A 72,089-nucleotide genomic window follows, 5' to 3' on the forward strand; every position below is an offset into this window, starting at 1 on the left:
TATCCCTATAGATCTTGATGCCTAATATGTAAGCAGCTTCTCCAAGGTCCTTCATTGAAAAACACTTATTCAAGTAGGCCTTAATGTTGTCCAAAAGTTCTATATCATTTCCCATCAAAAGTATGTCATCTACATATAATATGAGAAATGCTACAGAGCTCCCACTCACTTTCTTGTAAACGCAGGCTTCTCCATAAGTCTGCATAAACCCAAACGCTTTGATCATCTCATCAAAGCGAATGTTCCAACTCCGAGATGCTTGCACCAGCCCATAAATGGATCGCTGGAGCTTGCATACCTTGTTAGCATTCTTAGGATCGACAAAACCCTCCGGCTGCATCATATACAGTTCTTCCTTAAGATAGCCGTTAAGGAATGCCGTTTTGACGTCCATCTGCCATATCTCATAATCATAGTATGCGGCAATTGCTAACATGATTCGGACGGACTTCAGCTTCGCTACGGGAGAGAAAGTCTCATCGTAGTCAACCCCTTGAACTTGCCGATAACCCTTAGCGACAAGTCGAGCTTTATAGATGGTAATATTACCATCCGCGTCCGTCTTCTTCTTAAAGATCCATTTGTTTTCTATCGCTCGCCGATCATCGGGCAAGTCTGTCAAAGTCCATACTTTGTTTTCATACATGGATTCTATCTCGGATTGCATGGCTTCAAGCCATTTGTTGGAATCTGGGCCCGCCATCGCTTCTTCATAGTTCGAAGGTTCACCGTTGTCTAACAACATGATTTCCAGGACAGGGTTGCCATACCACTCTGGTGTGGAACGTGTCCTTGTGGACCTACGAAGTTCAGTAGCAACTTGATCCGAAGTACCTTGATCATCATCATTAATTTCCTCTCCAGTCGGTGTAGGCACCACAGGAACATTTTCCTGAGCTGCACTACTTTCCGGTTCAAGAGGTAGTACTTCATCGAGTTCTACTTTCCTCCCACTTACTCCTTTCGAGAGAAACTCTTTTTCCAGAAAGGATCCGTTCTTGGCAACAAAGATCTTGCCTTCGGATCTAAGGTAGAAGGTATACCCAATGGTTTCCTTAGGGTATCCTATGAAGACGCATTTTTCCGACTTGGGTTCGAGCTTTTCAGGTTGAAGTTTCTTGACATAAGCATCGCATCCCCAAACTTTTAGAAACGACAGCTTAGGTTTCTTCCCAAACCATAATTCATACGGTGTCGTCTCAACGGATTTAGACGGAGCCCTATTTAAAGTGAATGTAGCTGTCTCTAGAGCGTATCCCCAAAATGTTAGCGGTAAATCGGTAAGAGACATCATAGATCGCACCATATCCAATAGAGTGCGATTACGACGTTCGGACACACCATTACGCTGAGGTGTTCCAGGCGGCGTGAGTTGTGAAACGATTCCACATTTCCTTAAGTGCGTACCAAATTCGTGACTTAAATATTCTCCTCCACGATCTGATCGTAAGAACTTTATTTTTCGGTCATGTTGATTCTCTACTTCATTCTGAAATTCCTTGAACTTTTGAAAGGTCTCAGACTTGTGTTTCATCAAGTAGACATACCCATATCTACTTAAGTCATCAGTGAGAGTGAGAACATAACGATATCCTCCGCGAGCCTCAACGCTCATTGGACCACACACATCAGTATGTATGATTTCCAATAAGTTGGTTGCTCGCTCCATTGTTCCGGAGAACGGAGTCTTGGTCATTTTGCCCATGAGGCATGGTTCGCATGTGTCAAATGATTCATAATCGAGAGACTCTAAAAGTCCATCAGCATGGAGCTTCTTCATGCGCTTGACACCAATGTGACCAAGGCGGCAGTGCCACAAGTATGTGGGACTATCGTTATCAACTTTACATCTTTTGGTATTCACACTATGAATATGTGTAACATTACGTTCGAGATTCATTAAGAATAAACCATTGACCATCGGGGCATGACCATAAAACATATCTCTCATATAAATAGAACAACCATTATTCTCGGATTTAAATGAGTAGCCATCTCGCATTAAACGAGATCCAGATACAATGTTCATGCTCAAACTTGGCACTAAATAACAATTATTGAGGTTTAAAACTAATCCCGTGGGTAAATGTAGAGGTAGCGTGCCGACGGCGATCACATCGACCTTGGAACCATTCCTGACGCGCATCGTCACCTCGTCCTTCGCCAGTCTCCGCTTATTCCGCAGCTCCTGCTGTGAGTTACAAATATGAGCAACGGCACCGGTATCAAATACCCAGGAGTTACTACGAGTACTGGTAAGGTACACATCAATTACATGTATATCACATATACCTTTAGTGTTGCCGGCCTTCTTGTCCGCTAAGTATTTGGGGCAGTTCCGCTTCCAGTGACCCTTCCCTTTGCAATAAAAGCACTCAGTCTCAGGCTTGGGTCCATTCTTTGACTTCTTCCCGGCAACTGGCTTACCGGGCGCGGCAACATCCTTGCCGTCCTTCTTGAAGTTCTTCTTACCCTTGCCCTTCTTGAACTTGGTGGTTTTATTGACCATCAACACTTGATGTTCTTTCTTGATTTCTACCTCTGCTGACTTCAGCATTGAAAATACTTCAGGAATAGTTTTCACCATCCCCTGCATATTGTAGTTCATCACAAAGCTCTTGTAGCTCGGTGGGAGCGACTGAAGGATTCTGTCAATGACCGCCTCGTCCGGGAGGTTAATGTCCAGCTGGGACAGGCGGTTGTGCAACCCAGACATTTTGAGTATGTGCTCACTGACAGAACTATTTTCCTCCATCTTACAACTATAGAACTTGTCGGAGACTTCATATCTCTCGACCCGGGCATGAGCTTGGAAAACCATTTTCAGCTCCTCGAACATCTCATATGCTCCGTGTTGCTCAAAACGCTTTTGGAGCCCCGGTTCTAAGCTGTAAAGCATGCCGCACTGAACGAGGGAGTAATCATCAGCACGTGACTGCCAAGCGTTCATAACGTCTTGGTTCTCTGGGATGGGTGCTTCACCTAGCGGTCCTTCTAGGACATATGCTTTCTTGGCAGCTATGAGGATGATCCTCAGGTTCCGGACCCAGTCCGTATAGTTGCTGCCATCATCTTTCAGCTTGGTTTTCTCTAGGAACGCGTTGAAGTTCATGTTGACATGAGCGTTGGCCATTTGATCTACAAGACATATTTTGCAAAGATTTTAGACTAAGTTCATGATAATTAAGTTCATCTAATCAAATTATTTAATGAACTCCCACTCAGATTTGACATCCCTCTAGTCATCTAAGTGTTACATGATCCGAGTCGACTAGGCCGTGTCCGATCATCACGTGAGACGGACTAGTCATCATCGGTGAACATCTCCATGTTGATCGTATCTTCCATACGACTCATGTTCGACCTTTCGGTCTCTGTGTTCCGAGGCCATGTCTGTACATGCTAGGCTCGTCAAGTTAACCTAAGTGTTTTTGCATGTGTAAAACTGTCTTACACCCGTTGTATGTGAACGTAAGAATCTATCACACCCGATCATCACGTGGTGCTTCGAAACGACGAACTTTAGCAACGGCGCACAGTTAGGGGGAACACTTTCTTGAAATTATTATAAGGGATCATCTTATTTACTACCGTCGTTCTAAGTAAACAAGATGCATAAACATAATAAACATCACATGCAATTATATAGTAGTGACATGATATGGCCAATATCATATAGCTCCTTTGATCTCCATCTTCGGGGCTCCATGATCATCTTCGTCACCGGCATGACACCATGATCTCCATCATCATGATCTCCATCATCGTGTCTCCATGAAGTTGCTCGCCAACTATTACTTCTACTACTATGGCTAACGGTTTAGCAATAAAGTAAAGTAATTACATGGCGTTAAATCATTGACACGCAGGTCATACAATAATTAAGACAACTCCTATGGCTCCTGCCGGTTGTCATACTCATCGACATGCAAGTCGTGATTCCTATTACAAGAACATGATCTCATACATCACAATATATCATTCATCATTCATCACAACTTTTGGCCATATCACATCACAAAGCAATTGCTGCAAAAACAAGTTAGACGTCCTCTAATTGTTGTTGCATCTTTTACGTGGCTGCAATAGGGTTCTAGCAAGAACGTTTTCTTACCTACGAATAACCACAACGTGATTTGTCAACTTCTATTTACCCTTCATAAGGACCCTTTTCATCGAATCCGCTCCAACTAAAGTGGGAGAGACAGACACCCGCTAGCCACCTTATGCAACTAGTGCATGTCAGTCGGTGGAACCTGTCTCACGTAAGCATACGTGTAAGGTCGGTCTGGGCCGCTTCATCCCACAATACTGCTGAAGCAAAATAAGACTAGTAGTGGCAAGAAAGTTGACAACATCTACGCCCACAACAGATTTGTGTTCTACTCGTGCAATAGAGAACTACACATAGACCTAGCTCATGATGCCACTATTGGGGAACGTTGCATAAAATAAAAAAATTCCTACGTTCACCAAGATCAATCTATGAGTTCATATAGCAACGAGAGAGAGGAGTGCATCTACATACCCTTGTAGATCGCGAGCGGAAGCGTTCAAGAGAACGAGGTTGAGGGAGTCGTACTCGTCGTGATCCAAATCACTGGAGATCCTAGCGCCGAACGGACGGCACCTCCGCGTTCAACACATGTACGGTCAGCGTGAAGTCTCCTCCTTCTTGATCCAGCAAGGGGGAAGGAGAGGTTGATGAAGATCCAGCAGCACGACGGCGTGGTGGTGGATGTAGCAGGGTTCCGGCAGGGCTTCGCAAAGCGACTACGGGAGGAAGAGGAGTAGCAAGGGGGGTAGGGAGGTGCCAGATGTCAGGGTGCGGTTGCCCTCCCACCCCCCCTCTTTATATAGGGACCCCAGGGGGGCGCCGGCCATAGGAGATGGGATCTCCTAGGGGGGCGGCGGCCAAGGGGGAGACTTGCCCCCCAAGGCAAGTGGAGGCGCCCCCTCCCCTAGGGTTCCCAACCCTAGGCGCAGAAGGGGGCCCAGGGGAGGCGCACCAGCCCACTAGGGGCTGGTTCCCCTCCCACTTCAGCCCATGGGGCCCTCCGGGATGGGTGGCCCCACCCGGTGGACCCCCGGGACCCTTTCGGTGGTCCCGGTACAATACCGGTAACCCCTGAAACTTTCCCGATGGCCGAAAAACGACTTCCCATATATAATTCTTTACCTCCGGACCATTCCGGAACTCCTTGTGATGTCCGGGATCTCATCCGAGACTCTGAACAACTTTCGGTTTGCTGCATACTAATATCTTTACAACCCTAGCGTCACCGAACCTTAAGTGTGTAGACCCTACGGGTTCGGGAGACATGTAGACATGACCGAGACGGCTCTCCGGTCAATAACCAACAGCGGGATCTGGATACCCATGTTGGCTCCCATATGCTCCTCAATGATCTCATCGGATGAACCACGATGTCGAGGATTTAAGCAACCCCGTATACAATTCCCTTTGTCAATCGGTACGTTACTTGCCCGAGATTCGATCGTCGGTATCCCAATACCTCGTTCAATCTCGTTACCGGCAAGTCACTTTACTCGTACCGTAATGCATGATCCCGTGACCAGACACTTGGTCACTTTGAGCTCATTATGATGATGCATTACCGAGTGGGCCCAGAGATACCTCTCCGTCATACGGAGTGACAAATCCCAGTCTCGGTCCATGTCAATCCAACAGACACTTTTGGATATACCTGTAGTGCACCTTTATAGTCACCCAGTTACGTTGTGACGTTTGGTACACCCAAAGCACTCATATGGTATCTGGGAGTTACACGATCTCATGGTCTAAGGAAAAGATACTTGACATTGTAAAAGCTCTAGCAAAACGAACTACACGATCTTTGTGTTATGCTTAGGATTGGGTCTTGTCCATCACATCATTCTCCTAATGATGTGATCCCGTTATCAATGACATCCAATGTCCATAGTCAGGAAACCATGACTATCTGTTGATCAACGAGCTAATCAACTAGAGGCTCACTAGGGACATATTGTGGTCTATGTATTCACACGTGTATTATGATTTCCGGATAATACAATTATAGCATGAATAAAAGACAATTATCATGAATAAGGAAATATAATAATAATTCTTTTATTATTGCCTCTAGGGCATATTTCCAATAGGAACTGCTCTATAATATACATCTCGCTCCCGGCATCGGCGGCCCCAAACTTAGATTCGAGCGCCTCGCACAAGTCCTTGGCGACATGCACATATAAATATGCGTCGACCAGTTTATCTCCGATCACGCTAAGAACTGCTCCGAGAAACACAACGGTGGCCTCCTTAAACGCCTTCTCCTGTTCAGGAGCAATCGTTCCCGTGGAGACACCGGTGACCCAGAACACGTTCATAGTCATGAGCCATAAAGTGATCTTAGTCTGCCAACGCTTAAAATACGTAGCGGTAAACTTATCCGGTTTCAGTGTAGCGGCAAAGCCACTTGCCGAAAAATTCCTACACATAATAGGTTTTTGGATTGCTGAGTAAATAGGCAATTTTCCAACTAATTTAATCCATAGATAAATCACTAGCATGGCATTGAATAAATTGACGACATACTGGTTCTGATCTAGACATGCACGTACTAAGCAAACAGTAGACAAATCTACACATACTGCTAGTACGAAAATAAATAGGAGCGGGATAAACGTGTTATACCCTCCAGTAGGCCAGGCAGAAGCCCCGGCGGCGGTGACAGCAGCAGCGGTATCCTCGGCGGCCTTCTTGTCGGCTTCAGCTTTCTTGGTGGCAGCACGGTCGGCGTCGGTGGACATGGTGATGACGAGGACGAAGCAAACATAGAGGAAGTAGACGAACAGCGAGCAGTCGCGTAGTCGCTTCCCAAAAACCTATTCGCCCCTCTCCCGCACAGTTGTGAGCTCGGTTCAGCTCAGTCCCGCAACCCGCGGTGCGTCGTGACGAGGCGTGGCGTGGCGAGGCAGGCGGCGGAGGAGGAGTGCGCGAGGGCCTCTTCTCTTCTCAAGCTCCAATAGCATGTAGAAGAGAAATCCTTATAATAAGGTCCAACTTCTCTTCCACTTTTGGGGTGGGACTAAACTTCCTACTCCACCTAGTGCTAATAAATCCACATGGGCCCTTAGAAATTTTTAGAAATTGCTATATGGGCCTAAAGCCCATCCCAAATTTCAGTAACTTGATCCAAACAACCTGCCAGTGTTGCGCATATTTTGTATGGCCCATCAATTTCTGAGAAATTTTATAATATGGTTTGTTTGATACTCTCTCTGTAAACTAATATAAAGACGTTTAGATCACTAAACGCTCTTATATTAGTTTACAGAGGGAGTACCTTCCAATATTTTGCATTCATTTGATCTTTCTCAGTACTCAAGTCAAGAGTAGTCTCTTGAATCGAAGTGCGGCGTTTCTGCTCCCGAGCTCATCTGCACCCCCTCTGACGAAAAAATCAAAACAAATATCTAAAAAATTCAAAAAAATCCAATTTTTTTGTGGTAGATAAGTTTATGCATGAGGTGCACTCCAAATTTCACATCATTTGGACATCTGATCAACTCTCGGCAAAAAAGACAAATGCACGGTCTGTAAAAAAGTGTACTGTTCACACACTATTCTTACCTGATTTTTTTTTTGCTGAGAGCTGCTCAGATGGCCAAATAACTTGAAATTTCGAGCGAACCTCATGCATACAATTTTCTATCACACAAAAAAATTGGATTTTTTGAATTATTTTAGCATTTATTTTTAAAAAAAATTCTGACCGGGTGCGGATGAGCCTGGGCACTGAATTGAATTTTTGCTTGAATCGTACCCTCGCACACAAAGAAGACCTTTTCTACTTCATTGACAATTCTCCTCCCATATCGAACTCTATTGCATATGAGTACTCTATTGAATTCAACTGTTTTGTATTGTTTTCATGGCACTATCCAGTCTATACGAGCAAGCATTTATTTCACTCAGATTATTTTATTCTTTCATCCCACGGTCCATTCTCCCATACTTTTAGTCTCATTTTAAAATTTGTAACACTTTTAAACTAATGATTTGATTTAGAATCCATTTGTGGATTCGTGTTCATGTCATTTAAATCTTTAAACAAGATCAAACTTGAACATGTTCTGAACAAGTTTAAATTTAAATTTGATGCCATAATGAAACCTATATGAAATGTGAGACACACGACAATGAAACCGCAGTGAACCAATAATGAAAACATGCAATAGATATTGTAAGAAACCATAATAAAACTTATATCAAGCTCGAGATGAAAAGAATGATGAAACCATTAAAAGGGGAATGTATGAATAAATACTGAAAACATATAAATTACGATGGTATGGAAATGATATCGTATAGAAAATATGTGAAGAGAACACTTTTATGCCCAGCCCAACCATGAAAGATAATTTAACAAAATGATATGAAACTTATTTGAAAACTCCAAAAATAGAAATGAAATAGTATTGAAATCCGGAATGAAAAATTAGCGAACCCATGTAATAGAAAAAGTAATGAAACATGTAAAAATACGATGAAACACACATGTAATAGTTTCATATAAGTTTTAATATGGTTCATAATTTGAATTTGGCTTGTTCAAAAGTGTTCAAAGAATCCAAAACGTACAGAAGGAGACCCGCGACTAGCCGGGCGCTAGGGTTTCCCCCGCTCCCCTCCCGCTGCCGCCGACCCTCCCGTCGCCGCCGGTCGTCGGCCCCGCCCCCCGCCTCCGCCCCCCTTCCGCCCTCCCCCTCCTCTGTCTAGGCCGCCTCGCGCCGCCTCCCCGGGAGGTGGCCGACGCGGAGCTCGCGCCCCTTGCCCGCAGGTCCCTTCCTTCCCCGTCTCCCCCCGCCGCCGTCTGCGGGCGCCCCCGGCGCTGGCCCGGGTGGTGCCGGCGGCGGCGGGCCTTCCAGTCCCCGCGCGTGCGTGCTCCCTTCCTGGGGCAGGGACGCGGCGGCGGTGCAGCCCGGCTTGGCTGCGGTCCGGCGGCCCTGCGGCAGGCGTGGTGACGGTGCCGCTCCATGGCGGCGGGGCGGCGTGGTGGTGCTGGGTGGCCGTCGATGCGCCCCCGGCCCAGATCTGGGCCCGACGGGCCCCATCTGGGCCCTAACGGGCCGGCCCCCCGGCATGGTCTCGTTGTCTACAGCGCGGTGAGGAGGAGGAGCGGCTCGGACTTGAGGCGTCGGCGCCGACGGCGTGCCGACAGCAGCGCGAATGCGGGAGCTTTACGGGCCCACGAGGGCTCAGCCGGGCTTGTGGGCCTACGGGCCTGGTGTGCTCCTGCTATTGCGTCCGGACGGCTACTGTCGCTGACGGTGGAGGTGGGGCCCTCCCGCGTGCCGATGGTGCTGATGCCCTAGTCCCGGCTCTGATTCTTCGACGTGTTGTCCTCACTTCGCGGTGCCGTGGTGAGACGGCGTGGAGGCCTCATGACCGCGTTGGCGCAGGGAAGTGGTTGGTTTGGTGGCGGGATCTGGAGCGCCCGAGGTGTGGGTTGGGATCGGGGGAAACCCCTGTCGGCGTGGCCGACTCTGGCGCGGTGGCGCCTGTGGGTGCCACCTGACCTTCCGGGAGGGCGTCGGGGGCTACCCTTCCTCTCGCCTCGTCGTGTACCGGGGGAAACCCTTGGCAGCAGCGTCGTCATCGTCGCGATCCTTCTTGGAGGTGTTGATTGGTGCCGGCGCTTCGGAGTCTTGGAGCCTAGTGGATGAGCCCGGTGGGCCTAGTTTTCTCCAGGCCTCTTCGTTTTTGTTGATCCGCCGTTGTTGGCATTTGTTTCTTTTGCTCTTTCTCTGTTGTTTCTTTTGGGCGTGACTGTGATGCTTCCGCCCCAGCACCTATCCTTGTATGATTCGGTTGGTTGCTTTGTATACAAAGTGGGGAGAAACCCTTTTTCGGTAAAGGTGTTTAAAATTGATCTTGTTTTGAAGATTTAAATATTATGAATACTAATATTCAAACGGTTTGTCAATCGGATATTTGGTTCAAAAGATATAATTGGCACAAACTATATAATCAAACATTTTGCCACAGAGATCATCATTCTTGGAAGCTGGAATGTATGGATTCAGAGAAATGGAAAAGTTTTCAGAGCACAGCAACCATCAGTACAAGCTTGGAGATACTTTCTGAAACAAGATATGCTTCTTCTCAAACATAAGATCAAGAATAAGGATATCAACAGCTTCACACAGTGGTTAGATCTTTATACCTCAAACAGGCATCGGGTAGTTTTTTCTCTGTTTTTTTGGCCTCCTAGGTGGCCTTTTGTATATTTGTACTTTTGTTTTATTTTAATATAAAAATAGCGTAAAACTATTGTTCTACGGTCGGGGTTCAAAAAAAACTATATAATCAAACCTAACAGCAGCATGAGTGGGTGAGATGTAACTCTGTTGTGGGTTGGTTCAAAAAATGGCTACCTTTTGACTACAAAACATACCCACGAGTCATTTTACCGTGGTGGCTAATTGCTAGTTGTACCACATGTCATAGTATAGTATAGCAGTTGATAATACGTATCTTGTATGTGTACGTGCATACACGACGTGCATGTGGGACACGGGTAAAAACCGATTCCGCGAAAATCCTCTCCGGTTGAATGTCCAGTACCCCGCTCGCTGTCGGCAGACATTTGACATGTTGTCCGCTTGGTGAACCCGACTAAAGATCCCCCACAGCCTTTAACATGGAAGCTTGCACGCTCAGTTTAAAGTAGCTGAAAAATATGGCGATCAAGCCAGCCTGGGACGACGATTCTGCTAGACTAATTCCTCCACGTGAAAACCGGCTCACTATCAGTAGTCACTCCTGCGTGCGGCACGCCGGAAGCAATGCAGCGAAAAGCAACCTGATGTTACTCTTGCTTGCCCAAGTCAAAGTCTAGAGGGGTGCTCCAGTCAGCTACAGCTGCCTAGCCCTAGCGAGCGAGCTCAGTTCCACGTGTCAATATGTCTCTCTGTATCTGTGTCGGCGACAAGGAACAGGGCACGCAGGAGGTGGCATCAAATCCAAGGACTCGGCCCATCCGCGAGCCTCGCCTACCGTCTCGGCTAGCTGGGCCTGAGTGGGCTTTAGGCCGCATAGATATATAATCAAGTGTGTTCTCTGTATTCGGGGGCAGATAGGAAAACGGCAGGACAGGGAGGCCAGTTGTGGCGTGGGTGGCGTGTGTGCGTCTTCCTCCTCCTGATCCCCTCTTTCTCTCAAACCAGATGTAGCTCGAATTCATGTTCATGGAGTAAATTCGAAGACTAGTCCTAACAATCTGGCATCAGAGCCCTTCGATCCGGCGGCCCTTCCGGCCCACCACCGCCATACGCGTTTCGCCGACAAGCTGCGGGCAGCAGCCATGGACCGAATTTCGCCGGAGACCAAGGCCATCTACGACCTGCTCCGAGCGGATTTCGACAAGGCCAACGGCGACCGAGCAGACTTGACGGCACAAGCAATCGCCCAGATCGACGCCAAGCTCGACCGCCTGTCAGGCCGCATCGACGAGGTCAAGCTGTCGATAGGGGTCGACATCGACGAGCTGCGTCAGGGGCTCGACCGATCTGCGGCGAATTCGTCCGAGCCATCACGAGGCGCGCCGGCTACGCCTGCGAGGGCACCCAGCAGCAGCCCAACCGGCCCCGATGGGCACCGCGTCGACATCGAAAACCGGGGGTCCGGACATAGGATCTATGTCCCGCCTCCGGTCAGAGGCACGCAGCACGACCAGCTCATCCCGAGGCCACCGCTCAGTTCAATAGAAAATTTCCGACAGAATGCTTCTGATGTTTTTGGCCTCGGCCCTCGAATCGAACTTCCTCGTTTCGATGGGGAGAATCCCAAATTGTGGCAGACGCGTTGCGAGGACTACTTCAGGTTCTGGGGCACGCCACCAGGGCAGTGGATTTCTCTGGCAACAGCCTGGTCGAGGGAACAGCAGCGAGGTGGTTGGAATCAGTGCGCAGAAGGGTGCCAAACATCTCATGGGATGAGTTCTGCCGTTTACTTCAGTCGAGGTTTGGTCGCAACTTGCATCAAACCATTCTAAGGAAAATTTTCAACATACAGCAAACTGGTACGGTCGAGGATTATGTGGATAGGTTCTCGGAACTATTTGATCAGTTATCCGCGTACGAGGGCTCACCCAACACAATCCATTATGTGACAAGGTTTATGGAAGGTTTGAAACCATCAGTCAGGCTTGCAGTAGGCATTCAGCAACCCGTCGACTTGGATTCTGCTTACCAGCTTGCTTTGTTGCATGAGGAATTGGGGTCTGGTTCCACACCATCAATTGTGGCTACTCCGTTTCAGCGAAGATCTTCTGCTCTTCCCCTTCCACCACCACCAGTTTCCAGTGGGAATCAGTCTGCCAAGCGATCCTCAGATGAGCATCGACCTCCTGTTGCTAGTTCTTCTGCAGACAAATGGGGAGCCCTGCGTTCCTACCGAAGATCTAAGGGTCTCTGCTTTACCTGTGGAGAAAAATGGGGAAAGGATCATGTTTGTCGACAAGAAGTGCAACTTCACATAGTACAAGAGATGATTGAATTTATGCAAAATTCAGAAGATTCAGAAACAGACAGTTACAGTACACAGCATGAGGTTCACATGTTAGCAATTTCAGCAGCAGCTCTGGGTGGAAAGGATGATGTCTCAGTCAGAACAATGCAACTCAAGGTTCAGTTGCAAGGCCTAAATCTCACAGTTCTTGTTGACTCAGGGAGTACACACTCATTTCTGGATACTTCTCTAGCTTCTAAACTGCAAGATCTGTCTCCATTACAAAGGGTTTCAGTTAAAATGGCCAATGGAGCCACAGTTTCCTGTCATCAGCAGTTACTGAGTGGAATGTGGTCTTGTTCTGGACACAAGTTTAGCTGCGATTTCAAATTGTTTCCTCTGGGTAGTTATGATGGCATAATTAGGCTTGATTGGCTGTCAGCACATAGCCCTATGCTAGTCGACTGGGAAAACCATTGGTTATCATTTTCTCATATGGGATCTGAGATCACTCTTCTGGGTTCAGCAGTAACTCTTCCTCAAATAGCTATGCTACACTTCTGTTCCCTGCTCACTACCGAGAACCTCCCAATTCTTCCTGAAGTGCAATCTGTTTTGGATCAATTCAAGGAAGTTTTTGAACCTCCTACTGGTCTCCCACCCAGACGTGCCTATGATCACACTATCCCACTTATACCCGGTGCCACACCAGTGGCATTGCGTCCTTACCGCATTGCTCCAGCTCTGAAAACAGAACTTGAACGACAAATCAAGGACATGCTTGCTAGTGGGGTCATTAGACCTAGTAACAGCCCCTTTTCTTCTCCTCTTTTGATGGTCAAAAAGAAGGATGAATCCTGGCGACCAGTCATCGACTACCGTCACCTCAATGCCATTACAGTTAAAGGGAAATTTCCTATACCTGTCATCGATGAGCTGCTCGATGAATTGGGAGGGGCTGGGTGGTTTACTAAGCTTGATCTGAGGTCAGGGTACCACCAAATACGATTAGCTCCTGGCGAGGAGTACAAAACAGCCTTCCAGACACACCTTGGTCACTACGAGTTCTTGGTGGTTTCTTTCGGCCTGACTGGAGGTCCAAACACGTTTCAGTTTGCCATGAATCACACCCTAGCTCCTGGGAACCGTAAGTATGTTATCGTTTTCTTCGATGACATTTTGGTGTTCAGCATTACTTTCAAGGAGCATTTGCAACATCTGAGGTTGGTCCTGTCAATGCTTGCTAAACACCAGTGGAAAGTCAAATTGTCCAAATGTGCATTCGCTCAAAGGCAAGTTCGATATCTAGGTCACATAATCAGCTCTGCAGGTGTGTCCACTGATCCCACCAAGATTACAGCAATTGACACCTGGCCTACACCAGCTAATGTCAAAGAAGTCCGTGGTTTCCTTGGCCTAGCAGGATACTACAGAAAATTTATCCGCCACTACGGAATCATTTGTCGCTCGCTCACTAACCTGTTGAAGAAAGGAGCAGTGTTTCGTTGGTCTGACATTGAAGATTCTGCCTTCCGTACCCTCAAACAAGCTCTGGTAACAGCACCAGTACTTGCTCTGCCAGACTTTAACAAAACTTTTGTGATAGCTACAGATGCTTGTGATGTGGGCATTGGTGCAGTGCTGATGCAAGACAACCATCCTCTCGCGTATGTTAGCAAAGCTTTGGGTCCACGAAATCGAGCACTCTCAGTCTATGAAAAGGAGTTTCTGGCCATTCTCTTAGCTGTTGAACATTGGCGTCAGTATCTGCTATTCAGTGAGTTCATTATACAGACAGATCAGCGCAGCTTAACTAGCCTATCAGATCAACGTTTGCACACCCCTTGGCAGCAAAAGGCGCTGACAAAGCTTATGGGGCTACGTTACACCATACAGTATCGCAAGGGATCTGACAACAATGCGGCAAACGCTCTGTCTCGCAGACCACACACTACAGTTGAACTCCAGGCAGTGTCCAGTGCTTGTCCAGCTTGGTTTCCGGATATTGTTGCGAGTTATCAGAATGATGCAGTTGCCCTTAAGCGCCTCAAAGAGTTATCTGAAGGTTCACCAGCAGACAGCAAGTTTTCATTGAAAAATGGTCTGCTATGCACTGATGGCTGCATTTGGGTGGGTGCCGACAGTGAGCTACAGAACAAAATCGTCGATGCATTCCACAGCTCGCCTCTCGGGGGGCATTCTGGATTTCCGGTTACATATAAACGTATTCGTCAGCTTTTCCGTTGGACTGGTATGAAAGCATTCATCAAACAGGTGATCCAGTGTTGTCTTGTCTGTCAACAAGCAAAACTGGAGCGAGTACCATACTCCGGTCTGCTCCAACCACTACCAGTGCCTAATCTCCCATGGGAAATGGTTAGTATGGATTTCATCGAAGGGTTGCCTCAATCAGGACGTTATAACTGCATCTTAGTAGTGATCGACAAGTTGTCCAAATACGGCCATTTCATACCACTTCACCATCCATTCACAGTACAGATAGTCGCTGAAGCCTTCCTGGACTCAGTATACAAGCTTCATGGGATGCCATTATCAATAGTGTCCGATCGTGATCGTATCTTCACCAGCCAGTTTTGGAAGGAAATGTTCCAACATGTTCAAGGTACACAACTGAGGATGAGTTCAGCTCGTCACCGCAAACTGACGGACAGACTGAAAGGGTCAATCAACAAATTGAATGCTACCTCCGTTGCTTTGTTAGTACTCATCCTTCCAAGTGGTCTAAATGGCTTTCTCTCTGTGAATATTGGTACAATACCAACTGGCATTCGGCCACTGCAAAGAGTCCTTTTGAAATTATCTATGGCCACTCTCCTCGACATTTTGGCATCGCTCCAGACTGTACCATCGCTTCCTCTGATCTATCCCAGTGGTTGGAACAAAGACAAGTGATTTTTGCTTCAGTAAAACAGCAACTTCTTCGGGCTCAGCAGACGATGAAAGCGCAGTCTGATAAACATAGAACTGAGAGAAGTTTTTCGGTGGGTGATCAAGTTTTTCTCAAGTTGCAGCCATACATACAGAAGTCTGTAGCCCCGCGTGCTAATCATAAGCTGGCTTATAAGTTTTTTGGCCCTTACACCATCTTGGAACGAGTGGGTGAAGTTGCCTACTGCCTGGACCTTCCAAATACCAGTAAAGTGCATCCGGTATTCCATGTCTCTCTCCTTCGGAAGGTACTCAAACCAACCCAACAAGTTCTTCCTTGTCTCCCCTCTCCGGAATCTGCAGTGCAAGTACCTGAGAAGATACTACAGAAGCGTGTGATTCATCGCAATGACAAGAAGCTAGTCCAAGTGCTCCTTCAGTGGTCTGGAGATCCAGTTGATCTAGCCACTTGGGAAGACTTTGAAGCCATCAAGCAAAAGTTCCCGCGCGCGCCGGCTTGGGGACAAGCCGTTTCTCATCAAGGGGGGATTGTCAGCGACAAGGAACAGGGCACGCAGGAGGTGGCATCAAATCCAAGGACTCGGCCCATCCGCGAGCCTCGCCTACCGTCTCGGCTAGCTGGGCCTGAGTGGGCTTTAGGCCGCATAGATATATAATCAAGTGTGTTCTCTGTATTCGGGGGCAGATAGGAAAACGGCAGGACAGGGAGGCCAGTTGTGGCGTGGGTGGCGTGTGTGCGTCTTCCTCCTCCTGATCCCCTCTTTCTCTCAAACCAGATGTAGCTCGAATTCATGTTCATGGAGTAAATTCGAAGACTAGTCCTAACAATCTGCCTCCAAAATCCACTATATATATGCCCCCTTCGAGCTAAATAACCCTTCATCCAAACAAGCCAAGGCAAGCTACTAGCCAGTACTTGGAGAAACCAACAATGGCGCCGCTCGCAGCCCGGAGCCGGAGGCCAGCCTGCCTCCTAGCCCTCCTCTCCGTCGCCGCGGCCTTATTCCTGACCCCGCCGGCCTTGGCGGCGGGGGGGGGGGGGGGGGGGGGGAGACCGGCCAGGTGACGGTGTTCTGGGGACGGAACAAGGCGGAGGGGTCCCTGCGTGAGGCCTGCGACTCCGGCATGTACACCATGGTCACCATGTCCTTCCTCGACGTCTTCGGCGCCAACGGCAAGTACCACCTCGACCTCTCCGGCCACGACCTCTCCTCCGTCGGCGCCGACATCAAGCACTGCCAGTTCAAGGGCGTGCCCGTCTCCCTCTCCATCGGCGGCTACGACACCGGCTACTCGCTGCCGTCCAACCGCTCCGCGCTCGACCTCTTCGACCACCTGTGGAACTCCTACTTCGGCGAGTCCAAGCCGGGCGTCCCCTGCCCCTTCGGCGACGCGTGGCTCGACGGCGTCGACCTCTTCCTGGAGCACGGCACGCCGGCGGACCGCTACGACGTGCTGGCGCTGGAGCTGGCCAAGCACAACATCCGCGGGGGGCCGGGGAAGCCGCTGCACCTGACGGCGACGGTCCGGTGCGGGTACCCGCCGGCGGCGCACATGGGGCGGGCGCTGGCGACGGGGATCTTCGAGCGCGTCCACGTGAGGACCTACGAGAGCGACAAGTGGTGCAACCAGAACCTTGGGTGGGAGGGCTCGTGGGACAAGTGGACGGCGGCGTACCCGGCCACCCGGTTCTACGTCGGGCTCACGGCGGACGACAAGTCCCACCAGTGGGTACACCCCAAGAACGTCTACTACGGCGTCGCGCCGGTGGCGCAGAAGAAGGACAACTACGGCGGCATCATGCTCTGGGACCGATACTTCGACAAGCAGACCAACTACAGCAGCTTGATCAAGTACTACGCCTGAGCTCCTGTACTTCCACAAGCCACGCTTCTTGCATCACCGTCGGTTTGATCCTGATGTACTGTTGCAAGCGAGAACAAAGTGAGGCTTGTACTTGGATATAATAAATAAATAATTGAATAGTTGGTCGTACAGATCTCTGGTTTAATCATCAACTCAATCACTTAATTGCTTGTGTTTTTATCTGTAGTTGAGTGATACTTCCTCCATCTCAAAATAAGGCTCCAAGTGTCTTAATTTTATGCTAATTTAGTTTGTGCTACCTTTAGTACAAAGTTGTACGGAGGGAGTATGTTACAACTGTGCCTTCACTTGTCAAGTACTCCCAACCATTTCTAAGATAAGTATTTCCGGACTAAGACAAGTATTTTTAGACGGAGGGAGTACCGCTTAGCGAATTTGCGGAACAAACTCTTGTCATCTTTTGCGATTAAAAATGGCACAAACGCTCACTCATGCATGTAATTTGTCAACAAGTACTAGCTGGTAATTTTGACATGCAAAATCATCAGTTTGCAGGATTTACCATCTCTTTGGCATGCAAACCATCAGGTTTATATACAAACATTTTGCAGCAGTTTCCACTTCCGCATATTTCAGAGTAGCAGTACACAGTAAGAAATCAACTCAAGCGACAATTCTCTCTCAAGATTAAATTGTATACATGCTTCTGAATCTTTAATCATTTCTTGAACATAAAGCTCTCTCTGAGGATATCCGCAGCTAAGTAGCTCCAACATCTCCATGCTAGCGGAACCAAGGGGGTCCGCCTTTTCGGATTTTGATGATTTAGGCGAGTCTGAAGTGATACCACCTGATGAATCCCCTGGCCAGCTTACTGGGAGAACGACGCCCAGAGCCGTTCTCATAAGGTTTGCTTCTGTTATAAGACTGTTCAGTGCTTCATAACTACTCTCCAAAGAACAGCCGGATTTGACATCATCATATACCTGACAAAAAATGGTTAGGACACAAAAAATGGGTATCACATATTACTGCTAAAGCTAATAATTCAATTAAAGAAAAGTGCCCTACCTTCATAAGCACTCTGTGCAGCCTATGAACCAAAGAAGTGAGACGTTCCATAGTAGCAACACTTTCCAAAAGGGTAGCATTTTCAACTTTCATCCTGTCATAAAGTAGCATGAAATTTAAAAAATTCACAGAACAAAATTGTAAGTGCAGAGAAGATTATGGCAAAAATATAGTCTAGGATGCAGCATATTGCGGTCATATTTAGCTAATAGAAAGACTAAGTTTGATGGGAATGAACCAAAAAAGTAATTTGTGTGTATTATCACAAACCTTGATAGATCTACTGAGCACCCTCTACAAACTGTCTGATCATTTCCACGAGAGCTCTCATGCCCAGTATTATTTTCCTTTTTTATCCATTGTCTTAGAGATGTTCTGTTAAGAATAGTCTTCAGCATCCCTTGTTGGTCATGCCCAGAAATGATTTTTGGAGTATCAACAATACCATGACCATCATTTGCAGTAGAGCTGCTGTATAAGAAGAAAATATATATAGTGATAAGAAGAAGAATGTATATTACACCCAGGAAAAGGTACTCAAAATGTTAAGTAAAAATCACAAACATGATCCAGTATGATGATTTACTGCACATAAAGCTTACCATTTCAGGAGATAAGCTTCTTTCAGTTTTGCTAACTCCATCAGGACCTTCACCTTTTCATCTTTAACCTGCATAGAACAGATGCAAGCAAGTTACGAGATGTGCATCCGATGTTGCATGCTCTAGTATGTACCCTTAAGATAAACTTCTAAGATGCTGTGAAGAGAAGAGTCCAAGAGGAAAATAGACAACAGAATGGCCTATTTGCATACTAAATCCAGCTTCATCCGTGCCTCTATAAAGTCCTTGATATTTGCTGGAGCGTTAATTGCAAAATAATGTAAGTTTTTTGGCACTAGCTCCAAACATGTGATGCACTGAAGGTGTTGAACAGATCTAATTGTTTCATAGACCATCATAGTAATAATCGTTAACCAGTGTTAATGGTGTAGTCCTTGCGTCTATGTAAACTAGCCACGCGTCTGTGTACGCCAATGAACTCAGTCAAATTCAAAACACCATCGGAGGTCGACAACTAGTCGAGCCTTTAGTGACATGGCTAAACAAGTACGGTAGCCCTAGCTCTCACAGTTGTGCATTGACTGCTGCCGATGCTGAACAGCAGCCGGCTCCGGTCCGGTTCTACAATAGGACTTCACCAGATTTTACTCTAACAACCACACCTCTAATTTTGCATTTCCAGAAAATACTGATTCTAGTAGGAAAAAATGGACTGACATAATATTCGTGACAGTGTCACATGAAATTTCTCCATATACTTTACAATTTAAAGCACTCAGCATAACTCAAGATTCATAAGACTGTAAAGATTGTAAAAGGAAAATAACGGCCATCAAAAGTGTAGGAAGTACTACTTGAGATAAGTTCTTCTGAAGGTCCTCTATAATAGCTTGGTTCTTCTGTTTTTCCAACAGGTATCTTTCTTGTTCCTGTGAGAAAAGCATAAGCGCCTCCATCTGTAGTAGATTTCAACATAATGTGAGATTATTTAATATAAAGAAAGGCCCATATGAGAATTACAAGCAGAAAGAAGCACCAGGATAACGCTGTACCTTCTCCTGCAAAGTTTGAGCAAGTGCTTTTGAATCATCAAATGTTGTAGAATAACCTGTAGGAACATCACCCTACAATATACGCAATAACAAGTTAAGTCATATAACTGTAAAGAGAATTGTGACGTCCAGTCTTCAGGGAACTACTCCCTCTGATCCTTTCTAGATGTACTCCCTCCATTCCTAAATATAAGTCTTTTTAGAGATTCTAATGTAGACTACATACGGAGCAAAATAAGTGAATCTACACTCTACAATATACATTCGTATGTAGTCCTTAAAATCTCTAAAAAGACTTGTATTTAGGAACGGAGGGAGTATTAATTTTTGAGTTAATTACACTTTTGATACATGCACTTGCACTCGATGTACAGATTTCATACATAAACTTGAAAAATGGCACAAATCTGTTCTACAACTTGTGTTTCGGATACGTTTAAGTACATTTCCATCGTTTACCGTTTACTCTACATGCCAGGTGGCCCACACTCCATATCTGCGTGCGGGTCCCACCTGTCAGTGTCATAGAAAGAAATAGAAACATAGCAAAAAGCAATTCAACCAGCAGAACTCGAACTCGCGACGTCGCGTAGCGAGCTTCAGGCGTTAGCCAGTGCACCGGATGCATTTGTTGTTACTACAAACATACGGTCCCTTATATATTTTATTAGGTAAATTGATTCAAATTCCGAATGTGTATTGCACAGGATTTACTGCGTGCGTGCGTTTTTCATCTCCGTTTTTCCCCGGTCGACCGGTTATCGAAAATTTAGGTGAGCCCCGAATGTTTTTGATATCGTTCAAAAAAATATTTATTTTCAATTTAAAAGGTCAGATAATGTCAAAGAGAGCTCGTATTCATATGTTTTCAACAACAACAACACAACAACAAAGCCTTTAGTCCCAAACAAGTTGGGGTAGGCTAGAGGTGAAACCCATAAGATCTCGCAACCAACTCATGGCTCTGGCACATGGATAGCAAGCTTCCACGCACCCCTGTCCATAGCTAGCTCTTTGTCGATACTCCAATCCTTCAGGTCTCTCTTAACGGACTCCTCCCATGTCAAAATCGGTCGACCCCGCCCTCTCTTGACATTCTCCGCACGCTTTAGCCGTCCGCTATGCACTGGAGCTTCTGGAGGCCTGCGCTGAATATGCCCAAACCATCTCAAACGATGTTGGACAAGCTTCTCCTCAATTGGTGCTACCCCAACTCTATCTCGTATATCATCATTCCGGACTCGATCCTTCCTCGTGTGGCCACACATCCATCTCAACATACGCATCTCCGCCACACCTAACTGTTGAACATGTCGCCTTTTAGTCGGCCAACACTCCGCGCCATACAACATTGCGGGTCGAACCACCGTCCTGTAGAACTTGCCTTTTAGCTTTTGTGGCACTCTCTTGTCACAGAGAATGCCAGAAGCTTGGCGCCACTTCATCCATCCGGCTTTGATTCGATGGTTCACATCTTCATCAATACCCCCATCCTCCTGCAACATTGACCCCAAATACCGAAAGGTGTCCTTCCGAGGTACCACCTGGCCATCAAGGCTAACCTCCTCCTCCTCACAGCTAGTAGTACTGAAACCGCACATCATGTACTCGGTTTTAGTTCTACTAAGCCTAAACCCTTTCGATTCCAAGGTTTTAGTTCCACCTGGTATTCATATGTTTTCACATTAAAAATAATCTTCCAAGTGATAAGGCGCACGAAACATCTTACAAAAACTGGACCTTTCTAGAGTTACATTCAACATTCTTTATAAGAAAAAATAGACAAGGCACCATAGCAATGCCTTGAACCCGCACCCCTCTGAATAAACAAGTGAAGCTGGCCGCTAGAACAGGAGGCAGAATTTGTCATACATGGGGTTAAAAGGAATATATGTTTACACTAAAAAGATTGAATTCAAAATTGTTTTTACACTAAAAAGATTGAATTCAAAATTGTTTTGAAATTTTGAACGAAAAATCCCGAAACCTCTGAGTTTTTCGGAAACTGTTTTTTCCGGTCCCTCCCGGAATAAAACCAAAAAAGAGTTTAAAAATATATTGTTCGAACCCCTTGTGCAGCGCCTATTTGGCTTCAGATCAATTGTTTCCTTGCTATCCAAAAAGTTAACTATGTGTAACACTAACAAATAGTAGCAGGTGGTGTAGTGGTTGGCTTCTGGAGCGTGATAGGTAACGCGCCGAGATAGATTCCTACTATGCGCAATTGTTTTGCTATATTTTTATTTGTTTCTTTCTTTGGCACTGACAGATGGGCCCTATGCGCAGGTATTGAGTGTGGGCCAACTGGCATGCAGAGCTTAACGGAGTGTTAATGGCAAGCGACAGAAATGTACTTGAATGTACCTGAAACACATTGTATGACCGATTTGTGTCATTTTTCAAGTTTATATATGAATCTGTACATCAAGTGCAAGTTTATGTATCAAAAGTGTAATTAACTCTTAATTTTTTTCAAAAGTCAAACTTCTCTATCCTTCACCAAGTTTCTAGAAAAGATGCAACATCTAAAAAAAGGAATCGGTACTATTAGATACATCATGAAGTATATTTTCATATTTTCTTTATTTAGTATTGTACACATTGGTAGTCTTTTCTATAAACTTGGTCAAGGAGAGAAAAGTTTAACTTTTGAAAAAAAATACACCTTATAAAAGGAACGGAAGAGTAGGCAAAGGATGTTGTGTATTATTCAAACAATACTCATGTATTACCTCTGTCCCAAATGTTTTTACTTGGAGTTGCAAAAATCAATCCCAGATGCTTTTGGAATTGATTTTGCATAAGAAAGGGTATGCCAAATTAATTCCAATGCGTCCAACTAAAATACAGTACTACAGTATTACTTGAGTAATGTGCAGCATCCTTTGCCTTTAAAAAAATGAACCCCCGAAAAACAGGATGTTACAAGAAATGTTTTCTTCAGGAAAAAGAGGGGAACACATCAAGAAAGTACCTATCTAAAAAAAGCAAGGACATGGTATCTTGCTTACACAAGATAAATAGTCGATCTGATTTAAATGTAAAAAAGAAGTATGCCAACCCAGGATATATTCATTAAGGTGTTCTGGAGATTTGAAACTATTAAGTAATTTATCAATTTCTTCACAAGTTACACTATATAACTCGTGAGCACAAATCTAGATCGAGGAAAAGGTTCCGAGAGGAAGTGATTCCGCATAAAAGCAAGACTTGAGAAAGTTCATTATGTTCTGAACAAACCTTGGGGATGGTTTCAAGGCCAATATCCATAGTAACATGCACGTCTTTACAACTACTGTCACAGCATTGCATCTTCTCAACAGGGTTACCAATGATCTCAGCATTGATGCAAATTTGAGTTAACTTGTCTTGAATCTCATTAACAGCCGTGCTTAACAGAAGTGATTCTTCTCCCAATATTTTCATAATTTCAGCCCTTTGATGTGTATAGACTTTTTGAAGAGCTGACAGACCATCTCTCATAAGATCATCATTGAGTGCCTGCATTCCGAAGTGTATACATCATTAAGCGCATTAAGGTGCATTTCATCATTGAGCGCATTAAGGTGCATTTCATCATTGAGCGCATTAAGGTGCATTTCATCATTGAGCGCATTAAGGTGCCGTCAGAAAAAAAATGATATGATAAGTTGAATTTTTGTACCTGTTTCTTTTCCAGTGTTCGTACATTTCTTTGCAAGTGCTGTTCAATTTCGAAACTCTGGACATCCAAATGACAGATCCCTTAGGAAAGCCGAAAAACTATTTGTCTCTGCTATGGATAAACTTAACTTACCATTCTTAGATTGCTTTGCAGCTTAGATATTTTAGCTTTAAGCGACTCATTCTCCTGTTCTAGAGATGCCTACATAAAAAAGATCAGTGAATGTGTATAAAACTAGAAACGATAAAATTATTGAAACTGTCAAGTAACAAAAAGAAGTTTGCTGGTTTGCCGCTTGTAAAGAAGCATACAAGGCTTATGTTATTAATTTATCTATTTATTAATGTTGCCCAATCAGAACGTCTTACTAAGTTTAACTGATTATGTCTATACCATACTTCGGTACATTCCACTATTCCAGCCATTTAAATATATAATAATACAGAATGTGGAAACTTCTACACTACCAGTGGAGCATCGATTTTGCAAATGAGAATTTTTGACAGCCAGGTCCTTTTGTATATCTGAGACCACATTGCTTAATTTAGGCAGAGAGGACATGATCATCTCTAGCAGAGTCGAACCTATAAATAGAATAGCTATTTACTTACAATCTTGAAAACCATCAGACATGCAGCTACTTTGTAATTTCTGTCTCCGCGTAAGGTGCTGTAATTTATACTAGAGAAAGCTAAAGTTCAAAGTAGAGATGCTTCCTATTAGAATTTTAGAAAAACGTGATAACTGACATCAAAGTTTAACACATCCCTATCTTTTGCATTTCTTAGGTTCCCAAAATAAACTTAACCAGACAAACATATCCTACAATAGTGGATTATAAAAATTCAATAGAAGTATTAGATACTCCCTCCATCCCAAAATACTAAATCAGCGACACTTATTTTGGGACGGAGGGATTATATTTTAAACTGGAAGAACAGTGAAAAATTAAAACATATCAATCTGCAAGTGAATTATTATCTCTCATGGATAAAGTGATTTAAGTTTACAATGTACTTCGAAGTTGAGGTTTCGCCATCCAGGTTGAAACTCCAACTGTCAGCAGAATCATCTAGAAGAATTGAGCATTTCTCTTTAAAAGTAATGTTTGAAGGGCATTCACATTCCCTGGAACGAACTTCATAGAATTTTTTAACAACCTGAAACAGAATCAAACATCAAACTCCCAGTCAAGAAAGGATCAATTCTGATATATACTGGGCGGTGCAAATGATGCGAACTGAACACGTCAAATCAGCATGAAAGAGGGCAGATCCCAATTGGATTTTTTTTATCTAAAATATACTGAGTGTAGATGGCGAGGTACAGACAACCACACAGATTAGAAATAAAAAATATGCAGTAGGTCAAGGAAATTATTTTACACTCAGGAGTCCATCAAAAACACTCAATAATATACGTCCTTCTTAGTGCAATTTACATTAGAAAGTTGGATGGGAAAAATGGGCAAGACTACTTAAATCCTGACATTATTCAGGATTTTGACAGTAAGCCATATTTTGCATTTCGTTTTTCATTCTCTCGTTGGGCCCACTACTCAGTGACACAGCCCAGTGGCAAAAATTAAATGCACAATGGCAAAAGTAAAATTTACAGACTTATAGTGGTAAGATTTTCCCTTTAAATCCTTCATTGAACAGAAAAAATTACCAGATAATCATTGTCGACACAGCAACACAAAACATGCGCACATCCAAGAGAGATTTAGGATGCTCTTTTAGTTCTCAACTAAAATCTGGTACTTTTTCAGTATGAAGAAAAAACCTTTTAAGTGAACTTGCACAGATTTATGCTGGTAGTAATGGCAATAAGAATCAAAAGCATGCTTACATTCAAGGAAGATTCTGTATGCGCTTTTAGTTCTGTCAGCTCCATTTGCAGGGCATCGTTCAAACGTTTCTGATCTTCCATTGCAGTTTGATATTCTCTCGTCCTGCCAATTAACAATCATGATACTCTGCACTTATCTGAAACGTGCAGCAAATCTAGGACATTCTCCATTCAGTTGTCGAATGTGGGACCCTTAAATAAAGCCTATGTGAAGTGTAGTTGTGATTTAAGAAACTACCAAATACAGAAACAGAAAGAATAAGTTCTGTGGTCACCACCCGAACGATATACTGCCTCTGTCCCATATTAATTGATGCTCAAACGGATGTATCTAGCAGTGAAATACGTCTAGATACATCCGTTTCAGCGTCAATTTAATATCGGACGAGGGAATAATTGTGTAAAGAATGTACAGTTAAACTTTGTGTCAGTACATTTAGACTATGGTACGCATATCTCCTTAGAGATGGGCAGCACAAATTTTAACTCGCACCGGAAGTTAAGAAAATTTAAGCACTGCCAAAATAAGGCCATGTACAATGCTAGGTGCTTAGAAAAATAAATCTGTTTTGCTTTAAGCACAAGTGGTTATTTGTAGAGTACAGGCGCTTAGAAAAATAAATCGGTTTTGCTTTAGACACCTCTGGTACACAAATAAGCACTGGTGCTTAAGAAAACAATGGTTTGTTTTTCTAAGCACTGCTCTAAGCTCCTAGCATTGTACATGGTCTAAGATTCCACTTTCCTCGCTAAACAAGAGAACATTGTTCCAAACTTAACTAGTGCCTTTTTTTATTAGGATGTGTTTCATAATGTGTGCAGTTGCAGGTCTGTCAATGCACCAGCCAACATTGATATCGGATGCTGGCCATTTTACAACCAACAAACTCACATTCAAAAAGAAAAACCCTGCAAGACCACTTATTTGTCAAGATCTTTAATACTGTAGATACCAGTCAGTTTCCATTATACTCGCCTCTGGGGAACTTGGTGAAACGACAAATTAACATTTCATCTTCCTTAAATAATTATATCTTAAATACCAGAGAACAGTTCAAGACATGTGAAATAGGAAATGAGTTGTACCTTTCCTCAAAGGTAGCGCACATTTTTAACCCTGCTTCTTCTCGCTCCTTTGCTTTCTCACACTACCAATTTCAAATGTCATGTATAAAACATTACATCTTTAGATACAGAATTGACTTAATAAGTAAATCAAGAAGAACCTCCAACAATGAACCATCTCGTTCAGCAAATGCTTGAGCAACGCTGCTCTGGAAAAACCTCACTTGCTGCTCTAGCTCCTTGGTCTACATTGTCATTGCAGGATAGAAGGTCATTTCCACAATAAGCTAGATTTCTTGTAAACAGAAATTTAGGAGGTTAAAGAATTAGTGACCTAAATTCCACAAAATATCAAGTTTTAAGTAAGCATATGAGGCCTTTATTATCTATTTCAAGTTAACTGAAGTGAAATAATGTTAAGCAAAGGCCCCAAAGGGTACCTTCTCTAAAAAGACCAACCAAGACTCGGAATATGCCTATCATGCTTGAAATGATATTTTACTTTCAGGCTGCAGATTTTGAATAAGCACAATTGTTAGTGTTTTGTTTAGTTGTGCGGTGTCTGAATGATATGTGGGTCTAGCTATAGGTGAGCATAGATATGTCATTCCATGTTCAAGCTCAAGGGACTTCACTCCCTATACTACTTGTACGTGGATGATGGAGAACAAGTATAAAATTATCTGCCACTAAACATTAGTCGGCAAAAGTTACAACATTATTGACAAAACAACAACACTCAATTGTACAAGTCAAAGTATGAAACCTTTGATAGCTCAGCACCATATAAATCAGCAAGCTGGCTCTGAAATTTAAGTAAAGCAATCATTAGAAGAAAGAAAAAGAAAAGCAGATACAAACAATAGTACAGCGAGGAAGAGAAGCACACCTTAACTCGATAAGCCTCAGCAAGCTCCTCTTGCAAATTTTGGTTCTCTCTTAAGCATCCACTTAACTTCTTCTGAAGGATCTCAATATCCTGCTCCAGAGCTGTTGTCCTGGATAGTTAAAACAAAACATTGGTTTACTTTCACTACAATGATAACAATGGAACATGGACAGAACCTATGGAAGCACCTCTGAGAAAGCATTCGAGTTGCAACAGAAACATAACCAGGCCCAGCTTGTTGCATACATAATTGCTCGATATCTTTTCTCAGTTCATCACGTTCTGACAAACAAAGAATGTTTCAATCAATAAGTGTACGCCTATACCCCCACATAAAAGAAATACAAGAATGAAAACTGGAACTACTCCCAAAACAACTAGTCTACATGAGCAACTTTGAGAAAACAGAACATGGTGTTCTCTCCATTCAAAAGGTCAGCAATCTGAAGTATGAGAAAATAGGTACATTGATCTTCCATTGAAAATCTCTGATTGCTAGTAACATCTGCCGATAGTTTCCAACATGTTAACCATGTACACATGACATCCAAAGGAAGCAACACTGCTGAGTACTAAGATATACTCCTATGACTGAACAAAGCTGTAGAAGGTTGGAATTATTATAAAGACTCATAAAATGTCTATCAGAAACAATGTAACATAATTAGCCAAGGACTTCAGCAGCTACTTCATGTACTTTCCCAAATTGTACAGCAAGCCACCATTAACAGAGTGAAAGAAATTTTAGAAAAACTATTGCATTCTTCGCAAAAATTATCTACTCAAATATGCGAGAATAGCTGAATTATGACAGGGCACATATTAGTGAAGGAACTCTAGTGCATTATCCGCTTTTATATCTTGAGGTCATTACTGAAGGAAGCCAGGAACTAGTACGATTCCCCCTGAATTTCCATTGGAGTGCCTCTATTCCAAAAAGGGGTGAGGGTCCTGAATTGAACTACTTGCACAGAGAAAACAATGTAGCCAAACTAATCACTAATCTGCAGGCTGAAGTGTTATATATAATGAGAGCAACTTCTATTGGCACAGGAAACAATCAGTATGTTAGGGTTATCACTGAAAGTATAAAGGAATGAATGATAATCTTGTATATGACAGATATGAGTGAGTACCCCGCTGGAGTTCTTCAACTCGACGAGTTAACACCTCACCATCTTATGGCTTCTCATCCATTTTCTACAGAAAAACAGATAGAATAAGATTAATGTTCTTGAATAAAAATGCAAATGAATTGATATCCTACATGCCATAATGTAACATAAACATCAAAGCCGTGCAATGGAAGCCTCAAGTTCTGAGCACAAAATAGTAGTAATACCGCAGGCTTGCAGTGAAGCAGGGGTGATCCCCTAGACCCGCTTCTTCCTACCAAAGCAGAAGAGGAAGAAAAAATGTGCTGCAGCACAGGGGACATGGACGGATTTCTCCCAAGATTCCGGACTCGGAATCGCCACAATTGCACAAACGCGGACGAAACCCTAGCCTGCTAATCGGGCCAAAAATGAAGCATAGGCTCGACTGGGATTCAGCAAAGCCTACCTTGAATCCACACGGACTTATGGCCGGGTTCGTCTCCTCCACGTAGTCGTCGAGAAGAGCACCGCCGCTCGCTTCGCCGCCGGCTCCGAGGAAGACAAGACGAGGTTTCGAGAGCTGTCTCAAAACCAGATGGTCGCTCCTCGTGGCCTCACATGCGGAGCCTGAGGGCATGTACAACAGCGATGAGTCAGCAGTCTGTAAGCTATTGCCAGTTAGGATTTTCGTCCACGTGGAGGAAAGAGAAGGAGGAGAGAGAAGAAGGGTGTCTGCAATTCGGCAGACGGTCAATATCCCAAAAATCGCTAGCAATCGACGGCTTTTTTCCAGTTGTACGCTCAGGTGTCTGTAGTTTGCAGTTTCTTCCCCAAAACGCATAGATCCCGTTCTCCAGGAACCAAATCCGGTGATTTTTCTTCTTCTTCTCAGTCGCTGGCGGATCTGGACGAGACCATCTCCTGCATCATTATCCTCATCGCGGAAGAAAGGCAGGACGTGTGGTGCCGGGAAGAGGCCAGGGGCAGTGGTTATTGTGGGGGAGGGGGGAGGTGATGACCGGCCCGGGATGGAGACGGTGGGGGCGGCCGGAGATGGAGCTCGTGCTTCTTCTTCTTCTCCCGCTACAGGTGCAGTGACATGGGGCGGCGGCCGGTGATGGTAACTACGAGGATGACAGGATCGAGTTCATGGTGCTCACTGCAGCAAACAAGCAGAACGGTGGTAGATCAAATATGTCGTACTTCATGCATTTTACGGTTTCTTGTACAGACACCTAAAAAGACAGCTTGTTGTATGAAGTGTCTAGATTTTTACGGTTTCTTGTACAGACACCTAAAAAGACAGCTTGTTGTATGAAGTGTCTAGATTACAGTCTTTGGGTGATATGGACACACGCTACAGATGATGGCTGTCTAAGCTAATGTACATGCCCCGAGAGGCGGGCCAGAGCGGCTTCGGTCTACAAGTGCCAAGGAGAATATCGTGCAAGCAAAATGTTGACGTGGCAAAATAATTAGGACAACGCTACCTATACATGTGATGGGAGCCAAATCCGCTCACACATCCTATAACACACGGACTGCATCACGTCATCGCATGCATGCATGTGAGAATCTTTTTGGATTTCCAGTTTTTAAAATGTTTTATCTCTTAAATGAAAAATCCGATTGAAGATCCATTTTCACCATTAAATCCCTCGCGGCAGGATCTTCGAAACTAGATCTCATATCAATATATTTCGATAAATTTTTTTGGTTAAAAGTTGTCATGTCTATTGCACATGAATTGTCACGATGTTTACACTGAAGTTGTCATGATATGTTTCAGCTATTTTCTTCTACATTTAAAAGTAAAATTTGACATATTATAAAACGGGAAATTAAGAAACTAGACTTTTTCATGAACCATAAACTAAAATTGTCATGATACATGCACTTAAAATTGTCATGGTTCATACAAAAACTATTTTTCATGGTCAAAGTGTTGGAATTGCCATTATCAAAAAACTAAAATTGCTATGCTCTACAAACTAAAATTGCCACATGACAACTTTAATTTAAGCACTATAGCAACTACGATGTAAACGTCATGGCAACTTTTGGGCAAAACAAAATTTCATCGAAACATATCAACATGGGTTCTAGTTTTGAAGATCTCGTCGAGACGGATTTAATGGTGAAAACCGATTTTTAATTCGGTTTTTAATTAGGAGATAAAACATTTTTAAGCCGAAAACCAAAAAGATTCCTGCAGATGCCATATGTTCATACGTGGCAAAATGAGTGGTGATGCAGGCGTGTGGGTAATATACAAGATGCCACACGTGTGGGCGTTAGTTTTTTCCAATAATTAAAGGATGTACAATGATTAATAAGGCAGCCTTGCGAATCAACCTATAGTTGGATGGTTAGAGCATCTTTAGCACACCCTATATATCGCTGACCCGCAAAAATTATTTACAATTTGCGGAAAAACGGTTTTGTGAGCCGTCGCAGGTATTAGATGCGGTTTTATCTGAATTTGACACATATGCACATATTCATAATTACTAATTTGCAATATAAGAAAATATCAATATTACAATACAGCAATCATTCAGATTACAATAATTATTCAAATGTCCAAAGCAAACTAAATAATTCAATACAAAACTTGTCCTGAATACAAACCACACGTGAATTAAATGAAAATGAATCAAAAAATGAAATGTGTTACTGCCCAGCCCTTTGCTAATGGTGCTCAATGAGATCCTCCTAAAGTTGAAGTGAGTATTTGCATTTTCAGTCTCCTTGTAGGTCTGAAGAAAACATCTAATGCAGTTAGGGTCTCTAACTGGTTTGACATGGCTACCCACATTGTCGTAGAAGAACTCCAAGTCCATGCCTCTCTCATCTTCGATAATCATATTGTGAAGAATAACACAACATCTCATGATGTTTTTCAAGGATCGCTTGTCCTAAAAATAAGCAGGACCACGAACAATGGCAAACCTAGGTTGCAAAACCCCGAATGCTCTTTTAATGTCTTTTCGGGCTGCCTCTTGTACCCTTGTGAATTCATATTGTTTCCTAGTTTGGGGGTCTTTGATGTTCTTGACAAATGTGCACCAAAGAGTGTATATACCATCTGCAAGATAGTACCCCTTTGTGTATTCATGCTCATTGATAGTGTAGTTGCAAGTAGGAGCATCACCACTAGCAAGCCTAGCAAACAAATGAGATCGTTGCAACACATTAATATCATTGAGAGTACCCGACATACCAAAAAAAGCAATGCCAAATCCATAAATCCTCGGATGCTACGGCCTCTACCACAATTATTGCATCACGAGACTTGCCACGATACATTTCGTGGCATGCTTTTGGGCAATTTTTCCAAGTCCAGTGCATGCAATCTATGCTTCCTAGCAATGCCAGGCCAAACTCTTCTATCATTAGATGTCATCAATTTTTTTTGTCTTCCTCGTTGAGTGCCCGAAGATATTCAGGACCAAAAACATGGATGATCACTTTGGCAAACCTACGCACTGACTCAATTGTAGTATTTTCACCAATGCGAAGGTACTCATCGGCATAGTCAGCTGGAATGCCATATGCAATTACCCGCATAGTTGCTGAGATTTTTTAATATGCACTAAATCCCTTCAAGCCTGCGGCATTTCTTCTTCGAGTAAAATACCAACAATTGGCCTCGCAAGCTTGAACAATTTTCACAAAGAGGGATCGGCGCATTCTATACCTTCTCCAGAAGAGGTGTGGCGGATATGTTGGATTATCCGCTAAGTAGTCTTGCATCAACATCTCGCTCCCGAGATGGCGGTTTCGGGGAATGCAAAGACAGCCGACGGTCGATCCTCGCCGCCCCTTTTGGTTCTCATCTTCGTGCTCCTTAACGGTAAGGGCCATCACCAATGTCTGCTGGCGGTAGTTGACAAGTAGCGCCTCAACATCCGAGTCGTTTGAATCAGGCGAATCGTCGAGAAAAAACTTCTCGCACGGGCTCAATTCCAACTAAAAATCACAAATACACGCGCCGTGTTAACCAACTATGCATACCGCTCGGCACAAGCACAAGTAAAAACCCACCGGCTACTCGGGGGCGGTGGCTCTCCGGCGGTGGATCCCAAGGCAACGACGGCGACTAGGGGCGGCTCGGATCGGCGGATTCGGGGAGCCGGTGCAGCAGCTCGGTGGACGAGGGTAGGGGCGCCCACGCGGCGCGATTCCACCCGCGGATTTGGCCGGAATCGCCGGTGGCGGACAGGCGAAACCAATGACGAGCGGCGGTGGAAGGGGGTGGGGAAAGGGCGTGGGCTGAAATGTCCCTCCCATCAACCGCTTTCCTGGAATATGGGGTGAGGCGGAAACTTGCGTTTTCGCAGGTTGGGGATGGGATTTTGCTGCGCCCCTCAAAAAAAATTCGGGTCGGACGCGTTTGCGAGGTCTGGTCGGGCAACATTTTCCACGCCGACCCGTATTTTGACGATTATTTTGTGGGTCGCGGCTTTTTACGGGTCTGCTATGGATGCTCTTAAATAGACAGTGGTATGATTCAAGTCCTAATACTCACATTTATTCTGGATTTATTCCAGGATTTCCGGCGATTCATGTCCAGTGGGAGAAGACATTCCCGTCGACTACGAGGCGCCTAGGGTGACTTCGTAAAAAATCTCAAGTTGATATGCCGGCTCAGTCTCTCGGAGATGCTCATAGGGATAGGGTGTGCGTGTGTGTGTTCATAGGGATAAGTGTATGGGCGTATATATGAGCGTTTGTATCTGTACTGATGTTCAAAAAAAATAGCAATCTTATTTTAGTTTTGCCACATGAGAAGACAATACAAGATGAGTAGGGCATTCTGAAGACCGAGCTTCGTAGAGGCCTTAATTTTAAAAAGATTATATTATTTAGTTTCAAAGAATTATAGAAAAGAAAATACACATGCATAGAAGTATGTAATGTGTATGCGTGTAACATTTTGGGATGAAATCTTGAATTGCGAGTTGCAAAAGAAAATCCTGAATTTTGAGGATGAACTGTAAATATGTTAGAAAGTCATGGATTTGTTTTTCTTTTGTAGCTCTAATTTTAATGTATTTCAACCTAAAAAATTATGCATATATACATTGTGTCTCTAGATATATATGTATTTTTCACAATTTTCTGAAACTTAAAAGTTCTAAGCTTTCAAATTAAGACCTCCATGAAGCTCGGCCTCCGTTCGGCACTTTTTATAAAAAAAAAGTATGATGAGTTCTTTCTTAGTCTTACATTTTGTAGAACACCCCTTCCTTCTTTTATACAGCTTGTTCCATGGCACTTTACTTGCGCTCGCTGGAGAAAATCGTCACTTTTGTCGCACGCACTACACGAGAAAAAACAAAATTACCATCATGGGATTCAAATCCACAACTCTCTGGCATCAAGCACACTGCAACAACCAACTCACCTAAAAGGAGTGGTTGCCCCAAAATTAACCTTTTTATCATTTTTTGACAACTACATTACTATATAAGTTATCAGTTTTTCTAAAGTACATCTAGATGTGTCATAAGTTTTGCATATCTAAGTCTTATATCATTGATCTTATGCAGAAATTCATGTGAGTTTCTTTTTTCTTTTTTATGCTTTGATTGAGTCATTTAAATGCGCAATAACTAGACGTGCCCTAAACAAACCCATAAGTTATCCTTATGTTTGAACGACTTTCTCTTCGGGTTAAAGTTATCATGGTGTTCTATGTAAATTATCAGGTCTGTGATGCATAAGTTCACATGCTATTTACACAGAAATTATCGAGGTATGTTTTAACAACTTTTTCTCTTCGGGTCAAACCTTTTTTTTACCATAGTACAAACGCAGACGCTCATGCACTCACCCCTATGAACGAACGCATGCACATCCTATCTCTGCGAGCACCTCCGAGAAACTTGAGTGACACGTTATCTTGAGATTGACGAAGTCGCCACGGACATCTTCTTAGTCGACGGAACGTCTTCTCCCCTTGAACGCACATTGCCGAAAAGCCTAAACAAATCAAAATAATGCGAACACCAATGTCAAATCTATCTCAGTGTCAAAATTATCACTGTGTTTTGTACACAATTTATCAGATCTGCAATACGTAAATTACTAGTGTATCATTCAAACAACTTTTTTCATGTGTCAAAGTTACCATAGTGTTGCATGTAGGTTATCAGATTTGTGGCGCGCAAAATTATCATGTTATTTACCCAAAAAAAATTAGAATCACTATTTACACAAAAAGTTATCGGACTTGTTTCAATAACTTTTTTCATGGGTCAAAATTACCATGGTGTTGTATGTAAGTTATCAGGTATGTCATGCATAAAATTGCCATATATTCACAAAAAATAGTAGGGTATATTTTAACTGCTGGAAGCGCTACGAGGCGCTTCCATTGTGGAGGAACACCGTATCCTTATGGGTATGGTGGTTGAGAGGGTTCAGTCCGTCAAGAGCGGACTGACCGAAGCCTGCACCAGCCTGCTGACAGGATTTGAGGTAAGTGACGCAAAAGAGAAAGTCATAGTATAGACAGTAGCCCCTGAGACACTGTCCAGTGTTCGGAAAGAAAAGGCGGACAGAGGATCAAGTAATTTTCGCTAGAAACTAACTAAATATGTCTTATGTGAATAAGCAGGCGTCGTTGCTGGCCGCAACCTCTCATGTTGCTGAGGTCTCCGGACTAAAGCAGAGTCTGGAGCGGGCCGAAGAAGAGCTCGGCCTTGTGAAAAGGCAGCTAAAGGAAAAGCAAGGTATGTGGTAACTTGCTGTATATTCGGAAAGAATGAATGACGTGTATTGCCCGTAGCGCCATGATATTTGTAGGAGCGGCGACTGAGGTCGAGGTCCTTAAAAAGGCGCTGGCCGAGGCCATGGAAAAAGCTGCCAAGGAACAAGCCGCCCGTGAGAAGCACAAGGCCAGACTTGATGAGATCCAGCAAGAGCTCCAAGATGCCGTGAAGAAATGTGAGTCCTTGGAGTGCGATGTTTTGGCATAAGAGACCAAACTCGCCAAGGCTCGCCGAAGCGCGGAAGAGGCCCGGGTTGAAGCCCAGGGCGCCCTCCACGAGATCTAGGAGGCCAAGAAAATCGCGGCATGTAAGGCTTTTATTATGCAAAGCAAGTATGTGAAGAAGAGGTATCTCTTACTAACCTGGATTTCGAGTTCCCTAGGGACGTTTGTGGATCTGCCACGTAGTGTTTCTGACGCTGCGGAATTCTTCCGAGCTGAAGAAGGGAGCTCGACAGAGAAGCTGTTCTGATCGCAATACCTTGCGCCAGAACATCCGGTGCCCTTTAGCGATCAGCTAAAATAGCTGGTCGAACTGCATAGGGTGGCCGAACTGGCCATGAAGGACTTAATAATCTGGTTGTGGCTTGCCGAAGCCATACCCAACAGCTACTTTGGTCTCGTGAAGCGACTAGTCGATACCTGCCCTCGGCTTGACGCCATCAAGAGGTCGGTCTGCATCGAAGGTGCGCGGATGGCCTTCGCCCGTGTCAAGATGCAGTGGGCGAAGATGAATGCTGTCACGGTCACAACCAAGGGACCACCCGCGGGCAAGGAGCACCGCACGCCCGAGCGATATTTTAGCGATGTCCTGGAGGGATCCTACATTCTGGCGGAGCAATGTACGAAGGATGTAATCTTTGAATGAATGCATTTATATTATATTGCTCTGTATTATGAAACAAGTTCGGATACGTAATATAATGCTTGTTTACTATTTTACCTCCTGTGCGGCCATGTTTTATGAAATTTTGAAAGTTGGCCAGTCGTCGGCTTCAGCCCCCACGTAGGTAGTACGGGGGTGTTCGGGATGGAATCTAAACACTCTTGATCCAATTGTTTGGTCCTTGAAGGAGGTGTTTAGCGCAACGAACCAGACAATCAGACTATGTGGCTTTATCACCTCACTTAGCCATAGGAGTTTGACAATGAAAATTGAGGCGCAACCCTTAGTATCCAAACTAGGGTACTGTAAACACCTGATCGGGTAAGAGCCGATTCATCGCATAATGCAGAAAAAATCGCTAAAGATTTGAAATCTCTAAAGAGCTAACCGGCTCTCGCCGTATCATGACAGTCAGTTTTCGGCTTTCTCTACTAAGGTGCTCATCTGGATAAACCAGGACACAATCGCAGTAGTTCTCCCTTTACTACCCTAGCTAATATAGCGGAACGTAAGGTAGTAAGCACTGGAGCCGGGCAACCCAACTATTCACCAAAGACATGATTCGGAGCCAATTCATATAATGCTAAATTCGGGGTGCCGAACTATATTGTAAAAAGTGTTCGGACTTTGTTGTCGTATTATGGGTCACAATGAATCCCCTGGCAGATTAAAGCGTACCAAAGTGTACGGGTGCAATCTTGAGAAGATTATCAAGAAAAAAGGAAAAAAGGGGGTAGTAAGCTATTGCCGCAGAAGCTGGGCCGCAGACTATTTCCATTATAGTTTCATTAATACGTTAAAGCGTATTTGTATTAGTGGTGCAATAAGCAACTGGGCTATTTAACATGCCACAACCAAGGGAGAGCTGCGTGCGGGTCCTGAAAACAAGTAGAGTGATTGTTAGAGAGACCACCTGGAAATTCCCTTGTACGCTAGTGCTTCTTGCCATCTTGGTGTATCCATCCTGTCGAGAGGACCGATAATCAGGTCGTCAGAAGAAACCTACGGAAAGGAGACCTAAAAAAAGAAAAATTGAAAGTATGTGTGTCCAAGAGCGGTCGAGGCGTATTATGGATCACAAGCTAGTTATGCCTCTGTCTTTGCCCATGGTATTTTGAGTGCGTAGTTATGTACGCGCGGTACGAATGCCGCCACTTGGTTGGGACTGGGACGGAGGCCAAATTGCTAATCCAGCTCTTGACGAGCTGGGTTGTCCTGCTGCAGAGTAGTCCGGACTTGTTTGACAGTGTCCGAGAGCTCGGCCGACGAATTAAGGTTCTGCTTGAGAAGGCCGCTCTGTACTTCTGCTACTAATGCAGCGGTGTGCTCCTCGGTACGGAGGGAGCTTACTGTGTTTCCATTGACTGTTATGACGCCGCGTGGTCCGGGCATCTTGAGCTTAAGATAAGTGTAGTGTGGCACCGCGTTGAAGCATGCAAATGCGGTTCATCCGAATAGTGCGTGATAGCCTTTACAAAAGGGGACGATATCGAAGATCAGCTCTTCGCTTCGGAAGTTGTCTGGGGATCCGAAGACAACCTCTAGGGTGATTGATCCCGTACAGCGGGCCTCTACACCTGATATGACTCCTTTAAAGGTAGTCTTTGTGGGCTTAATTCTTGAGGGATTAATGCCCATTTTGCACGCTGTATCCTGATAGAGCAGGTTCAGGCTGCTACCACCATCCATGAGAACTCGTGTGAGGTGGAATCCATCAATGATTGGGTCGAGGACTAGTGCGGTTGAACCGCCATGACGGATACTGGTCGGATGGTCCCTGCGATCAAAAGTGATCGGACAGGAAGACCATGGATTGAACTCTGGGGCGACTGGCTCCCTCGCATAGACGTCCCTGAGCGTGCGCTTGCGTTCCCTCTTGGGGATGTGGGTAGCGTATATCATGTTCACCGTTTTAACTTGGGGGGGGATTCTTCTGTCCCCTGTGTTTGGTGGCCGGGGCTCCTCGTCATCGTCCTTGCTTTGCAACCCCTTCTCCTTGTTCTCGGCATTTAACTTGTCGGCCTGTTTAAGAACCCAACAGTCTCTGTTGGTGTGATTGACTGGTTTGTCGGGGGTGCCGTGTATCTAGCATGGACGATCAAGTATGTGGTCCAAGCTGGATGGGCCCGAATTTTTCCTTTTGAACAGCTTCTTTCGCTGGCCGGACTTGGAGTCGCTAAATCCGGCATTGACCATCGTGTCATCGGTATTATCACCGTTGTTTCGATGCTTGTGTCTGTTGTGTCGGGGCTTGCCGTTGCTATTTCTGGCTTCTATAGTGCCAGGTTCGCTTGCATTGTTGTTGCTACGGGCTAGCCAGCTATCTTCGCCCGCGCAAAAGCGGGTCATAAGTGCCGTAAGGGCTGCCATGGACTTCGGCTTTTCTTGGCCGAGGTGTCGGGCGAGCCATCATCTCGGATGTTGTGTTTATAGGCCGCCAGGGCTTCGGCATTCGGACAGTCGATGATCTGATTCTTTTTGGTTAAGAACCTAGTCCAGAATTTCTTGGCTGACTCTTCGGGCTGCTAAATTATGTTACTTAAGTCGTTAGCATCTGGAGGTCGAACATATGTACCTTGGAAGTTGTCAAGGAAGGCCACTTCCAAGTCCACCCAGCTGCCGATGGAGTTTTCGGGCAGACTGTTCAACTAGTGACAGGCTGGTCCTTTGAGTTTTAGTGGGAGGTATTTGATGGCATGGAGATCATCGCGACAGGCCATATGAATGTGAAGAAGAAAATCCTCGATCCATACCGTGGGGTCTGTTGTCCCATCGTATGATTTGATGTTTACAGGTTTAAACCCTTCTGGGAATTCATGCTCCATTACCTCGTCAGTGAAGCAAAGGGGGTGTGTGGTGCCTCTTTATCGGGCCACATCATGACATAGCTCGGATGGAGTCCGTCTCCAGTTCTTGGCCCGGGCGCGAGTATGATTATTGCATCCGGCTAGATAGCCGTTATCGCGTGTCGGGGCACGTCCTCGTGATCCATAGATCAATCTGTTCTGACCTGCTCTACTGTCCAAGTCCTGCCGCAGGTCATATGTATGTCCCCGAGCTGTTTTGTCTCTGCCTTTACAGTGAGGTGGGGCGGGCTGGTGTTCGGCTTGAGTTGTCGCTTTGTCCCAACCACGTGGTGGTCGGTTAGCCGCATTGCGTGATGATGGGGCGGGCTCCAATGCCTCATCATCGAACTGAGGTAGCAATTTGCGATTTGGGTAACTTTTGGCTGGGCACTTGAGGCCATATTCCTCGGCTGCTAGGACATCAGTCTATCTATCATTGAGCAGATCTTAATCAGCTTGAAGCTGCTCCTACTTCTTTTTCAGGCTCCTTGCAGTGGCTATTAGCCGGCGCTTAAAGTGCTCCTGCTCGAGAGGTTCCTCCGGCACAATAAAATCCTCGGTGCCAAGGCTCACCACATCCTCGGAGAGCGGAAGATAATTACTATCCTCCGAGTCTTTGTGTGTGGCTTGTTCATCAGGGCTAACTTGCTCGTCTTCCCGTTCATCTTGTTCGGAAGTTGCCTCAACGGGGTCTTCATTGTCTTCGGCACCGTCCAGAGTGTTATCTTCTCATGTGTTGGTGTTGCTGTCTTTGCTGCGGCATGATTTAGAGCGGCGCCGCTGACACGGGCGCTTTTGTTGTAGCTCTGGAGGTTTATCCTCAACTGGATATTCCTTGTCATCGCCGCTATTCTCTTTTGGTGCATCCACCATGTATACGTCGTATGAAGAGGTGGCCGTCCATCGTCTGGTGAACGGTGGGTTTTCGGCCTGCTCCTCTCTGGCATCATCGTCCACACCGTCGATGCCTTCGGAGCCGTAATCGAGCATGTCGGTTAAGTCTTTGCCAGTGGCTATTAAGTGGGCGGGGGGTGGGAAGCGAAATTCTTCGTCGTCAGCCTCCAGTTCGAACCGGATATAATTCGGCTGAGAGTCCCCCGCTAGGGACAGTGTTTTTAATGAGTTCAACACGTGGCCTAAAGGGGTGCTGAAAGATGTCCGTGGAGCTGAATTTGATGATCGATGCCTGATCAAGCTCATCATGCGCGGACGCACATGGTTCAGAACTTGTAGCCGGAAATGGGTCCGAAGTTCCGGTGACATGGATCCCACTCGAGGTTGGGTCGGTGTGCGGCTCTGACGCCGCTGAGTCTGCGGCTTCCGTGGCGGGGTTGAGCCTCCCATCCTCGGATGGCGCAATCTGCTCCGGATCTAGGGCCAAAGCAGTTACAGGTGCTATCCCCTGGGCATGGTCCGATGACAGATTTAAGTCATGTTCATCGTGGCGACAGGGAGCGGCTGCCGTTGTCTCGAATCCGTTGAAGATCAAGTCTCCGCGGATATCCGCGACGTAGTTGAAGCTTCCAAATCTGACCTGACGGCCAGGGGCGTAGCTATTGATCTGCTCTAGATGGCCGCACCAATGTCGGTGTCAAAACCGGCGGATCTCGGGTAGGGGGTCTCGAACTGTGCGTCTAAGGTCGATGGTAACAGGACACAGGGGACATGATGTTTACCCCGGTTCGGGCCCTCTCTATGGAGGTAATACCGTACTTCCTGCTTGATTGATCTTGATGAATATGAGTATTACAAGAGTTGATCTACCTCGAGATCGTAATGGCTAAAACCCTAGAAGTCTAGCCTATATGAATATGATTATGATTCTCACCTCTACGAACTAAGCCCTCTGGTTTATATAGACACCGGAGGGGACTAGGGCTGTACAAAGTCGGTTACAGAGAAAGGAATCTTCATATTGGGACGCCAATCTTGCCTTCCACGCCAAGGAGAGTCCCATCCGGACACGGGAGATAGTCTTCGGTCTTGTATCTTTACAGCCCATCAGTCCGGCCCACGTACCATAGTCCGGACGCCCGAGGACCCCCTAATCCAGGACTCCCTCAGCTCTACCAGTTGAAGGCAAGTCTCCGGCTACGATAGAGACATGGAGGGATAGAGAACTTCTTCAAATGACGCTGGAGCAGCAGGCGGCGTATTCGTGCAGTTGTGAGAGGATTCACTCAACCCCTCGGCCAAGCCGGAGTTATAGCCGACATATTGACTCGCCAGCAGTTTCAACCACGCAGGCATGACCCGGCGCGCGGTGGTGTTGATGCTCAGACCTTGGTGGATCAGGGCAGAGCGCGTCAGGAGGCTGAGCTGGCGGCTCAACAACAATCTCCTATTTATCCATCAGTATCAATGGAAGCAGGAGTGACTTTTAGAACCTTGGGTGTGCCATGTTTAGTGTTGGCTCTCCGTAATGAGCATTTACCTAAGGATTTCAAGGGGCCTTGCAAGGTGCCTAATTATACAATGCATCAGCCCCCTGAGGCTTGGATCGAGAGCTATGAGATGGCCATGGAGATGCTGGATGTTAGTGATGCTATGTGTGCTAAGTATTTCACCATGATGTTGGATGGGCCGACTCGTACTTGGTTGAAGGGGCTCCCTGCTAACTCCATTAGATCATGGGCAGAGTTGAAAGCTCGTTTTATCCAAAACTTTAAAGACACATGCAAACAACCTATGTCGATTCTGGATTTGGATTCTTGCGTCCAAGGTGAGGGTGAGTCAACAACCAATTGGGTGCACCGAATGTCAGCTGTTATACATTCATCGAACAGTATCAATGTTGGTTCAGCAGTCCTGATGTTGGAGAAGAATTGCCGTTTCCTCCCTTTAAAGCAGAAGCTGGGGCGGCTTAAACGTCACTGTAATGACATGGGGGAGCTAATGGAGGCTCTCGTCAAATATGCCAACTCTGATAGTACCAAGGACCCCGACTCTGACGATGAAAAGCCGGGTAAGGGAAAGAAGAGCAGCAGTACAAAAGGGCAACAACATAACCCAATAGGTCATGGTGGCAATGGTAAGCACAAGGCTGAGGGCGGTTTAGACATTGTGGCCAACACGAATACGCACAGCAACAATCAGCGTAAGAAGGGAAAGCCGCCCCAGCTTGGTGGGCCAAAATTCAACCTGGAGGCGATGATGAATCAGCCTTGCCCAAAGCATGGTACGCACGAGAAGCCGACCAATCATTTGTGGAAGGACTACTTCATCATGAGGGAGTATAGGAATTCCAATGTTTTCCAGAATAATCATGGGCCAAATGGCGGTTCAGGACCCGGCTCTCACAGGCCTGGCTTTGGTGGTGGCGGCTCAAATTCTAGTTTCCAGGGCCAAGGTAGTCAAGGTGGTTTCAATCAACAGTCTGGTCAAGGGAATCAGCAGCAGCAATCGGGTTATCAGAGTAACCCGAAGCAGTTGAATAGTGGACAGTATCATGTGTTCACTACGAGTTTGTGTAAACGCGACCAGAAGCTTCATAAAAGGGCAATGAACGTAGTTGAGCCGGCGATTCCCCGTTTCTTGAGATGGTCTGAACATCCTATTCTTTGGAGCCGTGAGGATCACCCGCCCCGGGTTGACAATCCGGGTCAGCTGGCTTTGGTGGTTGCACCTCAAGTTGGTGGGTACAGATTCACTAAGTGCTCATGGATGGGGGTAGCAACATCAATATCCTTTACTACGAAACTTTTTGTCGTATGAGTTTAACTGACAAGGATCTTAAGCCATCTACCACTGTTTTTCATGGTGTGGTGCCTAGTAAATCAGCATACCCAGTGGGCAAGATAGCTTTGGAAGTGGCCTTTGGTGATGATCATGATTCCAGAGTTGAGACTTTGACCTTTGAGGTGGTTAAGATTAAGAGCCCTTATCATGCTTTGTTTGGGCGGCCGGCTTATGCCAAGTTTATGGCAAGGCCTTGTTATGTCTATCTGCAGCTCAAGATGTCGGGTTACAAGGGCACCATCACTGTGCACTGCAATAGGAAGATAGCCTTGGAATTTGAAGGAGGTGATGCCGCTTATGCTGAGTCTGTTTGTGTAACAGAAGAGTTGAAATTTTATAAAGATAATGTTGACCCGACGGATATGACAACTTTGAAGAAGCCAACCATAGAGCATGACCCCTGCTAAAATTTAAGTCGGTGGATGATACTAAGCTAGTTGATTTTGTTCCTGGTGATTCATCCAAGTAGTTCAACATTAGTGCTAATCTGGATCCGAAATAGCGTGCCCATCAAGTTCATCCATGAAAACCGGGACATCTTTGCATGGAAACCTTCAGACATGTCAAGTGTACAGAGGGAACTTGCTGAGCACACTCTCAATATTGATCCAAAGTTTAAATCGGTCAAGCAATTCCTTCGATGCTTTAATGAAGAGAGGCGTAAGGCCATTGGTGAAGAAGGGCCCCGGCTCTTGGCAGTTGGGTTAATTTTTGAAGTATTTCATCCTAAATGGTTAGCTAACCCGGTGCTGGTACTTAAGAAGTATGGCACTTGGCGCATGTGTGTGGATTATATAGACCTTAATAACGCCTGCCCGATTGATCCTTTTGCTCTCCCTTGTATCGATCAGATTATTGATGCTATGGCGGGCTGTGAGCGCTTGAGTTTTTTGGATGCTTATTCTGGGTATCATCAGATCAAGATGGCAGTTAAGGACCAGGAGAAGACAACCTTTATCACTCCTTTTGGATCCTTCGATTATGTGTCTATGCCTTTTGGGCTCAAGAGTGCTCAGGCGACTTACCAGCAGTGTGTGCAAAATCGCCTTCATGATCAGATTGGGCGCAATGTTCATGCTTATGTGGATGATATTGTGGTGAAATCAAGGAAGAAAGAGACCTTGGTAGATGATTTGAAAGAGATCTTTGACAATCTCCAGGTCTACAAGATGATGTTTAACCCGACCAAATGTGTCTTCGGTGTGCCAGCAGGCAAGCTCTTGGGTTTTCTGGTCTCTGAAAGAGGCATTGAAGCTAACCCGGAAAAGATCAAGGCTATTACTTCCTTGGCTAAACCGGCGTGTATCAATGATGTTCAGCGTCTGGCGGGTCGTATTGCGGCCTTAAGCTGGTTGGGAGAAAAAGCTATCCCTCTATACCAGATGATGAAGAAAACATATCACTTTGTCTGGAGTGATGCTGCTGATCAGGCGTTTGAAGCCTTGAAGAAACAGTTAGCCGAGCCACCGATCCTTGCTGCTCCTATTGATAAGGAGCCCTTATTGTTATACGTGGCTGCTAATAGCCGGGCTGTTAGTGTGGCGATTGTTATGGAAAGAAAGGAATCTGGGAAGGAATATCCGGTTCAACGGCCGGTTTATTACATCAGTGAGGTGCTCATTGAGTCCAAGCAGAGGTATCCGCATTGGCAGAAGCTGGTGTATGGGGTGTTCATGGCTAGTCGAAAGCTCAAACAATATTTTCTAGGTCATCCCATCAGTATGGTTAGTTCTGCTCCTTTAGGGGATATTATTCAAAACATAGAAGCCGCAGGTCGGGTAGCCAAGTGGGCCATTGAGCTTGTACCCCATGGTTTGAAAATATGCCTCGCACAGCCATCAAGTCTAAAGCACTTTTGGATTTCATCATTGATTGGACAGAGCTACAGATGCCTGAGGAGAAGCCGGATAGCACATATTGGACTAATCAGTTTGATGGATCTAGACAGTTGGAAGGCTCGGGGGCTGGAGTTATTTTGACTTCCCCATGAGGTGATAATTTTTGTTATGTTTTAAGGTTGATGTTCCCCTGTACTAACAATGCAGCTGAGTATGAAGCCTTACTCCATGGTCTTCGGATGGCTAAAGAGATGAATCTAAGCCGGGTGAGGTGTTTTGGTGACTCAGATTTGGTGGCTCAGGAAGTTTCATGCACTCGGGATTCTAAAGACCCACTCTTGGCGGCTTACTGCCGCGAGGTTGATGCTATTGCTGGTCATTTCAAAGGTTATCAAGTGGAACATGTTGATCGTAGGAAAAATGAGGCGGCTGATGCTTTGAGCCGGTTAGGGTCCCAGCGTAAGCCGGTGCCACCGAACATTTTCCTTGATATTCTGCATAACCCTTTGGTCAAATTGCCTACAGAGGAAGATCTTGGTATTCCTGACCCGGAGGCACAGTTGGTGGTAGCTCTTCATACTACTCCTGATTGGACAGTTCCGTATTTGGTTTATATGACCCGGGGCGAGTTACCTGGAGATGAAACTTTGGCCAGGAAGATAACCCGGCGGTCTAAGTCAATGACTATTGTCAATGGAGAGTTGCACCACTACAGTGTCACAGGGGTGTTTCAACTTTGTGTTTATCCCAAGGAGAGCCGTGAGATTCTATGAGAGATTCATGAAGGGGATTGTGGTCATCATGCCGGCTCTAAATTTCTCATGGCCAAGGCTTTTCGTCATGGGTTTTATTGGCTAATGGCTCATGCTAATGCAGAAGATCTGGTCAGTAAATGTGATGGTTGTCAGAAATTTTCAAGGTGAGGTCATGTGCCGGCTCAAGAACTGAGGATGATTCCATTCGCTTGTCCGTTTGCAGTCCGGGGGCTGGATATGGTTGGGCCTTTCAAAAGCTCCAAAGATAAAAAGACCCACCTTTTGGTGGCAGTTGACAAATTTACAAAGTGGGTTGAGGCAGAGCCAGTCAGTAAGTGTGACGCAGCGACAATGGTTCAATTCGTCAAAAAGGTGATTTTCCATTTTGGTTATCCCCACAACATTATAACTGGTAATGGCACTAATCTGTCCAAGGGTGCAATGAAAGAATTCTGTCAATGAGAGCATATTCGTCTTGATGTATCATCAGTGGCTCACCCCTAGTCCAATGGCCAAGCTGAAAGAGCCAATCAAGAAATTTAGAGAGGCATCAAACCGGGTTGTTGGGTGGAGGAGTTACCCTCAGTACTATGGAGTATCAATACTACCCCCAACAGATCTACGGGTTACACACCTTTCTTTATGTTCTACAGAGCAGAGGCGGTTCTCTCTAGTGACATCCGTCAGGACTCGCCCCGTGTGGCAGCTTATATTGAAGCTGATAATGAAAAAGCACGTCAGGATGCTATTGACTTGTTGGATGAGGAGCGTGACCTTGTGACGGCTTGTTCGGTGATTTACCAGCAAGATCCACGCCGTTATCATAGTCGCCGGGTTAAAACCAGGACCTTTCAAGAAGGCGATTTGGTGCTCCGACTTATCCAGGATCAAACTGATATGCACAAGCTATCCCCACCTTGGGAAGGGCCTTTTGTGGTCAGCAAAAATCTGAACAACGGGTCATGCTACCTTATTGATGTTCGAGACCACAAGGACTCACACACGTCAGAGGAGGAGACCCGCCGGGCGTGGAATATTGCTCATCTTAGGCCTTATTACACCCGAGCCACCAGGCTCTTGTGATGTACATATTTTGTCAATTTATATATTATGATGATGTCAGTGCAACAAACCCTGGGTCTGTTGCCTAGCTGTGCACAGGCACAAGATCAAGATTGAAGCACCAGCTCAAGACAGAGATCAAAGAACCAAGAGACTTGAATAACCAACATGCAGCTCAGAGAGATCGAGATTGAGCCAAAGGAACAGGATATCGGCAAGAAGAGCCTCCCTTGCAGGGCAGGTGAGCCCAGCAAGGGGCGAGGCCAACACCCGAAGCAAGCAACCAAGACTCCCCGGCAGAGCCTGCCGGGGCTCTCGAGGGCTGAACCACCCCGCCAACCACTCAAGCACGACCCACTTCGTGAATCAGTGCGGTGTCAAGCCACAAGATGATTAAGTGGCAGCCATTCGCCACATGGCGGCCATCTCCTACAGAAGAAACTCACAGATGACACCCGTCCTACGATGTGTCAAGAGAAGAGGTGCGGAGCTGGCGAGATAGCCCAGCAGGCCTTGCCGGACGACCAGTGATGTGACACTAAGTGGTGCATTTAATGCACCTTGTCAGCCTGCAGAGTTAGGTATGATAGCACTGTTTGCTACCATATCAGTGGATAATGACTGTCGGATTTCGGGTTCCGGCAGACCCTCTAGATTCGAACTCTGGGGTGCGCGTGGAGATCTAGCCTTCTACTGCCTGCGCCTCGCCGCCGCGCTAGGATCTAAGCAATCAAAAGAACAACACAAGAGACACAGAGTTTATACTGGTTCATGCCACCATTGCGGTGTAATACCCTACTCCAATGTGTGGTGTGGTGGATTGCCTCTTGGGCTGATGATGAACAATACAAGGGAGAACAGCCTCGCGAGGGTCTGTTCTTGGCTGGTGCGATGAACCGCAAAGGGGAGTTTAGTCGCTCTTTCTACTGGCTTCCTGGTGAGGATCCCCCTTTTTCTATCTTGTGGTGGCTAGTCCTATTTATAGGCAAAGGCCCTGGGCCTCCTCCCAAATATTGAGTGGGAAGGGCGCCAACAACTGGCCATTTTGAAGGGGAACATCTAGTACACTTATCCTAACTAAAGTTGGTCCTTGCCTGCCAAAGGCTCTGGTGGTGACACCGGCTTGGGCTCCACGATGACCTCCATCCTGCCGTTCTGCTGGTCTTGGTCTTGTTGCACCGAAATGGATGCCTTTGCTTGATGCTCTTGCCTGCGCTTGCTCCCTTTGCACCAAAGAGGAAAGAAGGACACTACACGGGCTGGTGCCCGCCTGGCGCCCTTGGTCGTCATGGCTTGCGTCATGGGTGCCTCGTGAGGTACCCCGCCTTGATCTTTCCGCCTCCTTGCGAGCCAGCCTGACGAGGCCGTGCCTGAGGAAGCCTCCTGTCGCCCGCCCCGCGAGGCTTGGCCCCTCGCGAGAGTCTTGAGCTCGTGCTGATGAAGATGGGCCATGCTGGGCTGCCCCTTGAGCCACGCCTCAGGCTGCAGGCAGGCAAGTCTGGGGACCCCCGTTCCTAGAACACCGACAGTAGCCCCCGAGCCCAAGGCGCGCCCGGGCTTGGCTGAGCAGAGAAGCGAAGGGGAAAGCGCGAAGCGTCGCGGGCCCTAACAGCCTGCGGCCTTGGGCGCCGCGTGGCGGTTGATTGGACGTGGGTGGCTCCGCTCCCCCACGAGGCCTCGGCAACTGCGCGAGCTGACAAGTCCCTGCATGCAAAGCGGGTCATGATTACCTGTGATTGTGGAGGCCGGCGGTTGGCCTCCTCTGGCTATAAGTACGGGGAGGCGCCTGCCCTTCCGGTCCATTCCCTCTCGCTTCTCTTCCTTCTTCATGGCTCCACCAAAGAGGTTCTCGGCCGCGGAGAAAGGGAAGGCCCGCCAGGTAGAGCTTGACTCTCCTCCACCCAAGCGTGGTCGAGGCCGTCCCGCAAACACCCCGCGACTCCCATGGTGGCTCCCCATGGTCCCGGAGGCGATCTTCCGCGTGGTGAAGGGCGGCCGGCCGCCGCTGGGGGATGTGCTACGGCCGCACGACCCCCTAGACCGCGCTCCCACTCGGCAGAAGTACTGCCGGAGTTCGTCGTGTGGGCGGCGGAACCGGCCAGCACCCGGCTCCAACTTCCTCGCTTCCTCCTAGGTGAGCTTCCGGCTGGCGCCCCGAGCGGCCTATGGCTTCAGGCAGACGGTTGCTGCGGTCGAGCCTCCTGGGCTTCACTGGAGGTCTCTACAGCCGGAAGCTTGGCCCTGACCCGCGGCTGGCAAACATTTGCCCGCGCGCGTGGTCTGATCCGGTGGTGCACCCTGCACTTCAAGTTTGACGGCGATGCCACCCTCTACGTGAGGGTGTTCGGGGAAGATGGTCGCCGCGCTGGGTGTTGCCCTGAGAACGACGACTGCGACCGTGGGTCCAGCCCCGGCGATGATGAAGACGACAGCGCGCGCGCGGCCGGTGGCGGTCGAGGTTCATCGAGCTTCGACGGCTCTTCTTCGGGCAGCGGCTCCTCCAGTACTGGCCGCGATCAGCCTCCACGCCGCCGCGCCCGCCTGGAGGGAGGTAGTGGGTCCGCCCGCCGTCGCGCCCTGGTGAAGCGCGAGACAGAGTCCTCCTGAGCTACGGAGCCAGTTCGAGTCTCTCCCGTGAGCTGGTGTCGGGCGAGTCGCGCCTATTTTGTTCTTTTTCTCTTTCCCTGTGCAAAAAGACAGTAGTGTAGGGCCCAGCGAAGGTGTGCTTGGACTATTGCTGTTTAATTATCGTACTGCTTCCGCTATCCTGGTATTGTGCCTTTGTGTCGCGCGCCTGCGCGCAAAAAATACTTAGCTCGGGGGGAGGGCTTGTCGTGGCCCTTGCTTCCCGAGGCTGAGGCTCCGTCGAACATTCCATGTCATGCGAGGGTTAGTCTGGAGAGGTAGTTTCCGGCCTCAGCCGTGGAGGCAATCAACCCAGGCCCTGTGTTTGTGTCGCAGTGCTCGTGGGGCACGGACTGGAGGGGTGCTCCTGTAGTGGACCCGGGTTGGGAAGCCTCGAATGACAAGGGCAGAAAACACTCGCGAGGGTGCCCGCGGTGCTCCCTCGCGAGACTTGCGTGAGAGAAATCGGGGCAGGAGAGCGAGAAAGGCAAAGAGTCACAAACCAAAGACGACAACAACTTCAACAAAACCTCGAATGGGGACGAACAAGCCAATTGCAGAAAGCAAATGAGAAAAGCCACGTCCGGCACCTAATCTAGTCTTCGACGTCTTCTCACCAGCGTGGAGCTAAGTGCTGCCACTGGGCGTGGGAGGGAGCCCCAGGGCCTGAGGCCGGCGCTCCTGAGACTCCGGGGCGTGTACAACCCCAACTCATTATTACGTGAGAGTGTCACAGGCGGCGAGCTTCACAGGCATTGGCCTTCTTCACAGGCTCCGGGCCTTTCTCGGAAGGATAAACCTCACAGGCATTTGCCTTCTTCACAGGCTCTGGGCCTTTTCCAAAGCGCAACATCTTCACAGGCGTTCGCCTTCTTCACAGGATCTGGGCCTTTTCCAAAACGCAACATCTTCACAGGCGTTTGCCTTCTTCACAGGCTCTGGGCCTTTTCCAAAACGCAACATCTTCACAGGCGTTCGCCTTTTTCACAGGCTCTGGGCCTTTTCCAAAATGCAACATCTTCACAGGCATTCGCCTTCTTCACAGGCTCTGGGCCTTTTCCAAAACGCAGCATCTTCACAGGCGTTCGCCTTCTTCACAGGCTCTGATCCTTTTCCAAAACGCAGCATCTTCACACGCATTCGCCTTCTTCACAGGCTCTGGGCCTTTTAGGGGTAAAACCTCCGGAGGTGCTGAATGTTCCACGTGTTCTGGACGGGTACCCCCTCCTGAGTCTCCAAGCGCGTGGAGCCGGGCCTGGAAACATGAACAACCTTGAATGGGCCCTCCCACATGGGAGAGAGCTTATGCAGTCCCTCCCTAGAGAGAACCCGCCTGAGCACGAGGTCCCCTACCTCGAGAGTCCTGGGGTGGATGTTGCGGCAATGGTATCGCCGCAGCGCTTGCTGGTATCTTGCCGCTCGGACCGCGGCTTCCCGTCGATGCTCCTCCCCCAGTACGAGGTCCGTCCCCCGCATGGCGTCCTGCTGCGCCTCGTCGAATGCCAGGACCCATGTGGAGTGATGTCTGACCTCGTGAGGGAGGACCGCTTCAGCTCGGTAGACCAGGAAGAATGGGGTCTTGCCGGTTGGCTTGGTCGCGGTTGTGCGGATGGACCACAGCATGGCCTGAAGCTCGTCGTACCAGCCTCGGCCACAAGCCTCCAACTTCTTCTTGAATGTCCTGGTCTTGAGGCCTCTCAGGATCTCCATGTTGGCCCGCTCGGCCTGACCGTTGCTCCGGGGGTGCGCCACCGAAGCGTAGCATATCTACGTTCCAAGGTTAGCACAATATGTTTTGAAGAGGTTACTGGTGAACTGCGAACCATTGTCGGTGATGATGCGGTTCGGCACCCCGAACCGACTTACGATGCCCTTGATGAACTTGACCGCAGACCCTGCGGGGATGGTGCGGACGGATTCCACTTCAGCCCACTTAGTGAACTTGTCCACGGCGACGTAGAGGTAGCGATAGCCCCCTGGCGCCCGAGGAAATGGGCCCAGGATGTCCAGCCCCCAGACTGCGAATGGCCACAAGAGGGGTATAGTTTGCAGACCTCCAGTCGGCTGATGGATCTGCTTGGTGTGGAACTGGCATGCCTCGCAAGCCTTCACCAGCTCGACGGCATCATTGAGCGAAGTGGGCCAATAGAATCCACTGCGGAACGCCTTGCCAATGAGGGTCCGCGATGATGAATGATGCCCACAGTCTCCACCATGTATATCCGCCACCAGTTCCTTCCCTTGCCCCCCGGAGATGCAGCGCAGGGACACATCATTCGGTCACCTTCGGTAGAGCTCTCCATCTCTGATGCAGTATGTTGTGGCCTGCCGCGCCACGCGCTCCGCTTCCTCCTCCTTCTCTGGCAAGATCCCTTGTGTCAGATAGCTCCGGAGCTCCATGATCCAGCACCCCTTTTGAGGCTCCATTGTCAAGAGCAGACGCGCCCCTGAGGCCGGGCCATAGATCGGGGCTCCCGATGCTGGCGACTGGGGGAGCTCCTCCCAAGGCTGCACCACGCTTGACAGTGATGGCGTGGCCGAGGGCTTGAAGAGCCATTCTTCAAAGACGCTAGGCTCCTGAGGTAGTCGCCTGGATGCTCATTTGGCGATGTCGTCGGCCTCCTGATTGGTGCCACGGGGCACGTGCTGTAACTCCAGCCCCCAAAACTGCTTCTCCATCCTACGGACCTCTGCAAGGTAGGCTTCCATGTGCTCATCCCTCGGCTCGTATACTTTGTTAAAGAAGTTGATGAGGAGTTGTGAGTCACCTTTGATGGTAAGATGCTTTACTCCGAGGGCGGTCGCGGCCTTCAGGCCTACTATCAAGCCTTCATATTCTGCTATGTTGTTGGAGACCTTTTCTCCGTGCTGGAAACAGAGCTGCACGGCGTAGTAGAGCTTGTCTTGGGTAGGAGATATAAGAACTGCACCAGCCCCCGCGCCGTGCCTGGAGAACGCCCCGTCGAAGTACATGATCCAACCGTCCGGTGCCTCGCTTCCCGGGGAGAGGGATCGATCCTCATCAGCCTTGAGGCCCGGTGCCTCCGCCCACTCTGCTACGAAATCTGCCAAGGCGGCCCCCTTGATGACTCTGGTTGTGCTGAATTCGAGCTGAAAAGCTTGCAGTTCAATGTTCCACCCAGCGACTCTTCCAGCCGAGTTAGGGCTCCTGAGCACCCTTTCCAAAGGGTACGCTGAGACAACCTTGATGGGGTGGCCCTGAAAATAATGCCGCAGCTTGCGCGAGGCCACCAATAGCGCGAGGAGAAGTTTCTGAGGCATGGGGTACCGCGCCCTTGCGCCCCGCAACACTATGCTGACGAAGTACACAGGATGTTCAACGAGGTTGGGAACGCTGGTGTCGATGGCGCCCTCCGGAGATCGTGGCGCCTCCTGAGACAGGGGAGCCCCCAGCGGCCGATCGCTAGGGGGAGGGTTTTCCGCTTTCTCGACTGTGTTCCCCAGCAGGGGCTGATCCTTCTCGGCTGCGGTAGCGGTCTCTGTGGGTCTTCCTTGTTCACGCTTCGTCTTGACCCGGGCAGATGCCGTGGCTTTGCTCCAACGCTCCTTCCTAACCGCCACCAGGGCTGCGCTGGCGGAGTAGGGAGTGGTTGCAAGGTAGAGCACCAGGGGTTCCTGAGGGCGCGGGGCCACCATTACCGGAGGGCTGGTTAGGTACTTCTTGAGGTCTTGGAACGCCTTGTCGGCCTCTTCAGTCCATTCAAAGGGTCCCTTTTTCTTCATCAGCTGGAAGAAAGGCAGCGCTCGCTCCCCCAACATGGAGATGAAGCGTCCCAGTGCTGTCACGCGCCTAGTGAGCTTCTGCATTTCTCTGAGGGTCTTTGGCAGGCTCATGTCCTCGACCGCCTTGACCTTTTCTGGGTTAGCCTCAATGCCTCGGTGGGACACGAGGAAGCCCAAGAGCTTGCCTGAGGGGACCCCAAACACACACTTCTCTGGATTGAGCCGCAGGCTCATGGCGTTGAGCCTCGCGAAGGTTTCCTCCAGGTCTTGTATCAGGGTCTTGGCCTCGCGAGACTTCACCACAATATCATCGACGTAAGCCTCAACGTTCCTCCCGAGCTACGGGCCCAAGGTGATGTGCATCAGCCGCTGAAAGGTCGCCCCTGCATTGCGCAACCCGAACGGCATGCATGTGTAGCAGTACACCCCACACGGGGTTAGAAAGGCCGTTTTTCCACATCTTCTACCGCCATCTTGATCTAGTGATACCCAGAGAAGGCATCCAAGAAACACAACAGGTCGCACTCAGCGGTGGAGTCGACGATCTGATCAATGCGGGGGAGCGGAAACGGATCCTGTGGGCAAGCTTTGTTGAGGTTGGTGAAGTCGACACACATGCGTTCCTTTCCCCCTTTCTTTGGCACAACAACTAGGTTGGCCAACCAATCCGGGTACCGGACCTCGCGAATGACCCCTGCAACTTCCAACTTGCGGGTCTCTTGGACGATGAAAGCCTGTTTTTCCGTGGACTGCCGCCTTGCTTTTTGCTTCACGGGTCGGACATTGGGGCACACATTGAGGTGGTGCTCGATTACGCCTCTAGGGATCCCCGCCAGCTGATCGGGCTCCCATGTGAATACCTTCTTGTTCGCACGCAGGAACTTGACCAGGGCCTCCTCCTGCTCGGGCTCGAGGTTGGCGCCTATGGTGAAGGTGGCATCGGTGGATCCGTCTTTTTCAACCAGCATCTGCTTGGTTTCTGCCTTGTCTTGGGTGAACAACTGCTTCTTCTTGGCTGGTGCATCCCCCTTGGGCTCAGGGGCATCCGAGTCGGCAGGTTGCGCCATCGCCGCCGCCTTGAAGGCGAGCTTGAGCACTTGCAACGCATCCCCGGTGTCTCCGCACATGGTGAGGAGGCCACTGCTCCCGGGCATTTTCATGAGGTTGTATGTCGGGTGAGTCGTAGCCATGAACCGGGCTAGCGCCGGATAGCCGAGGATGGCGTTGTATGGGAGGCCGATGGGGGCGATGTCGAAGTCGATTAGCTCCGTGCGGAAGTTGTCATAGGTGCCGAAGGTTACGAGGAGACGGATCTGCCCCAGGGAGCTGGAGGACCCGCCCCCGACGCCCACGAAGGGCCATATGGGCCGAAGCCGTTCCGGCGGTATGTGGAGGAGGCTGAAGGCTTCAATAGAGAGCACGCTGTGGCCCGAGCCGCCGTCGATGGGAGTCCTGGTGACGGCCACCTGGCAGATGGTGGGAGTGCGCCCGAGCAGACCGAGTTGGAGGGGTGGTCCTTCGAGCTAAAGGCCGGATCGGCCTTGGGCGCCGATCAACCTGAGGGAGCCCCCTGCCGCGTGGAGGCGGCGCCGACCTGGCGGACGAACGGCTTGACATGGCGGCCCAAAGGTGGCGCCTGCGAGCCACCCAGGAGGGCCGCGATGACCGGGGGCGCCGGTGCATCGTGCCTGGCGAGGAAGAGGTTGCGCAGCTCTTCCCAAGGGGCCACGGAAGCCGCCGGTAACTTGTCCGGCCACCGCACTTGTCGCAAGGCTGGGGCCAAGGCTTGGAGCCCCTTGACCCCCGCACTAGTGCTAACGACCGGAGCGGACGGCGCGCCGCTCATCGCAGTGCGAGTCATGGTGTCGGCGGAGAGCGGGTCGGCGGAACGAGGAGCTCCGGCGCACCCCTACCTGGCACGCCAAATGTCGGATTTTGGGTTCCGGCAGACCCTCTAGGTTCAAACTCTGGGGTGCACGCGGAGATCTAGCCTTCTACTGCCTGCGCCTCGCCGCCGCGCTAGGATCTAAGCAATCAAAAGAACAACACAAGAGACACAGAGTTTATACTGGTTCAGGCCACCATTGCGGTGTAATACCCTACTCCAATGTGTGGTGTGGTGGATTGCCTCTTGGGCTGATGATGAACAATACAAGGGAGAACAGCCTCGCGAGGGTCTGTTCTTGGCTGGTGCGATGAACCGCAAAGGGGAGTTCAGTCGCTCTTTCTACTGGCTTCCTGGTGAGGATCCCCCTTTTTCTATCTTGTGGTGTCTAGTCCTATTTATAGGCAAAGGCCCTGGGCCTCCTCCCAAATATTGAGCGGGAAGGGCGCCAACAACTGGCCATTTTGAAGGGGAACATCTAGTACACTTATCCTGACTAAAGTTGGTCCTTGCCTGCGAAAGGTTCTGGTGGCGACGCCGGCTTGGGCTCTACGATGACCTCTATCCTGCCATTCTGCTGGTCTTGGTCTTGTTGCACCGAAATGGATGCCTTTGCTTGATGCTCTCGCCTGCGCTTGCTCCTTTGCACCAAAGAGGAAAGAAGGACACTGCGCAGGCTGGCGCCCGCCTGGCGCCCTTGGTCGTCATGGCTTGCGTCATGGGCACCTCGTGAGGTACCCCGCCTTGATCTTTCTGCCTCCTCGCGAGCCAGCTTGACGAGGCCGTGCCTGAGGAAGCCTCCTGTCGTCCGCCCCGCGAGGCTTGGCCCCTTGCGAGGGTCTTGAGCTCGTGCTGATGAAGATGAGCCATGCTGGGCCGCCCCTTGAGCTACGCCGCAGGCCGCAGGCAAGCAAGTCTGGGGACCCCCGTTCCCAGAATACCGACAATGACCACTTTGCCATTGTGCTGACCCGTTAATCTATAAAAGGAGGCCCAAGCCACTACACGCGCGTAGTCGCTGCTGCCCCGAGGCAGCCCTTGCCGGGCAAGTGTACTACGCACCGCCACATTCATTCCATCATCAATCTACCAAAGCAGGAGTAGGGTCTTACGCCTCATGGTGGCCCGAACCTGGGTAAATTGCTCGTGTGCTTTCTACCCTGCTGTCGTGCGCTGATTTGCTCTTTGTGCAACGCGACGTCCCCCTGCCGAACCAACAAGGGGCCACCCAGTCCCATAGGTGGCCCCGAATATCCCGTGACATCTTTGGCGTGCCAGGTAGGGGGCTCTCTTGCATGAACCAGAAAGCGTGTGCAGCGCGTCATCTTCATCTTCGACGGCACCATCGACCATGGCGCCCAAGAAGAAGAAGTCCGACCCTCCAGCCCAGCCATCGACCTCAAAGGCTCCGCCGCCTGCAGCCTCTAACGCCACGGGGGATACGGAGATGAGAGAGGACGTAAACGCTGCTGGGGGGCGTGGTTGGAGCAGGTGACGCCATCACCACTCGCCCCGCGTCCGACACGGGGGATAGAGACGTTGGAGGAGAACAGCATCAGCAGCGTCTCGACGGCCATGCTCCACAAGGCGCGAATGAAAGGGTCACTCTGCTTGCAACCCCTCCTCCCGCCGTGGGGCGCAGCCACAACAACGACGCTCGATCTGGGGTGAGCCATCACCCTCTGGCCACCCCTGCTACAGGAGCTGTCACGGTGCATGCGCCTCTTCCTTGATGAGCTGACCCGACCCTGTGTCCGACGGAGCCGCGATCCCCTAAGCACCATTTCCACACGATCCTGCTGCCCAGGTGGTCATCCCGCAGCAGCGCGGGCGCGCCATCGCCGCCGTCGCCGCCCCAGGAACCGTAAGGAGCCAGGCCACGGTGCGGTCGATGTCATCAACCGCTATGCCAAGCACAGCCACAGAGGCTATGGCGCGAGATTAGCTTCTACTGAGGTTCTCGCCGGCCGCCGAGGAGATGGACGAGTGGCGTGCCACCTTCCAGAGCCTGCTCGGTTTCGTCAAAGCTAGGGGCTTGCGATGAGCTGGCCCGCCACGACCTCCCCAAGCGATAGCAACGGCCCGCACTGATGGCCGAACGGAGGGGGCTGTTCACATAGTGCAGTCCCCACCGCACAGCCGACGCAGGCGCAACAAAGTCAAGACCCCAACGATGTCTTGATGGCCTCCTCTGGCCCTCGAGCACGTCCAGGCCAACGTCGAGCCCCGGAGGATAGGCGACGGGGAGACGCGCTCATCGCCATGGATTGGCGCCATGATGACCTTCGCCAAACCGATGGGTGCAGCAGCCTCAACGTCGACGAGCCTGTGCTCGGTGTTGGTGGGTGCCTACCTTTCGAGGTCGGCTGCCCTGCCTTTACACGAGACCTGCGGCAAGTCCGTTGGTCATCCGTTCACACTTCAAGCCAGAGATACCTGAGAAATACGACGGGAGACTAAACCTGGCAGAGTTCCTGAGCATCTACACCATCACTGTTCAGGCTGCCGGGGAAGAGATGAGAAGGTGTTCGCCAACTACTTCCCTTTGGCCCTCAAGTCCAATGTGAGGTATTGGTTGATGCATCTGCCGGAGAACTCCATTTCGTCATGGGCAGATCTGTGCCATGAGTTCATCGGTGCCTTCATCGGTTTGCACCAAGAGCCCGGCAGGCCTAGCGACCTGCAACTTCTCCAGCAGAAGGAAGGAGAAACCCTCCATAAATATTTACAGAGATTCAATAAAGTTCATAGAAATATTCCAAATATCCATCCAGCAGCTATTATAGAAGCCTTCCAGTCCAATGTGTGCAACCGTCACATTCGTTCTAAGATGAATGTACAGTTGCCCAAGACTGTGAAGGAGCTATACACACTGGTGGATAAGTGTGCTCAAATGGAGGAAGGAAGGAAGTTGCCCGGAGAGGAGGATTGCATCAATGTTGATTCAGAGCATGAAGATGAATCAACTAGTCAGAGAAAGGGCAGGAAGCGTAATAAGAAGCCAGGAGATAAGGCAGTGATGACTGTAGAAGGTTCGGGCTCACCTAGTACCAGCAAGAAGGCCAAGGCTGAGGCCCCCGGCAAGGAAGCTGCCACGTGCACTGCCTGCCAGGAAGCCGCTGCCGCAGAAAAAGTTGGGTAAGGTGATGGGCCGTACTGCAAGATCCACTGGACAAAAGGCCACAACCTTCAAGGGTGCTACCAGGTTGAGTAGCTCGCCAAGAGGCAGAGAGCAGAGTATGACAAGCATGATAAGGAGAAAGGTCAGAATGCTGCTGGCGGTAAGGGTCAAGGCGGTGAAGCAAATCGCCCCGACAAACCCTTTCAGAATCAAGGAAAACCCACCAGGGGGCAAGAGAAGGAAGTCTGTGATGATGTGAGTGATGAAGGGAATGAAGAGGAAACCAGTGAGAAGGAATTTCAGAGGGCCACTGACGCCCTGTGCATTGATGGAGGTGCATCTTTGCACACCTCTCATCGCCAACTCAAGCAATGGGCATGGGAGGTCAATGCTATGGAACCACTGCCAGAGGCCCGGAAGCCGCTCAAGTGGTCCCGCACGCCCATCATCTTTCATGAGGAGGATCACCCTGGCTGCACCACAGCGGTGGGGTGTTTTCCATTGTTGGTCTCCCCAACAATTCGCAACCTCAAGGTCACAAAGATGTTAGTGGATGGCAGGGCCGGGTTGAATCTGATTTCCTCAGCAGTCATCAACAAGCTTCAGATAGGAGAAGAAGAGCTAGAGGTTACCGACACATTTCAAGGAGTCAATCCCGGCAGGAGCCATCCCAAGGGAAAGATTACACTACCGTAACGTTTGGTGGAGAACTGAACTATCAGTCTGAGAAGATTGTGTTTGATGTGGTTGATCTCCCCCTGCCGTACAATGGGATTCTGGGACGCCCGACCCTGGCCAAGTTTATGGCAACCGACTATGCTTATAACACCTTGAAGATGCGTGGGCCATTGGGAGTCATTACTATCCCGTCAGATGAGAAGGATTGAATTATGTGCATGGACAAGATGTACCAGGATGCAGTCGCGGCAGAGGTTGCGGCAGCAGCAGCTCCCGCGAAGGAAAGCAAGGGAAAGAAGAGGGATTGTAGGACCTCTGGCAAGGAGTCCAGGAAGCGTGCTCCCTCCGAGTGCATGGCACCCGTCGACGACGTGCCGGAGTGTTCCAACAACAAAAGATCCAAGGTTGCTGCACCCCAAGTGAAGAAGGTCCCGGCAGGGCTGTGCTACGTCTTGAGCTTGCGTTGGTTTTCCTTGAAGAGGAAAGGGTGATGCAGCAATAGTAGCATAAGTATTTCCCTCAGTTTTTGAGAACCAAGGTATCAATCCAGTAGGAGGCTCCTCAAAAGTCCCACGCACCTACACAAACAAAACAAGAACTCGCAACCAATGCAATAAAGGGGTTGTCAATCCCTTCACGGCCACTTGCGAAAGTGAGATCTGATAGAGATAATATGATAAGATAAATATATTTTTGGTATTTTATAATATAGATTGGAAAAGTAAAGGTGCAAATAAAAGTAGATTGAAAGCTTATATGATAAGAGATAGACCCGGGGGCCATAGGTTTCACTAGTGGCTTATCTCAAGATAGCATAAGTATTACAATGGGTGAACAAATTACTGTCGAGCAATTGATAGAAAAGTGAATAATTATGAGATTATCTAGGCATGATCATGTATATAGGCATCACGTTCGTGACAAGTAGACCGACTCCTGCCTGCATCTACTACTATTACTCCACATATCGACCGCTATCCAGCATGCATATAGGGTATTAAGTTCATAAAGAATGGAGTAACGCATTAAAAAAGATGACATGATGTAGAGGGATAAACTCATGCAATATGATATAAACCCCATCTTTTTATCGTCGATGGCAACAATACAATACGTGCCTTGCTGCCGCTACTGTCACTAGGAAAGGACACCGCAAGATTGAACCCAAAGCTAAGCACTTCTCCCATTGCAAGAAAGATCAAGCTAGTAGGCCAAACCAAACTGATAATTCGAAGAGACTTGCAAAGATAACTTAATCACACATAAAAGAATTCAGAGGAGATTCAAATATTTCTCATAGATAAACTTGATTATAAACCCACAATTCATCGGATCTCGACAAACACACCGCAAAAAGAGTTACATCAAATAGATCTCCAAGAAGATCAAGGAGAACATTGTATTGAGATTCAAAGAAAGAGAAGAAGCCATCTAGCTAATAACTATGGACCCGAAGGTGTGTGGTAAACTACTCACAACTCATCGGAGAGGCTATGGTGTTGATGTAGAAGCCCTCCATGGTCGATTCCCCCTCTAGCGGAGCGCCGACGAAGTCTCCAACATGGGATCTCGCGGATACAGAAGGTTACGGTGGTGGAAATAGTTTTTCATGGTCACCTCTGATGTTCTCAGGGTACGTGGGTATATATAGGAGGAAGAAGTAGGTCGGTGGACGCCCAAGGGGCCCACGAGATAGGGGGCGCGCCCAATAGGGGGGCGCGCCCTCCACCCTCGTGGCTTCCTCGATTGCTTCTTGACTTGCACTCCAAGTCCTCTGGATCACGTTTGTTCCAAAAATCACGCTCCTGAAGGTTTCATTCCGTTTGGTATTCCTTTTCTTGGAAACACTGAAATAGGCAAAAAAAAATAGCAATATGGGCCTCCGTTTGTAGGTTAGTCTCAAAAATGATATAAAAGTGTAAAGTAAAGCCCATAAACATCCAAAACGGGTAATATAATAGCATGGAACAATCAAAAATTATAGATACGTTGGAGACGTATCAAGCATCCCCAAGCTTAATTCTTGCTCGTCCTTGAGTAGGTAAATGATAAAAACAAATTTTTTGATGTGGAATGCTACCTAGCATAGTTCTCAATGTAATTTTCTTTATTGTGGCATGAATGTTCAGATCCAAATGATTCAAAATAAAAGTTCATATTGACATAAGAAATAGTAATACTTCAAGCATAGTAATCAAAGCAATCATGTCTTCTCAAAATAACATGGCTAAAGAAAGTTCATCCCTACAAAATCATATAGTTAGGATATGCTTCATTTTCGTGACACAAAAATGCTTCCATCTTATACACCCCCGATGACAAGCCAAGAAATTGTTTCATACTTAAATAATCTCAAACTTTTTCAACTTTCACGCAATACATGAGCGTGAGCCATGGATATAACACTATGGGTGGAATAGAATATGATGATGGGGATTGTGTGGAGAAGACAAAAAAGGAGAAAGTCTCACATTGACGAGGATAATCAACGGTCTATGGAGATGCCCATCAATTGATGTCAACATGAGGAGTAGGGATTGCAATGCAATGGATGCACTAGAGCTATAAATGTATGAAAGCTCAACAAAAGAAACTAGTGGGTGTGCATCCAACTTGCTTGCTCACGAAGACCTAGGGCATTTTGAGTAAGCCCATCATAGGAATACACAAGCCGAGTTCTATAATGAAAAATTCCCACTAGTATATGAAAGTGACAACATATGATACTCGCTATATGAAGAATATGGTGCTACTTTGAAGCACAAGTGTGGAAAAGGAGATAGTAACATTGCCCCCTTTTTTATTTTATTTTTTTGGGCCTTTCTTTTTTTTTAATTTGGCCTTTCTTTTTTGGCCTTTTTTATTTGGCCTTTCTTTTTTTTATTTGGGGACAATGCTCTAATAATGATGACCATCACACTTCTATTCATTTACAACTCATGAATTACAACTCAAAACTAGAACAAGATATGACTCTATATGAATGCCTCCGCCGGAGTACCGGGATGAGCAATGAATCAAGAGTGACATGTTTGAAAATTTATGCATGGTGGCTTTGCCACAAATACGATGTCAACTACATGATCATGCAAGGCAATATGACAATAATAATGTGTGTAATGATGATAGACGGAACGGTGAAAAGTTGCATGGCAATATATCTCGGAATGGCTATGGAAATGCCATAATAGGTAGGTATGGTGGCTGTTTTGAGGAAGATATAAGGAGGTTTATGTGTGATAGAGCGTATTGTATCACGGGGTTTGGATGCACCGGCGAAGTTTGCACCAACTCTCAAGGTGAGAAAGGGCAATGCACGGTACCGAAGAGGCTAGCAATGATAGAAGGGTGAGAGTGTGTATAATCCATGTACTCAACATTAGTCAAAAAAACTCATATACTTATTGCAAAAATCTACAAGTCATCAAAAACCAAGCACTACGTGCATGCTCCTAGGGGGATAGATTGGTAGGAAAAGACCATCGCTCGTCCCCGACCGCCACTCATAAGGATGCGCAATCTAAGAACACCTCATGTTTCAAATTTGTTACACAACTTTAACCATACATGCATGCTATGAGACTTGCTAACTTCAACACAAGAACTATTTAAATTCATAATCACCCAACTAGCATGACTCTAATATCACTACCTCCATATCTCAAAACAATTATCTAGTATCAAATTGATCATAGCATCCAATTCACTTCCTATGATAGTTTTTATTATACCCAACTTGGATGCCCACCATTCTAGGACCAATTTTATAACCATAGAAAATACCATGCTGTTCTAAGAGACTCTCAAAATAATATAAGTGAAGCATGAGAGACTAAAAATTTCTACAAAATTAAGCCACCGCCGTGCTCTAAAAGATATAAGTGAAGCACTAGAGCAAAAACTATCTAGCTCAAAAGATATAAGTGAAGCACATAGAGTATTCTAATAAATTCCAATCAAGCGGGCTTCTCCCAAAAGGTGTGTACAGAAAGGATGATTGTGGAAACTAAAAAGCAAATACTAATATCATACGAGACGCTCCAAGCAAAACACATATCATGTGGCGAATAAAAATATAGCTCCAAGTAAAGTTACCGATAAACGAAGACGAAAGAGGGGATGCCTTCCGGGGGCATCCCCAAGCTTAGGATTTTGGATATTCTTGAATATCATGGGGTGCCTTGGGCATCCCAAAGCTTAGGCTCTTGCCACTCTTGATTCCATAGTCCATCAAATCTTTACCCAAAACTTGAAAACTTCACAACACAAAACTCAACAGGAAATCTCCTAAGCTCCGTTAGTGGAAGAAAGAAAAACCACCACATAAGGTACTGTAATGAACTCATTATTTATTTATATTGGTGTTAAACCTACTGTGTTTCAAGTTCTCTATGTTTCATACCACTTAATACTAGCCATAGATGCATCAAAATAAGCAAACAACACATGAAAAACAGAATCTGTCAAAAACAGAACAGTCTGTAGCAATCTGTAACTCCCGAATACTTCAAGAACTCTAAAAATCCTACCAAAATAGTAAGTCCTGGTAACTTTGTCTATTGATCTAAAGCAAAAAGAATCAACTCAAAATCACGTTTATGTGAATTACTAAAATTATTTTCGTGCATGCAAAGTTTCTGTTTTTTCAGCAGAATCAAATTAACTAACACCATAGGTTATCATATAGGTTCTACTTGGCACAAACACTAATTAAAACATAAAAACACATCTAAACAGAAGGTATATGCATTATTTATTGAATAACAACAAGGAAAATATTGGGTTGTCTCCCAACAAGCGCTTTTATTTAAAGCCTTTTTAGCTAGGCATTGAGATTTCAATGATGCTCACATGAAAGACAAGAATTGAAGCATAAAGAGAGCATCATAAAACATGTGACAAACACACTTAAGTCTAACATACTTCCTATGCATAGGTTTTTTATAAGCAAACAAATTATCAAGGCAAGCAAAAACTAGCATATGCAAGGAAGAAGATGATAGCAGTCTCAACATAAAGAGAGGTAATTTAGTAACATGAAAATTTCTACAACCATATTTTCCTCTCTCATAAGAATTACATGTAGGATCATAAGAAAATTCAACAAAATAGCTATCACATAACATATTCCCAACACGATCCACATGCATGCAAAGTTGACACTCTTCCAAAATAGTGGGATTAACATTAACTAAAGTCATGACCTCTCCAAACCCACTTTTATCAAAAATACCGTAAGACTGAACATACTCCAAATATGTGGGATCTAAAGTTGACACTCTTCCAAAACCACTTTCAATATTATTGCAAACACTATTATCAATCTCATATTCATCATGGGGCTTAAATAAATTTTCAAGATTATAAGAAGAATCACCCCAATCATGATCACTGCAACAAGTAGTAGACATAGCAAAACTAGCATCCTTAGGGTTTTGCATATTATTAGAACAATTGACATCAAGAAAATTTATAGTAAAATCACTGCAATCATGCTTTTTATTCAAGGAGTTATGGTGAATCTCTTCATAAATTTCTTCATCATAATTTTCAGATTCACGAATTTCGAGCAAAGCTTCATAAAGATAATCTAGCGCACAAAACTCACTAGCAATTGGTTCATCATAATTGGATCTCTTAAAAAGATTAGCAAGCGGATGAGTATCCATAGATCTTAGGTTCTCTGTTTAGCAATAAATAAACAACTATTCAAACCAAACAAGCAAACGAGCCAAGTAAGACATCAAAGCAAACGAAAAGACGAATAGAAGAAGGGCGAATAGAACGGCAAGGGTGAAGTGGGGGAGAGGAAAACGAGAGGCAAATGGCAAATAATGTAATGCGAGGGAGATGAGTTTGTGATGGGTACTTGGTATGTCTTGACTTGTGCGAAGACCTCCCGGAAACGGTGCCAGAAATCCTTCTTGCTACTTCTTGAGCTTGTGTTGGTTTTCCTTGAAGAGGAAAGGGTGATGCAGCAATAGTAGCGTAAGTATTTCCCTCAGTTTTTGAGAACCAAAGTATCAATCTAGTAGGAGGCTCCTCAAAAGTCCCACGCACCTACACAAACAAAACAAGAACTCGCAACCAACGCAATAAAGGGGTTGTCAATCCCTTCACGGCCACTTGCGAAAGTGAGATCTGATAGAGATAATATGATAAGATAAATATATTTTTGGTATTTTATAATATAGATTGGAAAAGTAAAGATGCAAATAAAAGTAGATTGAAAGCTTATATGATAAGAGATAGACCCGACGACCATAGGTTTCACTAGTGGCTTCTCTCAAGATAGCATAAGTATTACAGTGGGTGAACAAATTATTATCGAGCAATTGATAGAAAAGCGAATAATTATGAGATTATCTAGGCATGATCATGTATATAGGCATCACGTCCGTGACAAGTAGACCGACTCCTGCCTGCATCTACTACTATTGCTCCACACATCGACCACTATCCAGCATGCATATAGGGTATTAAGTTCATAAAGAACGGAGTAACGCATTAAGAAAGATGACATGATGTAGAGGGATAAACTCATGCAATATGATGTAAACCCCATCTTTTTATCCTCGATGGAAACAATACAATACGTGCCTTCCTGCCCCTGCTGTCACTGGGAAAGGACACCACAAGATTGAACCCAAAGCTAAGCACTTCTCCCATTGCAAGAAAGATCAATCTAGCAAGCCAAACCAAACTGATAATTCGAAGAGACTTGCAAAGATAACTTAATCACACATAAATTCAGACGAGATTCAAATATTTCTCATAGATAAACTTGATCATAAACCCACAATTCACCGGATCTCGACAAACACACCGCAAAAAGAGCTACATCAAATAGATCTCCAAGAAGATCAAGGATAACATTGTATTGAGATTCAAAGAGAGAGAAGAAGCCATCTAGCTAATAACTATGTACCCGAAGGTGTGTGGTAAACTACTCACAACTCATCGGAGAGGCTATGGTGTTGATGTAGAAGCCCTCCGTGGTCGATTCCCCCTCCAGCGGAGCGCCAGCGAAGGCTCCAAGATGGGATCTCGCGGATACAGATGGCTACGGTGGTGGAAATAGTTTTCCGTGGCCGCCTCTGATGTTCTCGGGGTACGTGGGTATATATAGGAGGAAGAAGTAGGTCGGTGGATGCCTGAGGGGCCCACGAGATAGGGGGGCGCGCCCAGTAGGGGGGGGGCCCCTCCACCCTCGTGGCTTCCTTGATTGCTTCTTGACTTGCACTCCAAGTCCTCTGGATCAGGTTTGTTCCAAAAATCACGCTCCCGAAGGTTTAATTCCGTTTGGACTCCGTTTGGTATTCCTTTTCTTTGAAACACCGAAATAGGCAAAAAAACAGCAATACGGGTTGGGCCTTCGGTTAGTAGGTTAGTCCCAAAAATGATATGAAAGTGTAAAGTAAAGCCCTTAAACATCCAAAATGGGTAATACAATAGCATGGAATAATCAAAAATTATAGATACGTTGGAGACGTATCAGGCTGGCTGGCGTTGATGGTACTTTCACTATCAGCGGCACCCTTGATGGCAAATAGGAACGCGCACTCGTAGATGTGTTTGCTTGGCAACCATCTGATATCCCTGGTGTTCCCAGGGAGGTAATTGAGCACCACCTTGCTGTCTGCCCACATGCCCGAGCCGTCAAGCAGAAATGTGGGAAGCAGGCCTTGGAGCTGCAGCAGTTCATTGCCGAGGAAATCAAGAAGCTGGAAGCAGCTGGTTTAGTCAGAGTGTTACACCCTATGTGGTTGGAAAACCCAGTGGTAGTCCGGAAGGCGAATGGGAAATGGAGGCTTTGCATTGATTTCACAGATCTCAACAAGGCTTGCCCAAAGGACCCATTTCCCTTGTCGCGCATCGATTAGATCATGGATTCCACTTCAGGATGTGATCTGCTCTCCTTTTTGGACTCCCACTACTGGAATCAGCTTCTTTGCCGTCCACCATGGCGGATGACAAAGGCACAGATCCCGGATGGCAAAGTCCTTTGCCGTCAACCAGCAGACGACAAACATTCCAGCTGAACACGTGCCAGCAAAGGCCTTCTTTGCCATCCGCTTCGCAGAAATGGACGGCAAAGGATTGTGCTATCCGCCATCCGAGGCCAGCAGACGGCAACGATGACGGACGACAGTGGTGTGAGGTGAAAGCCGTTAGGGGGTTAACGACGCTCTTTGCCGTCCGCCGATAGACGACAAAGAGCTTAGCTAGGGCAGCACTGGGAACCTGCCACGTGGCCAGCTATCCCATCTGCCAGTGGACGACATAGATGGCCCTGTTTGCCAGTCCTATTTGGTCACTTTGTCATCCGCTTGCAGACGGCAAAATGACCAAATAGGCAGCCAGTGTTCCCAGTTTGCACAGGTGACTGCCACTTGTCCTCTTTGCCGTCTGCTAGCGGACGGCAAAGCACTTTGCCGTCGGCTAGCAGACGGCAAAGAGGCTATACATCCCCTATTTTTATTTAAATCCAATTAAGTAGGCATGGTTTCAAACACAGATATACTTGCATACATATCCAACATATCCAACAACATTTCCAACAACATATTTGATCAAATCCAACAACATAGTTCAACAAAGTCCAACTTATCCATATATACATAACCACAAACAAGTTTGCAACAACATATCCATATAGACGTACATATCCAAACAAGTTTTCATAAACAACAAGGAAGCACCAGAAGAATAGTACACTCCATGAATCCAAGCCTCCCTCATGTAAAGCAAATCTGCAAATTGGGAAAGATGAAAGTTAGAAGAAGAAGAAGAAGAAGAAGAAGAAGAAGAAGAAGAAGAAGAAGAAGAAGACTATTTAGAAGAAGAAGACTAGTTAGAAGAAGAAGAAGACGACGAATTTTTTTCTTCTCTTTCTTTTTCTCCTCTCCTCTTCTTCATCTTCTTCTTCTTCTAACTAAGGTAAGTAAAAAAGCCATTTTATTGCTAAGCTAGGTAAAAATGCTAAGTGTAGGTCATTTTAGAGCTAAGCTAGGTAAATAGGTCATTTTGGAGCTTAGTAAGGTTATTATGTCATCTTCGAGGAAAATAAGCTAAGTCTATATCATTTTGGACGTAACAAAGATTATCATGCCATGTTTGACCTAAGTATGCTAAGTATGTCATAAATGAACTGAATAAGCTAAGTATAGCTCATTTTTTATATAGCTTATGTAATTATGGCATTTAGGAGGAAAATAAGCTAAGTATCCATTTGTAAAGCAAAACATTAGAGAAAACTTACCCTCATCACAACAAATATGATGAAGATCGTAACTAAGGTAACAATTGATCCAACGGCATAATGATACCAAGCCTCATTATCAATGGCATATTTTCTAATATTCTTAATCTTCAAGCGCACTGCATCCATCTTCAAGCGCATTGCATTCATCTTCATCTTGTGAGCATCGATGACATCGGTAACATACAACTCCAATGTCATCTTCTCTTCTTCAATTCTTTTAATTTTTTCTTTCAAATACTCATTTTCTTTTTCGACTAAATATAACTTCTCAACAGGAGGTCAGTTTCAAATTCCGGTTCACATACCTCCTAGATTAAAATATCTCTATGTCAACTTGATGGCCATAATTGTCATAAATGCGAAATGCAACAAATAGTTATGAAAGAGAATTTACAACATCTGAATCATAAAGAGGGCGAGGGCCGACGGGGACGGACATCAAGACCATGGCACTATGTATAAGAAACAATCATATGAAGTAAGAAAATTATACATACCAACTATATAAATCATACAAAGTACAACATAAAAATTTGAATACCTAATAATCACTATTGGTAATGACGTGCTCATCATCATCATTAATAAATGCATCATCATCATCACTATCGGTAATGACGTGCTCATCATCATCATTAATAAATGCATCATCATGTGGAAGGCCACCTTTACGTAATCGTTCAAGCATTGACAGGTCATCTGCAGCAGTAACTTCTTCTTGTTCCGGCTCTTCTTGTTCCGGCTCAGGGTCGGATTCACTATCGTTGTCTACTTCAATGTTCTGGGGTGGAGTAGAGCGTTTCTTGAAACGTTTTTTGGCAAGACGTGTTTCTTGGAAGAATTCTCCTTCGTCATATGTGTCTTGGTTAATGTGACGTTCATAATCCTCTTCATTGGGGGGAGGTGGTCTAACACGTGGCGACACTTCATAAATGACATCCCAACCATTGAGATTTGGATCATTTTGACAGACCCACGGTAGATAGAAAACTTGGGTTGCCTGCTGAGCCGTAATATAGACATCGGGAACATCCAAATGGGTGCTTTGTTTGATTTTGACTAGCCCTATATGTTCATGAGTCCTTCTAGTCTCCCTGGGCTGGAACCAATAACATTTGAAGACTACGACTTTTGGTGGGTTTTCAGCATATAATTGAAGTTCATAAATTGCTTCAACTCTTCCATAATACTGGACACCTCCTTCGCCGATAGCAGAGACACAACAATTTGTAGACTTTCGGTCGACCATAGATAGCTCTTTGCCATAGGTACGAAAGCGATACCCGTTGATGTCGTAATTGTCAAATGAACAGACCTTATAGTCAAAACCATTAGCTACTTGTCTCAATTCAGCATCCATAATCTCTGAATTAGCCTACTAGTTTAATACGAAAGGATTGTTGCATTAGTCGAAATTAGCCAAAGAAATGAAAGGGTCTAATGGAAATTACCTTTTTTGAAGCAAGAGATGAAACCGGGATTTTCGCCTCCTTGCTTTGCCAGAAGCTCATACTCTTTGACAGAATCCTTTTGGATCACCGCTCCATACGAGAATATGGCGACGTATCAACTGCATCAAATATCCAGGAATAAGAGCAGTTCAAAGAAACTAGAAGTTGCGAAACAATGTAACGAGATCTTACTCGATGTACGGCCGCACTTCTGTTAGGTTGTTAAAGAGATACAGCGAAATGGTCCGCCATTCTTCAACATCCAACGATATTGGTTTCCAAGCACTGGATGGTGCGAGATTCCCTTTCAATAAGGTGAGGTTGGATTGACCCTTTTTAGGCTCGTTAGCATTGTACCGAGGCTTTATATTATGCAAATGACGATTTTTGGCTTTGTAGTGTGCTCTGAAGTTTGACGCCTCCTCAGTGATGAATGCCTCGGCCATCGATGCTTCTATTCTATGTTTATTTTTACATTTTGCTCGAAGCGTCTTCTGCATCCCCTCAGTTGAGTAGCACCAAAGATTTTGCACGGCCCCCCCAATCGTGCCTCAGTCGGGAGATGCAAAATCAAGTGTTGCATTGGATTAAAGAAGCTTGGCGGAAAGATCATCTCTAACTTGCAGATCAACTCCGGCGCCAACTGTTCCATTTCTTCTAGGAGGCTAGGTGATAGTTCTTTCGCACAAAGAACACGGAATAAGTAGCTCAGCTCTGCCAGCGCTAGCCATTCATCCTCAAGGATGACGCCACGCAACATCACCGGCATTATCCGCTCTATCCATATGTGCCAATCATGACTTTTTAGAACAAATATTTTCAATTTATCAAGACTCGCTCCCCTCTTTAGATTTGCTGCATACCCATTGGGGAACATCAACTGCATTTTCACCCACAAAATAATTTCCTTCATAGCTGGCCTTCCAAGATTGAACCATGCCTTTGGCTTCTTCCAGTTCCGCTTTCCTTTCAGTTCTTGCATGTTTTGTAATGATCTATCACAGAGCTCCTCTTGATCGGCTCTAGCCTTAGTATTATCCTTTGATTTCCCCTCTATGCCGAACAATGTACCAACGGCGATATTCTTTTCAGTGTGCATCACATCGATGTTGTGTGGGCAAAGGAGGTCTTTGAAGTAAGGCAGATCCTAGAAGCATGTCTTGTGAGTCCAGGCATGTTCCTTATTATACCCCTTGAAATACCCTGGACGCTCTAGATCAATAAGCTGAGGTTGGATTGACCCTTTTTAGGCTCGTTAGCATTGTACCGAGGCTTTAGATTATGCAAATGACAATTTTTGGCTTTGTAGTGTGCTCTGAAGTTTGACGCCTCCTCAGTGATGAATGCCTCGGCCATCGATGCTTCTATTCTATGTTTATTTTTACATTTTGCTCGAAGCGTCTTCTGCATCCCCTCAGTTGAGTAGCACCAACGATTTTGCACGGGCCCCCCCCAATCGTGCCTCAGTCGGGAGATGCAAAATCAAGTGTTGCATTGGATTAAAGAAGCTTGGCGGAAAGATCATCTCTAACTTGCAGATCAACTCCGGCGCCAACTGTTCCATTTCTTCTAGGAGGCCAGGTGATAGTTCTTTCGCACAAAGAACACGGAATAAGTAGCTCAGCTCTGCCAGCGCTAGCCATTCATCCTCAGGGATGACGCCATGCAACATCACCGGCATTATCCGCTCTATCCATATGTGCCAATCATGACTTTTTAGACCAAATATTTTCAATTTATCAAGACTCGCTCCCCTCTTTAGATTTGCTGCATACCCATTGGGGAACATCAGCTGCATTTTCACCCACAAAATAATTTCCTTCATAGCTGGCCTTCCAAGATTGAACCATGCCTTTGGCTTCTTCCAGTTCCGCTTTCCTTTCAGTTCTTGCATGTTTTGTAATGATCTATCACAGAGCTCCTCTTGATCGGCTCTAGCCTTAGTATTATCCTTTGATTTCCCCTCTATGCCGAACAATGTACCAACGGCGATATTCTTTTCAGTGTGCATCACATCGATGTTGTGTGGGCAAAGGAGGTCTTTGAAGTAAGGCAGATCCTAGAAGCATGTCTTGTGAGTCCAGGCGTGTTCCTTATTATACCCCTTGAAATACCCTGGACGCTCTAGATCTGGCTAGAGAGCGTTTAACTGATCTAGGGTCTGTTGGCCTGTCAACGCAGGTGGTGCAGAGTGTTTGACAACTCTACCTTTCATGAAGTTCGTGTTGTCTTTCCTGAACTTATGGCGAGGATCTAGAAACTGTCTATGAAATTCGGAGCAACTATACTTGGGCCCTGCCGTCAGCCAACGAAACTCAAGAGCTCCCTTGCATGTGGGGCATGGGAACCTTCCATGGACACAACAACCAACGAATAGCACATACGCCGGCAAGTCATGCATCGAGTACAGGTACCAGACACGCATTATGAAGTTCTCTTTGCTAAAGGCGTCGTATGTCCTGAACCCATTATCCCAAGCTTCTTGCAATTCGTCCTTAAGCGGATGCATGTACACATTCATATTCTTCCCCGGATAGTTGGGCCCTGGAATTATCAACGTCAGGAAAATGTTCTTTCTTTGCAGAATCTGCCAGGGGGGGGAGATTGAGTGGAATGATGACAAACACGGGCCAACAGCTGTATGGGGCTGCCATCTGACCAAACACACCGAACCCATCTGTGCTAACGGTGACTCAAGGATGCCTTGGATCTGTCGTTTTTTCCTTATGTAATGCATCAAAGCGCTTCCATGCTTCACCATCCGATGTGTGCACCATCATCACATTCCCATCTGCATCTAGTTTGGTTCTTTTGCCTGTTTTGTGCCATGTCATCTGTCTGGCCATCTCTTCGACCATGAAAAGACGTTGAAGTCTTGGTATGATTGGCATATACCGAAGAACATTAACGGGTATTTTGGTCTGCG

At 46.7% G+C, this 72,089-nt stretch overlaps 1 protein-coding gene and 1 pseudogene across 4 annotated transcripts; one reads left to right on the forward strand and one right to left on the reverse strand.

Annotated features, from left to right (window-relative positions):
- The first annotated feature begins 16,081 nt into the window (after positions 1–16,081).
- On the forward strand, positions 16,082–17,409 carry LOC123091781 (xylanase inhibitor protein 1-like; annotated as a pseudogene). The gene has a single exon (XR_006443484.1). The product of XR_006443484.1 is annotated as a xylanase inhibitor protein 1-like (transcript).
- A 328-nt stretch (positions 17,410–17,737) lies between these two features.
- Positions 17,738–29,672, reverse strand: LOC123091780 (uncharacterized). 3 transcript variants are annotated; one of them, XM_044513391.1, is made up of 18 exons: positions 28,958–29,672; positions 28,531–28,594; positions 27,583–27,676; positions 27,395–27,503; positions 27,272–27,310; positions 26,667–26,750; positions 26,527–26,588; positions 25,441–25,543; positions 24,600–24,749; positions 23,722–23,790; positions 23,590–23,646; positions 23,166–23,426; positions 19,926–19,997; positions 19,728–19,829; positions 18,913–18,980; positions 18,581–18,778; positions 18,311–18,404; positions 17,738–18,225 (listed from the first exon to the last, which is right to left on the reverse strand). In XM_044513391.1, exons 3-18 carry the CDS (start codon positions 27,636–27,638, stop codon positions 17,872–17,874), a joined length of 1,878 nt encoding a protein of 625 aa, XP_044369326.1. In that variant the 5' UTR covers positions 27,639–27,676; positions 28,531–28,594; positions 28,958–29,672; the 3' UTR covers positions 17,738–17,871. The 3 variants fall into 3 exon arrangements, with proteins under 3 accessions (XP_044369326.1, XP_044369325.1, XP_044369327.1); XM_044513390.1 differs by having other exon boundaries at positions 18,581–18,781; positions 28,958–29,668; XM_044513392.1 differs by lacking the exon at positions 27,583–27,676 and having other exon boundaries at positions 18,581–18,781.
- Between the last annotated feature and the right edge of the window lie 42,417 nt (positions 29,673–72,089).

The sequence above is a fragment of the Triticum aestivum genome, chromosome 4B, assembly GCF_018294505.1.
Source record: "Triticum aestivum cultivar Chinese Spring chromosome 4B, IWGSC CS RefSeq v2.1, whole genome shotgun sequence".
NCBI lineage: Eukaryota > Viridiplantae > Streptophyta > Magnoliopsida > Poales > Poaceae > Triticum > Triticum aestivum.

Bases quoted from the DNA above. Each gene is read 5' to 3' on its own strand.
- LOC123091780 (XM_044513390.1), bottom strand. From the start codon at position 27,638: ATGCAACAAGCTGGGCCTGGTTATGTTTCTGTTGCAACTCGAATGCTT. The intron at 24,750-25,440 runs GTAAGCATGCTT...ATTCTGTTTCAG, and splicing joins ATACAGAATCTTCCTTGAAT to GTTGTTAAAAAATTCTATGA. The intron at 23,427-23,589 runs GTACAAAAATTC...TTCGGAATGCAG, and splicing joins GAACACTGGAAAAGAAACAG to GCACTCAATGATGATCTTAT.